The sequence below is a fragment of the Cibotium barometz genome, chromosome 65 (genome assembly GCF_041138505.1).
Source record: "Cibotium barometz isolate CiBa-2024 chromosome 65, ASM4113850v1, whole genome shotgun sequence".
In the NCBI taxonomy this organism is placed as follows: domain Eukaryota; kingdom Viridiplantae; phylum Streptophyta; class Polypodiopsida; order Cyatheales; family Cibotiaceae; genus Cibotium; species Cibotium barometz.
Genome location: NC_141110.1, coordinates 30633989 through 30706077, shown reverse-complemented (window position 1 = coordinate 30706077; position 72089 = coordinate 30633989). Strand labels below are relative to the sequence as shown.

Here is a 72089-nt window from a genome sequence, read left to right as displayed (position 1 = left end):
GGTCTCGCCCACGGATATTCGGACAAGAGACTAATCCCTTGATTCTTCCAAAACCGAACCCAGAAAAACTCCCCCCGCCTAGAAAGCACGGGTGATTCCTCCAGGATATTTTTACTCTAACGTAGTCATCAAGAGCCTTAACTAACTAACTGATCCGACCGAACCCGTAAGTCCCATGGTCAGATCAAGGAAAAGACTTGCACTTGGAGCCATTGATTCTTTTCCATAGAATAATTTCTATCCGGGATTTACTTCATCTATCGTACCATAGCAGAATTGAGTCTCATTTTAGGGATCCATCAGTCCAGCCTAATCTCATGGGTTAGCCAACCGTCCAACCACTGTAGTGATGGGATCCATTTAAGAATTTTGTTCGGTTTTGTCCTGGGTACCAGGGAAAAGAGTTCCCAAGCCCCCTAGCCGGCACTTCATGCAAATTTCAAGATAGTCACACCACTTACACACCCAATATGAAATTGCCTGTCTCACATATTCAACTGCCTTTAAAATAATCTTTTAATGAAACCATAATATCACTGATCATAATCCTCCAAAATATCCAGTTGAATTCTCATTCCCAATCATTCCTTCATCGGTATACCTATGGCATCATTGGTAACTAGAACGCTCACCACCTATCCACTCAAGGGCCTTTTCGATAGTTCCTAGCTCATGGTACCCGGCAATATATTCACTTATAAAAATCCAGATGGAATCTCCGTTGAAGATCAGCAAGATCAACCAAAAGATCCATTTAAAAATCAGTTAGGTCTCCCCACAACCTCATTCACAAGACGGTCAAAATGCTTCCCCAGCATTCTTGACATAAAATAGTCATTTAAAAATAGGTCATAAATATAGTTTCCATAACGAACTCTCATCTTTCCACATTGTTCCACATCAATCCACATTACTTAATCCACATTCATTTCATATGTATTCCCATTCTCATCATATCATTTTCCATCTCATCACATCTTTCTTCATTTATCCTCATCAGATCTCATCCACTCGCATCTACGCATATCCACATCTCATCACATCATATTTATTCACATCACATATTATCCATTCACATCTATCCCAATTTACATCACATCTTATCACATCCATTTCACATCACATCTCATTCATTCACATCCTGATTCACATCTCATCCATTCACATCCCATATTATTCATTCACATCCCGATTCACATGTCATCACATCTCATTCATTCACATCCTGATTCACATGACATCACATCTTATTCATTCACATCCTGATTCACATGACATCACATCTTATTCATTCACATCCCGATTCACATCTATTCACGTCCATCACATTCATTTACATCACATATCATCCATTCACATCCCATATTATTCATTCACATCCCGATTCACATGTCATCACATCTCATTCATTCACATCCTGATTCACATGACATCACATCTTATTCATTCACATCCCGATTCACATCTATTCACATCCATCACATTCATTTACATCACATCCATCACATCATATTCATTCGTATCCATCACATTCATTCTCATCACCATCCCAATTATAAATGCATGTACTAAACTTCATTATGCATCAGAAATGATCTTGAGTGGCTGGGGGAGTAGTACCAGAACAGTGCGAATTTTGAGCCTGCACCACCGTTTGCAGAGCCTAAATTTGCACTATTCTGGCATAGCTTCCCCAGTCTTCCAGGAGCAATTCTGATGCATTGGATGACAAACAACGTAATTTTACACATGATTAAAGCTGTTTTTATCTTATAAACTATTGTTTCTCTCAATTAGTGTACTCAACTTCATTATAAATGCATCAGAAATGATCCTGAGTGGTTGGGGAAGCATTGCCAGAATAGTGCAAATTTTGAGCCTGCACCGCCGTTGCAGAGCCTTAACTCGCACTGTTCTGGCATAGCCTCCCCAGTCCTCCAGGAGAAATTCTGATGCATTGGATGATAAAAACTATATTTTTACACATTATTAAAGGTGTTTTTATCTTATAAACTACTGTTTCTCACAATTAATGTGCTCAACTTCATTATAAATGCATCAGAAATGATCCTGAGTGGCTAGGGGAGAAGTGCCAGAACAGTGCAAATTTTGAGTCTACATCGCCGTTTGCAGAGGCCAAATTCGCACTGTTCTGGCACAGCTTCCTCAGTCTCCTCCTGGAGCATTTCTGATGCCTTGGGTGACAAACTCGCACACATGATAGACACTCCATGTTAAACAAACATGATGACACCGAGACATTGTAAGAGAAACTTAAAATTTTAATTATCAGAAGGTTACAAATGAAAGCCAGATAGGCTAGTTACAAAGGGGGGTTTGAAACAAAAGAGTTGCTTCAAAAAAAAGGTTAACATCTAAGATCTCTAGATCGTGTCTCGCTCGCCTCAAATGTGCCGAGCTAGTTGCATGTCCTTGGCAGATATGGTAATCCTCTTTGCATGTATTGCAAGGAGGTTGGTGTCTTCAAAAAGCCCAACAAGGTAAGCCTGGAGGCTTCTTGCAATGCTTCAAGGGAAATCCCCTGCACAAAGAACTCTGTTCTATATCGTTGGAGAATCTCCTTCACTGTGCGAGCAAAAGGGGCTCTTCTTATTAGCAACTTCTTATTAGCAACTCAGTGTTCCTCTAATAAAACTTGATTTCTTGTAGAGCCCTATTCCCTTGGCACATCCTTCTCCTTAGAGCTCTCTGTGTTGTGTTAGTGCGTTGGCGAGGTTGGGACTTCCTTGTCTTGAAGAGCTTGACCTTTCTACGCTTGCGCGCACTTGTAGGAATCTCCTCTTGGTCTCTCTCATAGTCTGAATCCTCTCCTCTTGTTGCTGTGGTACCTGTGTATCAAGTTCCTCCCGGGTAGGTAGGGGACCCTGTCCTGGTAGTAGGGTCTTGCCACCTATGGTGTTGCGCAATGTAGGAATGTTTTCACCAACCTAGTCAAACTGCTCATCATCGGGCTCTCTGTCTTGATCTCTGGGGTGGCTGCATTGTGGGGTCTTCTTCACACGCTTGCTCCCACTAGAAGGGCCTACATGTGTGTGCGCTGGTGTTGCTGTGGGAGGAGGGTTTGACTTTGGTGATCCCATTGGGCGTGTCCTAGAATCCAAGGGGTCACTCTCTTCCGTGGTGTCGCCAAGTATGTGGTCATTGGGTGCCTTGCACTGTGTTTTGTGAAGGCATGGTAACACGTGCGGTGTTCTTGGTGCGTGCCATATCCATGTACGACTACGCTAACGTGGTGATGTGCTAGTGTCCTTACGTGGGTGTCTACGTAGATCTTGAGCTCAAGCTCTCTAAAAAAGTGAAATGAAAATGAAGTGAGAGAAGGAACTATTAATAGTTTTTTTAAAGAGGAAAAAAAAAACCTAACTAAACTTATTTTCTTAGCCTTATTACATCTAGATTTATGCTAGTGCGTGCACAACCCAACACCTCCCTTGTCTCCTCATTCGTGCACGCCAAGCACCATGCCTATGGGGAGCATTGGTTTGCAACCATTCAAGCCGAGCATGACTTTTTGCAGCCTTGCGTGCCTCTTGTGCAAGCTTAGATTGTTGGGCCCACTCCCTAACCAATACCCTTCCAAAGGTTGTACGATAAAACCAATTGAACATCTCTTGTAGATAGTTTGTACGTGTTCCTCCTACAGAAGCTCCACCTCCATGTCTTGTATTTTTGAAATAAGCCCCTCTTGCTTTATAATGTGATTTCTCCATCCCTTGGGTACACATGTCGAGCGATCCTCATCATGAAATATGCACCATGCGCATAAACTATGTGTTGTACACATGACAATAGAATTTAATTAGAAAAATTCAAGGTTAAAACACTAGTTTATTTTTTTACTGTACAACTTACCATATAGTGTGTTACTTTACTCTCTCCCCAGGCACCTAGCACACTTTTGGTGAATTCTATGATATGTTGTTGGAATGATGCTCGTTCTTGGGAAGTTGTGCTACTTTGATTCATAATGCAAACCATGTTATTGAAATTTATCCAAAGCTATTTGTGCATATTTACAAGAGCTGGCATTGGAAAATCTACATTTGTGGTGATTGCACACAGGTCTCTCCAGAGTCCCCAAGTCTTCTTTGAATTCTCTATGTTTGTTGGCTTCTCCAAAAATCTCCTTGCCTTTGATCCAGTCATGGAGACCTTTTGAGCAACCTCGTATGACATACCAGAGGCCTGCTTATTCACTTCAATTTTCATGTTTTTGCCATGGCAGCCCAGAGAATTCAAAAGATGCTCTAATTTACCAAGGGCTGCAACTTTCCTCTCTTGTGTAGGCATTGTGAATGCATAATTGATATGGCACTTAAGCAATCGATCAAAGATTCTCATGAATGCATGAAGTGTGCAAAAGTGAATATTCTTTAGTGGAAAATTAATGATGGGGCTCCAATTTGAATTCCTATTTGGTTTTCCTAGCATATCATGAGACATGACACCTTCCACCCATCTTGCATTTGGTTGTTCCTCATCTTCATCCTCATCAGTTGACTCGGTTGGATCTACTGCATCTTCTTGTTGCTTCTTCCCTTTCTTGGGACCTTTTGAGGCATCCTTCCCAACAGAACCAACCTTTTGTATATCTTTTCCATTTGTCTTTTTCTGCCTAGGAATATCAATCTGAGCATTGCAGTATGGACAAGGCCATCTTGATGTCGCGCCTTGAGCACAACCCATCATGCATTTCATTGTCTTCAAATCTCCCCCAAGATGCCAATCCACCTTGAACTTTCCTATGTTTTCTGCATCTAGAAGTCGACCATCAATTTACTTTTTGATTACATCTGTTATCCAGGGAGTCCTTTCAAACATCCATGTCAATACCTCATATGTCTCCTTCGGTACCTCGAATGCGCCAAGCCACCAGACCTCTTTCTCAGATTGCACACTAAAACTTGGTTTGGTAGTCTTTTCCCATGCATAGATCATGGCCTCATTCATGAGCATAATGCTCATACGTTCCAGCTTCCGACCTTTCACAATTTGGCACTCATCTAGCTTGAGCACAAATGAAAGTGTGCTCCCCAAAATTGTAAATAAATGATAATTTACAATATTCAAAACAAAATAATCATCTTCTTTTTCTACTGAAAAACATGAATAGTAGAAATTGCAAGTTCAAAATAATCGTCTTTATTTTCTACTGAAAAACATGAATAGTAGCAATTGCAAGTTCTCACCTTCTGGTGAAATACCATAGAACTTCACCATAGCTTGTTGTAGTCTCTCAATATGAACAAAGATGTTATTGTAAACATCATAGTGAAATTCTATACTTGTTGTCTTGATTTTCTTTCTGCTCGACCCTGTGTCTAATGTTAGTGTGCCCTCAACATGATAAAACTATCTTTCTGCTCGACCCTGTGTCTAATGTTAGTGTGCCCTCAACATGATAAAACTATCCTATAGCTCGCTCTGCACATCATCATTATTGATACGCTTGACATTGTGAATCACCTTGAGTGTAGGAATAAAGTGCTAGTGATTCCTTGTCTTAGAAATGCATCTTTTACAACCTGACGGATTGCTTGGTACCCTTTCATGTTGATTCCAGCCGCATCACAAGCATGTTGAATTAATGAAGAATCGATGGAGGTGGTAATCTCGCTCACTACATTGTTGACAACAGCTTGGCGTATTTTAGGATGATGAGGGTCAGTAATAATTGAGAGAATATCCTTGGTATATTCAAAATGGCTTTGACCAAATCCTTCCATCCCTCTTCATTAGAACCACACACCTCTTGCAGAAAATTCATGGCAGAACACAAATCATAACTATTTTGTTTAAATCATTGAGTGCATAATGAAAGTTTATGTTACTTACTTACTTTGTTGCACGAATCCTTTTCTTCTGTGCTCCACCTTTAAATGCAAGAGATTCTATACCAGCCAATGTCTTTTTGTGTTCACGAGCACCATTTGGCGTTGCTTTGAGTTGTTTGCCTTTGAATCTTTGCATCCTCCGCCACATTCTCTGCGAGGATCTCTTTCATTTTATCTGATGATGTTTTAAGTCCTTCTTGACATTGTAAAAGGCTGAATTGTGATTCTTGCAATTGAGATTGGAGAATATGGGTTTGCCAAGCTCCACTTGTAGTCAATCTTCTACAGTATCCTAACAAGCCAAGCTCTCCTTCACCAACAAATTACATAAAAGATGATAAATTGTGGAAAGGAGGGTTTGCTCTTAATGGAGGGTCAACTGGATAGAGATGCCCATCAACCCAAAGATCTACATTTTTCTCCTTAGCTATCCTACGAGCTTGGACAGATTGTGCATCAATAGGATGGTTTTTTTAGAGTTGCCATACTCTTCAGGAATACGAATGTGTAAATCAACCTTCTGTTTTCTAGCTTCACAAGGAGCTACACACACAGCTTGCAAAGGCTCCATAGCTAAGCAGAGGAAGAAGCTAAAGCAGGGAGATCCTCATAGGGAGGGAGGGAGAGAGAGAGAGAGAGAGAGAGAGAGAGAGAGAGAGAGAGAGAGAGAGAGAGAGGGAGAGGGAGTGAGTGAGAGAGACTGTTAAAACTTTGCTGTGTTGCAGGTTTAATACAAATCCGTTTTTCTAAGTAGAAAATGATATTTTTGATATACAAATATACTAACATGGATTTTTTCATCTCAATAAATTACATTTATGAGAAAAATTAAAAAATAATAATTTTGGGGTCCCCACAATTTCGGGATCTCATGGATGTAGTGGTTTCCTGATAGTTAGTTATGTTTATGGGGTTGTGGGGACCTGACAGTTAGTTATGGATGTACTGGCTCCTGATAGGCTTTTGATGTGACCCTTGAATTACAAGCTTTTTGGAGGAAAAAAATTATTTTCATCATACATATTGGTTGGGTGGTGTTTTTTCCACCTCAAAATGTAAAAAAATAAAAAATAAAAAATTTTCACTTTTTGGGGCCCACCTAAATACAAGAATGTTTTGCTGATATGGAAGGGAGATATGGTGGGAGTTAATGAGAAAGGAGATTTCAAACTGACAAGAAAGATTCAATAAGATGAACAATAGTACTGAATTCTTCACTCTCAAGGATCCCAAACTAGAGAAAGCTTGCAGGGTGGCCAAACTAGAGAAATCTTGCAAGGTGATATATGTGATTATACAGTAAAGCCATCTGTCAGATATAATAGGGTGAACATGCATAAGTTTTGTAGGCTGCACAAAGGCCGAGAGAAAGATGATGGACCAACATGCTGCATAGAGATTTCACACACTACCTTAGTAAACACGATAACAAGGTGGTAAATCTATACCTTTTCACACAAGGACTTAGCTATGTAGTCAGGATTCCCTTGCTAGATAGCCACCCCCAAGAGCCAGAAGAGATGACATTGGACAAAGCAAGCTTATCTCTTCCACACAAGAAACAACAGCTTGTGTTGATTTGAATGCAAGGCAAGAGTAAGCAAAGGAGTAGATACAAAAGGAGATAGCTCACACACAGAGCCTAACAACTAGGCATGCCAAGGAAATGCAAGAGTATCAGGAGAGCACAAAGCATAATGAGGATATGCTTCAACAACAAATAGAGCTCCTCACAACCAACCTCAAAGAAGAACAAGAAAGAGTACAAGGACTGTAATAGGAACGAGAGCAGGTTAACAAAGCACATGCGAAAAAGCTCAAGGCTCTCAATGAAATAATTATCACCAACCAAACAGAGGCGCAAAGAAGCCAAGAGACAATATCACAAACTAGAAAACTAGTTACAAGATACACAAAGACTGGCAACACAACAGGTAACTCAAATTACTGAAGCCAATCAAAGAGAAGCTACTGCCATAAGAGCACAAGAAGTGGCAACAAGAAGATTCAAAGCGCATAAATTAGGACCCAGAAGAACAAGAAGAAGTGGCAACTCACATAAATTAGGACCCACAAGAACAAGAAAAAGTTGCAACAAGAAGATTGGGTTCTTTGATTGATAGCTATATACTAAGCTATCACCCAGTGGTCACACAAGAAAGGAGTCAAAGGCCGGACCCCATAAATGACTTACGTACCCTCCTTGAGCGCGTCTCGGAATTAGGACAATTGCTAGTAACTCCTCAGGTCCCTTCTCAAACTCTTACCTTGTTTTTGTCTACACTAACACTCTCATTACTTCAATATGACATTAACTTAGTTGAAGATATAGGTTTAAGAGAATTAACCCTTATTAAACAGAATACTGAGCGAGATGCTGACCCAACCATCATTATGGGCATTTTGAGGGGGGATCTCATATTAACTAACCCAGAAGATATCTTCTTTTATCCTTTACATCCTCAACCTCTGTAGTTGGTGTCGTGTCTTACAAAGTTCAAAAATTTCGGACAACAGGGTCGACAAACTCGACCTGTTTGTTCCAGATGACATACCAGCAACACCAGCCAACTACAAGGTTATGGTTAATACTTATCAATGGGTAATAAGTCATGGGTGGTTAGAAGTATATAGTACTCACCAACATTTAAATCTTTGTGAGTTGACCTTATATCACCCAGTGGGCATGGTAAGCAATAATTTTGATGCAACTCACATAAATTACCTAGACGTGGATAACGAAGAAATCCCTGAAATTCAAACCTTTTTCCAAGCTCATAAGCCACCCACCCCCTAGTTTGGGTCACGACCGGTGAGCATGAGGGTCCATCTTCTTTTTTCCAAAATACCTACCCTATGTATACTAGTATCGCCAGTAGGCTTCTTGATCCCTATCCAAGCACATCCTACTACTTCTTCACAAGCGAGATGTTCCTTCTCCCCCACCAGAATTATAATTTCCCACTAACACTCTCGCCCTGAGGAGATATTGGCACCTGTTCCATCTCCACCAAGGCAACCTCAGGAGGTACGTAATCTACCTTCAGTTCATAATGTTACAACTTACATCGACAATAATGTTTTAGATTTCATGACAGCTGCAGAATATGAAGAGTTCATACAACACTATTAAAGCCAGAGCTTATGTTCATGGCGCTGATGCAGATTACCCCGTTCAATCCTACCAACAAGATTCTTCCAAAGGCATATTCTGCAGTCACCCCCACACGGCAACATTATGTGTTGTACCCTCTCTGGGCCACTCGTCCAGAATTAGAGGAATTACTACCATTGGTTAGCGAGGGAACATTATAGGCTAGTTATTGTTACATAAGATGGAGGAGGAAACATCCCAGTGCACACCAGAGGTGGATACACCACCATCCACACAAATGAAGAAGCACCATAGCTCCAAGATTTTGGAGTGTAACCTTCATGGAGAAAGGAATTTTTAACAGTAACAGAATATAGTAGCATTTACATGAGTGCACCGCCAACATTACGAGTGGATCCACTGTACATGCCTATCAAGAGGAGGTGGACACCACTAGAGTTTCAAGCTGCAAAAGAAAGGGATTCTCATATTTGCTACAATTTTCCAATATTTAACCTAGCAACATTTGCCAATATTCAAGCACAAAGACAACAACTGCTCAATTGGATCAGATCTTGGTGAAAAATACCAGATCCTGTAATTTAGCCAGTGTCAGGTTCATGAAGTTATTAGTGGTTCTGTTAGACCAACCTAGAGAACCTTATGATGGCTATGAGGCTCAGCATCTACAGTTTGACATGAACCAAGGGCCATTAGACAGAGGTATAATGCTATATTACCATTGTCTAAGATGTCTTCTAGGTTATATGCACATAAAATTTGAAGACATGATCGACACCGAGTTTTGGAAGTCCCATTCAGCATTCCGGCGCACACTCAGAAAACTTAGTCTCACCTCAATTTATATCGCCACACGAATTCAGTGACCAGGTCTTCAGACCTTGGTAACAGGTTCTAAGGACAGAACCTACTTTAGGAAAGGGGGGAATGTTAATCCCATTTGGATTAACACCATGATCCTCAATTGAGGACATTAATAAGTGTCATGTAAAGGCACTATAAAGGTTGTACATTATGAGACATTGGCCACCCAAGGCCTAGTAAGTAAGTTTTGGGTGCCCAAGTGTGAATAAGGGCCAATTGTATATGAGTTATTTTCTCATAATAAAAGGACACAATCTCCTTTATGCTATTGAGAGCTCTTCTCTTGTACTTTTGAGAGAGTGAGGAGTGAGAGCATTCTAGCATTGTGCCTCTTTCATGCTTGTGTGTTTATGCTTGTATGAGAGAGTGTGATTGGCCTATGTGATGGTGTGAGCAACTCCATGGTGACAGTGTGGAGGAGGAGCTTGGAGTTTGGAGCATACATTGTGAGCTTGGAGGCTACAAGAGACACAAGCTCGAAGCATTGGTAAGTACCCCACGACGGTTGTGTTTCATTGCTCATCCATTAGGTGAATGTGTAGAGTTCCCTCTTGGAGGTGTGGTCAAGCATAACAAATGTTAATCCCATTTGGATTGACACCATGATTGTCAATTGAGGACATTAATAAGTGTCATGTAAAGGCACTATAAAGGTTGTACATTATGAGACATTCGCCATCCAAGGCCTAGTTATAGTAAGTTTTTGGGTGCCCAAGTGTGAATAAGAGCCAATCATATATAAGGTATTTTCTCATAATGAAAGGACACAATCCCCTTTGTGCTATTGAGAGCTCTTCTCTTGTACTTGTGAGAGAGTGAGGAGTGAGAGAATTCTAGCATTGTGCCTCTTTCATGCTTGTGTGTTTATGCTTGTATGAGAGAGTGAGAGAGAGTGTAATTGGCCTATGTGATGGTAAGCAACTCCATGGTGACAGTGTGGAGGTGGAGCTTGGATTTTGGAGCATACATGTGAGCTTGGAGACTTCAAGAGACACGAGCTCAAAGCATTGGTAACTACCCCACGATGATTGTGTTTTATTGCTCAAGCTCGAAGCATTGGTAAGTACCCCATGACGATTGTGTTTCATTGCTCATCCATTAGGTGAATGTGTAGAGTTCCCTCTTGGAGGTGTGGTCAAGCATAACATTTTTGGCACCACTATTGCCGAGGAAACACCTTTGTTTCTTCCATACTCTTTGAGTTTCAGCTCCCATTGCATAGTATTCATCATTACCTTTGGATTTTGGTAATGTATTATGTGGAAAATGGAAGGATAAGGTGTGCGTGGTTGAGAAAAACATTATAGTTTTGATGCTGTGAATGTTGTGAAAAGTAGTTTAGGAAAGGATTCATTGGTTACTCTTGATAAGTTTGATGTTAGCACCACAAAAAACACTAACGTGAAGAAGCAGGTTGTGTGTTGTTTTCTTCTTTTTTCAAAAATTCAAAAAAATCAAAAACATAAGGGACCATTGGTTGAGCCAGGAACTTTCATTTCATTCCCTAGCATTGGCACAATCTATTTTTCATCAATTGGATAAGTATTATGCACCCAAGACTATAAATTGCCGACGCGAAAAACTTCACATGAAAGTGCAAGAAGTTCATGACGTGAACCATTTTCTTGCAATTTCATGCCGCAAGTTGCTCATGAAATCAATGTCAAAATTTCGTCACAAATCACAGGATTACATTCCAAAAATAGAAACCCTTATCCTGTCACCTCTGACACAATTCAGTCCGCCAAAAATTGGATCACGTGAAAGTGCAATAGACTTTCACGCCGTGAACCATTTTCGAAGTAGTTCATGACGTGAAACACTTCTGAAGTAGTTCACGGCATGAAACACTTTTTGTTTCACGATGTGAACTCAATCCTGTTGTTTCACGAGAAGACCAAAACCAATGAATTGACAAAACTAAGGCTGTGAGGGTCGGCTAAAGAAGGAATTTAATCTTAAGGAGAAAAATTGGATCACGTGAAAGTGCAGTAGACTTTCACGACATGAACCATTTTTGAAGTAGTTCACAATGTGAACCAATTTTTCTGCAGTTTCGCGACGTGAACTAAGTCCTGCTATTTCACGACGTGAAATATTCTTTGCTAATTCACGCCTCCTAAACAGAGCGATAGAACCAGGAATTGAATCATTTTGGGTTGGATACTATCTTATCAAATCATACATACATGCACTTAAGATCTGGAAAACTCATCGGAGATGATCTTACGCCTAACGATAGTGCATCAAATCATCGAGAAACTTCCTATTAAAGAAGTGTGGGATCGGGACAGTCCGCAAGCACACACTTGAGTGTCTTGAGAAACCTAACCATTGTAGAAACCAATAGTGAGGAATCCATGGAAGAAGGGTTGAGATACACTGGGTTTGGGGAAGATGACAAACCACACTCTCCAACCAAGTCCAGTGGGATCATTGATATAGCCCGGGGATTTTTTGGTCTCCAAACTAGTCACGATGATGAAGGAGCGCAATCTGCAGGGGCATGGGTCTGTCAACCAGCACTGGACTCGATCCAAGACAAGAAGGGCCATTCCAGACGTTGAATTCTAGCATGTCAAATACTGGCACCCCTCGAATTAGACAAGATATGGAAAGTGCAGTAAGGACGGGTCAAATATTCTTTCCCACCACCAAGGAAATGAAATTGAACCTCCAACGAAGTGAGGTGGAATACAACAACTCTGAGAATTGACCTTAGCTTGATACTCGTAGGACAAGAGCTGAGAGAAAGGAAACAGACAATGTTAACCATCTCCAATCACGAGGAAAGGAATCTGAAATTGCTACAGGTAGAGGCGATGGTATATTCCAAACCTGGAACCCATCAATGAGGAATCTAGAATGGAGGAAGGGTTTACAACCAGAGAAGAAGAGGGTAACATAGCCAACTTGTGTGGAGAAGTTGAGGACTAGCTCTATACCAAGAAGAACATAGAGCTAATGATCAATCACCCTATATTCTTATAAGATATGGAGCTCTTAATTACACAAAGATGCAGAGAGGTTACTATTGGTGAATCCCATCAGGATACCACAACCCGACAAGTCCACAACCTGAGATACCAAGAAGAGCCAATATGGGTAGGGGATGAGGTCTAGGAAGGTGGGGAGCAATTTCCCAGAGACCTAGAAACGATCCAGCCATGGACCTTAATGGAGCCACAAGGACAGAGTTGTTAAATATTGCAGTTGAGATGGGGAGGGGGATGGTCAAGGAGTTAGGTTCTACTTTAGAACCTTGACCTTCCCAAATGAAACCCCATATCATCTCAAAACTTGTCTAAAAATTCTCTGGGGATGGAGATCCTCTCCAGCATCATGTAAAGATTATTGAATCTACATGTGAAACCTGTGGGACCAGTCACTGATGTGACCATGATACATGCTTTTTCACTGACCTTAGAAGGAAAAGCTCATCAGTGGTTCATAACCCTTAAGCCTAAGGACAAGGTTAACTTCACCAGGTTAAAAAATGTTTTTGTGCCGCCCAGCTTTGCACGTAGTGGTGACAAATGGAGCCCTGTGGCCCAACTACATAACATCAAACAGAAGGAAGATGAGTCTATGAGAGACTATTTTTCTCGCTGAAACACTTGAATTCAAGATGCAAACTTTGGGAAAGATTGACAAATGATCAATTGTTACCTTGTTTCAGGAGAGGGGTTAGAGACCATAAAATGCATGATTACTTGGTACTAGCCCGGCCAGCTACCCTTGATGCATGCTGCGAATTGGAAAATCGAATACGAAGATAACATGTTAGAATTGCCACAACATGAGGATATTAGAACATCGATAGCAACCACGACTTTGCGTGTCTCAAGTCATCAAGAAATGGAACTCGAAGCAAACAAGTCGGACATATGACTGCTGTGGACGAGCTCAGCAATGCCATATTGGAGTCTCATCAAGTAGTGAGATTGAAGAGCCATCAGAAGAGATTGAAGAGCCATCAGAAGAGATTGAAGAGGCGCGGGAACTAGAATTTAGTGGGGAATACTATGAGGATATGGGTGAGGTCATGCCAGAGTATTATGTCCTACAGAATAACAAGCCAGTACCTGTGTTTCAAACCACGGTACAGTGGAAGGGCAAGGAAATCAACTAAAATCTGAGAAGAGGACCTTTACAATGCTATGGTTGCAGTGGGCCACATCGAGTAGCTGAATGCCCAAATAAGAATATGACTCATACACACCAGCCACAACAAGTGGTGATCACACCCAATGACATGCTAGTGCTCACTTTCACTAAGTGTGGAATTGATCATCTGATCAAAGATTGTCCCTACCGAGCAAGTGGTTCAGCTTCTAATGCTAATCAGGCCACCATTCGTACCATTAGTGTACAATCTGGGAAGATCACACCGCTCAATGTCCTAACACGAGCTCAAGCTCAATTAGGTGACATAGGAAGGAACCGAGCAGATGCTACTATTTCCAGATCGGGTCGCAAGAGAAGAGTGAAGAAATTAGGAAACGGGGACATGCGGGTTACAATCTAAGAGATGGATCTGAAGAAGATACAATTAATACCGGATCCACACAATCAAAGGAAGAGGGGGCTCAAGGGATCAATCTGGAAGTAGACCTGGGAAAACAAGGAGAACAACCAGCAACCCCAAAGGGGGTTGGTGAATATCCTAATGCTGACAAAGAGATAAGGAAGTTAGAACATGCCAAGGCCCTAGTTAAATTCATGAAACTAAGCCTAGGGCCAACCGAGTAAGGGATATCATCTATCCACAAGATGTACCACCCCACAATAGGGCTTTGAACCTACCCACCCCGATTCTAGAAGGAACTGAAGTAGACTCCCAAATAAACACAATGACTAGAATGTTCGAGGAAAATGAGTTGGGAGGATCCATTCATTCCTTCCCTGTGGAAGAATACGAGACACCTCGATGGAAAGAACACTCTATATCCAAGGAACCCAGGGATATAAGAAGCCTAGCAGCTGTGTTATCCACGCATGTCCAGATGACCTTGGGTTAGTTGTTACGCAATTCACCCACTCTATGGACAGATGTAAAAGAATGGGTCGAAGGAGGTTTCAGGCCAGCAGAGAATATGGATGAGGCTCTACCACCCTTGGTAGAAAGACCCTTGAGGCATACAAAGGAAACGCAAGTGGTTAAGATACCAGTTAACCAACTGGGATGCTACTATGAGAGTGACGACACGAACGCTACCATTCCGATTCATCATAATGGATACTAGGCATTGGCCATCCTTGATGGTGGGGCAGGTGTCAACATCATTACCAAACATTGCTAGGAAAATTGGGGGAAGCCGGATCTAAAAAGGGCAGATCTAATCGTTAAGATGACTGATGGAACATCTTCGAGACCCATTGGGCTCTTGGAAAATGTGAAGTTTAGACTCTTTACATTTCAATATTGTCATACATTTGTGATTATGGACTTCCTATGCCAACCTGATACATATTACATAATATAAGGATGACCTTTCATGAGGGAATCCAAATTGGTGCATGATTGGGCCTTGGATCATGTATATGTACGCAGGGACTCATAAACATTGAAGATTGATCTAAGAGCATGGAAGGCACACCTCATGGAAGGGCAATTGTTCGATAACGACTCGGTCACAATAACGGAGCGAACCATATCTCTACAGATATGCCAGCCCACAAAAGGTGAAACCAAGGACGAGGAGGATATGGAGACGTATGCATCACTACCTACCTCGGACTTCTGTGAGAATTGGATGCATGTGTTGGCCACAATTAATGTGATGCAACCTAAGGGAACCCAATATTTGGAATATGTAAACATCACTATGACTTCTATCTACATGGTTGATTGGCAAACCATGGGGATGGGGAGTCAGTGGTGGAGGAGACATCAAGTATAGAAGGTACCGTGGTGCAAATTCGTACTAGTAGTCAGCACATCAAGTGGCGATGGCGGAGACAAAAATGGTACCTAGCCTGACGAAACGCATTACTACGAAGCAAACCAATGGATGCCCAATGGTTGAGATACCTTGAGGCTACAAGGGTACATGATGAATTCTCCAAGGATTGGGGCGAAGAGTTGAGTAAAATATCATTAGAAGGGAGGAATATAGAGAAAATCACCCTTAAGGAAACCGATACACCCAAACTTACAAAATTAGGATGCCAAAAATGCAACCAAGCCTTGGCAGAGGCAGAACATGAGGCCAAGAAAATCATGGAAAAAACCAAAAAAGACAATGAGGACAAAACGGATGTACTCTCAGTGCCTTACCATTTCAAGAGCTATACAATTGATGATAGAAGAGTGGTCCGGTTAATAGCCACTAGGGTAAAAGAGGAAGGGCTGTCAACATCATACAATGGCCCTGCAGAAGTCAAGGAGTTGATATTGCAAAATCAGGGGAAGAAGCAACGCCCGTATATATTACAAAGGAAGTAGAGCTTATTGCTCTTCTCAAGGAATACAAGGATTTTTTCACCTGGAACTATAAGGAAATGAAAGGGGTACCGCCCGAGGTGGTACAATATACGATTCCAATTATGGAAGGATCACGGCCTACTAGGCAGAAACCATACTAGATGAATCCAAGGTATGCAAAGGAGAAAATTGATAAGCTCATTGCTGCTGACTTTATCTATGAGATCAAACATACGGATTGGTTATCACCCATTGTGATAGTGCCTAAAAAGAATGGAAAATTGAGAGTATGTGAAGAAAGTAAATGTAGCCACTCGAAAGGACCATTACCCATTACCATATACCGTACATGTCTTGGAAAGAGTGGCTTTGGAAGGGAAGCATACAGCTTCTTGGATGCAGGGTACAATCAGGTGTCCATAGCACCAGACGACCGGCATAAGACTGCCTTCTTGGATGCAGGGTACAATCAAGTATCAAAAGACCGGCATAAGACTGCCTTCAATACTATGTGGGGAACATTCTCTTACAAGGTCATGCCGTTTGGTCTTACAAATGCCCCGAAAACCTTTCAAAGATTGATGTGCATAGCTTTTAAGGACTACTTGTTGCAAAAGTGGTTGGAAGTGTTTATTGATGATCTATGTGCACATTCTCAATGGGAAGATCATTTGAACTGCTTGAGGAAGGTGTTTGAACATTGCCGATTATATCGGATATCACTAAACCCTTTGAAGTGCTAGCTCTGGGTCAAGCATGGTGTGATACTAGGACACATAGTCTCAAAAAATGGCATATCCACTGATGAGGAAGGTGTTTGAACATTGCCGATTATATCGGATATCACTAAACCCTTTGAAGTGCTAGCTCTGGGTCAAGCATGGTGTGATACTAGGACACATAGTCTCAAAAAATGGCATATCCACTGATGATAGCAAGGTCAAGTTGATCTTGGAACTACCACCGCACAACACCAACAACAAAGGTGTGCAAAGGTTTATGGGTCATGTGGGTTATTATCGACACTTCATCATATTTTATGCCGAGATAGCTAGACCCTTGTATAAACTGCTCATTGTCTTTGAGTGGACCAAGGAGTGTCAAGAGGCTTATGATCGTCTGAAGCAAGCCTTGGCAAGCACACCCATTTTGCGACCCCCCAATTGGGATCTTATATTCCACGTACACATTGATGTGTCAAATTTTGCAATTGGTTGCATGCTAGCCCAACCTAATGAAATTCAAATTGGACTAGCATGCAATTGGTTGCATGCTAGCCCAACCTAATGAATTCAAATTGGACTATCTAGTTTGATTTGCAAAATTTGTATATGAGCAAATCATATCACGATTCAGGCTGCCCATTGGAATTGGTGAGTGACCGCGGCTCACATCGTAAATCGCCACCATACTACCCCCAAGCAAATGGTCAAGCAGAAAGTACCAATAAGATTTTGTGTACCATCTTGAAGACGAAAACTGTGGAAGCAAGTCGAACAAATTGGGAGCATACGCTTACAACAGCTCTTTGGGCCTACCGCACATCCTATAAGGTGGCAACAGGATATACTCCTTTCCGTCTAGCTTATGGTGTTGACACAGTTATGCCCATGGAATACTTAGTCCCAAGCTTAAGAATTTCTATACAAGAACGTCTAACTGAAAATGCATTAGCTGAAAGGCTTGAATTGACTTGGAAAAACTGGATGAAACTCGGTTGATAGCATCACACGGACTCAGAGTTGCGCAAAAAACATTGGTTTGATAGAAACCTCAAGTAAAAAGAGTTAAAAACGGGGGCCCTTGTCCTCATGTATGGTGTGGGAAGCATCGGGAAAAAGAAACTGAAATACCGCGGTCTGGGACCATTCTGCGTATCAAAAATCACACCCCAAGAGTCTGTTCCGAATAGAGACAATTGACGGCATCCAAATGGAGGGCTATGTCAATGGGAGTAAACTAAAAAAATACTTTGGACCATTAACCCAGGAGATGCTCTTCGAAGAACACCTCTTAAAACAACAAAAGCAATTAGCAAAAGAAAAGATCCAACAAGCACTGATGAACGAAGAGTAAGAACTTGTTTCATCGTCACTTAGTGATGTACTAGAACTTGTTTCATTTTCTGACTTTCTTTGGTTTATCAGTTTTTCATTATGTTTACCCATGCGACGAGATTGAATTTTCTTTTAGGTTTTTGTATCTTGTGTCGCACGTATGGGTGTCGAGTTTGTGTGGTGGTCTTTGAGGTGGATGCTTCTACATCATGTATAGCTTTTGGCTCTTTCATGTTTATGTCCCTTTTTGTGTTTATGTCCTTTATAGACTCCTTTTCCCTATATTTTAACTCGACCTTGGTACCCATGTTGAGGTTTGTATTTTGTGTTTCTTTTGATTGTTTCTCGTGCCTTGTCTTGTAAGCGTGTAAGCACATTCAAGGGTACCAAAGACAATTGCCTATTTTGTACACTTAAGATGTTAAGAGTTATATTTTGTGAGACAAGCTGCATTGATGCAACTCATCTTGGAAAATCTTGGAACATGTGATCAATGCCACATTGTTCACACATTGGTCGCAAGGTGTCAGTGACTATGGGCATGGAAGTATTCCAAACTGTGCAGTCTGCCACCTTGTGAGGTCCACAACAATAGAAACACTAAAGTATTCGATTAAATGTCTCCTGAGCAGTTTCTACCCTTTGGACTATTTTTGTTTGGCACACGGGAGATGAAAGCTTTGAGTCCATTGTGGATTTCAAAATAATATACACTTCCTTATGGTCTACATTGTCTAGTTTCACAAAGCAATTAGCCTCCAATATGCAGACCTTGTTCTTTACTTTTCTCTCCTCCACCATCCTTTGTATTGCAAATTCTTTCTATCTCTAATAAACGGGTGAACTGGTACATCTGCAAATATTTATTTACTAGATCCCATTAATCATTCTCTATAGATTTCTTGAAATTGATGGAGGATAAGAACAAAAACATACCTTGCAAATCTTGTAGTTTAGGCATTTTATCTCTCTCCATATCACCACCTTTCAATTGAGATACTTCAATTCCATCGTTTACAACAAAGAGAGCAGGTTGTTTATTTACCAAGTCACTATCACTTAGTGTTGATAAATATGATATAAGATACATTCTAAAAACTATGATTCAATCATCCTACAAATAATTAAACCAAGTGACTAAAAAATAGTCATTCTCATTAAAACAGGAATACATACTTCGCTCACAAAAAATAAAAGTAAAATTTATACTATTAAGGCACCAAGATCACTCAATAGTAAAACTTCACAAAGAAACATGATTGAGTTTGAATACATCAATGTTTCTATTGACTATGATGACGATAGTTAGCAAATGAACTTGGTTACAATACAAATCCCTCAAGAAATCTAATTCAACATTTAGTTTAATTTAAATAGTTGTTGATTCTTCCCTCCATAGATGTGCCCTTCATAAAAATACATTGCATGCATAATAGGCTCAATATCTCTTGGTGTTGATGTTGTTTCTTCATTTTCTTTGCCTTCTTGGTGATCATGACTTCCTTGATCCACTTGCTTCTTAGATTTGAGAGTTGACTCTATCTGATCCATCTCTTGATCTCTCCACCTACAAGGCAAGAAAAAGACTGTAACTTGGGTACTAGTATAGATAAAAAACCTTGATAGAAAAGCATATATGGCTAGCTCTACCTTTTTTTTAAGTGTCTACTCTTTGCAATGACTCCACTTTATATTCATCTTGGAATTCATTATCACCCTCATCCACATATTTTTGTTGCTTATTTGAAATTGTATCATCATCTTCTAGTGCATCTATGCCTACAATGCCTTCCTCAATAAGGTTAGGAGCCTCTATTCTCTCTTGAATTTTTCTAACTTTTTCACACCACTCAGTTAGAGATACAACTTTCTCTACCAGATTGGAGCATGTTACCTCCCCCAGCATCATCCATAGTCATGGCAATACATTTTCTTTTGTTAAGGATGCATTCCACAAGTGCAACCCCTCTAGTCAAATACATCAATGACATATTTGTGCTATGTGTAAATTCCCATGAGTGATGAGAGATTTAATGAACTCACAATTTTTGATATCAGAACTAAATTCGACCTTCTTTTTCTCTTCCTCACTTAAAGATAAACTCCATGAAATGTGCACCTTTTGGGATTGGTTGCGAACCTTATCAATGGTCTCAAACATGTCTAACTTGCTTATGAAAAGAACCATAATTACATCTCCGGGGGAGCAACTTGTCCAACTTTTGGAGCCACCTATGTTATAGCTTCCTATCTCATAATGGAACTTTGAGACGACATTTTCCACAGCTTGTAGATGTGTCTCAATATTGCAAGTCTATAAACACAACAAGAACATATTCAAGTTCTGTATTGAGGTCATTCAAACCTTTAATGAGAACTTTAAAAGAGTCCATAGTCCACAAAGTTGGTTCCTTGCTTCGAATGTGGGCATCTAGTACTACTAGACCAAAAGCAATAGGATGGATTTTTCTGTTCACCTCATTAATCTTCTTGATGTCCATGCCAATTGTTGTAATGCTCTATGGAAGTGCTTGCTCTTCAGAAACATGGCCAGTTGCTTTTCTAAAAAAGTAAAGCAAGTAAGATATTACTGTCTTGGCAGGGATGGGGTGACTTTTGTACAATTTAGCCTATCTTTTACCCAATCCATAGACCAAGAAAATAATTTATCATACTCCTTCTCCCCTATCTAGTATGTGTTACAAATTTCATCCCAATCTTTGTACATTGTTGTAAGGTCATTAGAATGCTACGATTGGCTCCCTAAGGACACGGTCTTCCTTCATTTCTTTGAAGTCACCCATATTTTTTTCTCTTTTTAATAGAACTTTTCCTTTCATTATATCATCCTAAAGAGACATGGTTTCATCTGGCAAAATGCCTATAATACATCTAAATAAGGTTGGTCCTAGTGTCACCAATGCTGGAGCTTGCTTAAGTTGACCACCCTTGATAGTACTCTCTCTCTCTCTCTTTACTTTATCAATAGAGATAGCATCCCTAAGTTCTCCCTTTGCATTTGGGACATGTTTGAAAATATCATCCTCACATGAAAAGAAGGTGACCATCTATCTTGTAGAAGCCATTTTGAAGTGTGTGCTTGGTTTTCCACAAAGTTTTGCATCAATATTATGAAAATGTGGTTAGCAAGATAATTTTGAGACAAAATTATTGAAAATCTGTAATATTTTTTGAATATTATGAGAAATACTTACAATCCAATCATGGTGGTCTATCTTCATAACATTTACACCAGGTTTGGGGCGTGAGTTGATCTAGGAATGGATCCTTTTGCATGGATTTGGCAATAGAAATGTTGGCATCCTTGGAGATTATAGTTGTTATTTTTGGGGGAAAATTAACTACAATGCTTTTCTTTCAATGCCAAAACTTCTACTTCACAACCTCCAGCTTTTGATTTTCTAACTTTTGCAATCTCTTTGTTGCACTTATTGAATGTTGACCAAAGATGATCCAATAACAAGAATTATAGACATCTTTGAGGCCCAAATCTTCTATAGTGTCTTGTTTGTATTTGGATCTTACAACATCAAAATGGGAAAGACTTTCTCATGCTTTGGGTGAGTGACCATATCATGTCTTATTAATTTTACCTAATCCTTATTGAGCTTCCTATAAACATGTTCAAGGGGTGCAGACTTATACTTCAATATATCAATATTAAAACACTTTTTCCATGCCAAACTTGTAATATTGGTTTTGGCTTTCCAAAGTGAGCACTGCTTGTTCAGATTATCGAGCAAGGGATGAAGGGGCCAAATCCTCTCCATATAGATCTAGGACCTCATTGTCTATTTCCATTGGCTCTTCCATATTAGCAGGCACTAAAGCAAGCATGCTGTTATCATTTGTAGGGGTAGAGGTTGGCACATTGCCAGTCACTTTGTTAGTATGTTTCTTTGATTGTTGAGCATTTTTTTTGAAGGACCTTTTGGATTTTGCTGGTTGGGAGCTTCTTGCTTCTTCTTAACGTAGTAGGCTCTTCTTTTGAGAGAGAGTTGGATCTTTCTCTTTGGGTGTTTTTTTAGAATCCTTTGAAGTGGACTCTTGAAGTGATCTCTTCCTTTCCTTGTTTTGGAACCTTCTCTATAATATGTCGATGAGGAGGAATCACTAGCATCTGCTACATGCCGCACCTTATTATGCATCACCACATAAGCTCCTACCAACACCATGATAGGAATTGGAACTTGCCTAACCAAGGCAAAAGATAGAAAGCTCTCCGCCTCATAGATGTGTGGTACTCTATGGGAACTTCACTAGAAAAGGCATTTGATGTCGAGGATATCTCTTGGCACACCGTGCCCACCTCGACCTTCATGCCATAACCTTCTATGAGACTACATCCATCCCATTAGCACACAGAGCTCACCACTCCAACCAAATATGTTGGTATCTTTTCCTCGTTCCAATACAGGAACACTCTAAGAAGCCTCTTCTCCTCACCACATCCATGATAGAAGAAAGAAAAATTATATATACTGGTAATCCACCTGTATATCCATCCAAGGGGTCTTGGCATGTGAGGCCTTCTCTGGGCTCTTGCAATCACTCTACTCCTCTACAACCTCACCCTTGTCCTCATGCATCTGAGCATCTTGGAGATCATCCTCCATACTCTCCTGCATATCTATCTAAGGGGTCTTGACATGTGAGGGAATTACTGGGCCCTCTCGACTACACAGCTCCCCCACTGCCTCACCCTCTACCTCTTCCATGGGTGCATGTTGCCCCCTCTCCTGCTCATCTATCTGAGCATCATCAAAGAAAACATCATTCTCATTCATGCGAGCATCCACAATGTAAATATCTTGCTGCTTCATTTGATCATCCACCATTAGGTAAACAAGCTACTCCATGAGCTACGTCTTTGGGATCATGGGGTTGCCCAGCCACCTCTACTTAAGCCATACCCAGTGCATCATCTTTGGTACAAGCCAGTCGCCGTCCGCACCTAGACAAGAGTGTACTACTTTATGTTGACATGTTGCTTCTGGATCGCATTTAGCCATCCGTTGCTTATCACCTTTGCTTGAAGCACTTCTAGCTTCTCACCGTCTATTAAGGAAGCTTGAAAAGCCCATTTTTGTGTATCCACTACATACTACATATTTTCCAATGGAACCATTATCACCAATGCATTGTCCAACAAAAACTTATGAATTAAAGGAGAAAAGATAGCCTGGGCTCCTTCAAAAACTACCCTGGCTTTCAATGCTTCCAAAGGTTTTGCAAATATTAAAGGTTCAAATGGATCCCGACCTTTTTCTAGAAAACCTTGAGACACAATCCTTGAGAGGGAGTCTAAGCCTGTTGCCCATATCATTGCTTGATGATATTGAGAAGATTTGTGACATCTAGGTCCTGCCTTACTTGTGGCAAACGTCCTGCTCAAGTGAGGTCAACAGAAGCTATTTTGAATGGACTGTGTTGTGCTTGGCAAAGCCTTGGAAAGACTCCCTCTCAACATTGTAACTAGACTGCAAAACAAGCAAAGGGTCATAGCCCATGCTGTAGCAGAGACATCAACCTCACCTTATTTATTGAATGATTTTCCAGAGTTTACAGTATGATTCTTAGTATGTATGCTTTCAATGCTTTTAATGTATAAAAGCTTTACACTTGAAGCTGTTGAGGCTTCCATGAATACAATTGAGTTTTCCTTGAGGGAGAATAGCACTGGTTAGCTTGTCTCTCGTGCTGTGCTCTATGGTAAAATGGTTGTATGGCCGAGATCCATTTGAACCTTAAGCGAGGCCTTTGAGCCATGTGCCATAGCCACTTCAGGCGCTGAAGGGACGCAACTCTTTCTAGGGGACTGGCAGAGACATCTACCTTGTAGAATTCACTGGCATCATGATCAAGCAAGAACCCTTCTTTACCATCATTGAGAATGAATGGCTCAAGCTTCACTTGAACATCAGAGAGAGACAGTGGCCTTAATGCAAGTGTAGCGCTTTGCAATTCAAAGTGTTCCTTCAATGCAGAGAGTTTCAGCTCAACTCTTTGATGAAAAACAAGAACCAGTTTTTGGCCAACAGTAGACAGACCAAAGATTGTGATATGTCTACTCATTGCGGTGCAGGACGAGCAACCCCTGGCAGGGCAGCAAGAAGGAACTTTTGGCAAATAACAAGAAGTATCTAGTGGCAAATAGCTAGCGGTGGTTGACAAGAAGTATCTGTTGGTAAGTATGGCTAGTGGCCTCTAACAGATGGAATATAGAAATATTGAATGTGGGGACCTCCCTATGTGTCCATCTCAAATTTTAATTTATTTTATTCAACATGACATAGTTTTGGGAGAGGTATTTTACTAATTAAAATAATTCATATAGCAATTTAACCATTCAAATATATTATACACATTTTAAATAAGTATTTAATAAATATACTCTTGAATTGTAATAATAGCATGAAATATTTATATTAAAATATAAATCATGTAATTAAAAAAGATTTATATAAATGAATGTTCAACTTTATATTCTATGTATATATTCTAATACTACAAGGAAAAAAAAAAGGCAAAGGCCATACTGAGCACAAAAAAATATTCAGGCACGATTGGGGATCATGTTATTCAAACTCAATGTGGGGCATTACCCAACAAAAATAATCAATGGTGCTTAACGCCTAGAGGTCATTAATGGAGGTGTAAATGTAACATTACTTTTAATTAATAAAGCTCCAACTCTCAATATTTTTCTCTCGCTCATTGATATATGCCAAGTGGTGGTCAAGTGTTATTTACCATCCAATATACAAGTTAGAAAAAGTTTTAATTTTGTTATATTTTGTAGACTCTTACTATGCCTATGATTTTGTTAAGAATATGTACTCTTATTATGTCTAGTATTAGAGTACACAATTATTACAAACTTGTTTCTATTACAAAGTTAAATTCATCAAGATTCTCTTTGTTGGAAAATTTATAAGTTAAATTCATCAAGATTCTTTTAGTAAATTTATAATTTTATTAAAATAAAAAAGCATGTTTGGGTTGAGGATAGATGTAGGTGTACATGTATCACATAAAGGGAAGGAAAAGATAGATCAATCTTTTGTGCTTCATCTGTCACCAAGTCATATGTGGATGGTGACTCTGGCATTCTGCCAGTGGTTACTCTAGGTGCAAGGAGAACTATGGTTGTTTTAAGAGCCTGGCAACAATCTAGGTGTACGCAGGTTTGCCAGAGTTAGATACCTTGTTGACAGGTTGAGATATGATGGGTATATAGTCCATCATTTATGCTTACATGGTTAAAGCAATACATGAGTTGGAGCTTACTTATTTTGAAGAGGCACTTAGAAATAAAAAATGGAAAGATGCCATGGATAAGGAGATGGTAACATTAGATGCAAATGCAACATGGGAGTTAGTGCCTTTGTCGAAGGAAAAGAAGACATAAGATCAAGCATAACTCGGATGAATCAGTGAAAGCAGGTATAAGATAATATTAGTTGCTATGGTATTGGCTATGAGAAAACTTTCAGCCTGGTTGCGAGAATGGTAACTGTGAGAGCTGTCATTACTATGGCTACAGTGAAGGGTTAGTCTTTATATCAGATAAATGTAAAGAATTCTTTCTTGCATGGTGATTTGTAAGAAGTATACATGATGTAGCCACCAAGTTATAAGACTGATACACATTCAGATTTTATATGCAGGTTGCACAAAGCCTTGTATGGCTTAAAGGAGTTATCTAGATGAAATGGGAAAGTACATGGTACCTCACGAAGCATGCCAATAGAAAAATACCGATACGGGAGAACACCAGATTGGGTCCCAACTGCCCTCCCAAGCATGTGCCGCTTGTGTATTTTTATAGATTTTATTCTATAAAAAATACATTACATGGCTATTTTAGCCTGAGCTTGCTCTACAAGCTTTCTTTTTAACAAAAATAGCTCAAACACTAGAGCTTGTTTACACACCAAGTGTAAATAATTACAACTCTTCTAGCATATGTGCTAGGAATATGGCAACACCATGCACAAGCATGCATAAATAATTTATACAAATATTTAGCACATGAATAACAAAAATAACTCATAAAATAACCTTGTGCACATTCGTACATTCCATTGAGCATATTTTTTTATGATTATTATGCATCAAAAATATGATAAAATATATACCTATAACAGTCCTCTCGTTTAAGGAAACAACTGTCCTCAGTTGTCTAGAAGAAAATGCTACAATAATAACATCATGCTTGTTTCTATCGATGTCATACCCTACAAGGTAAACTTAGAGGTCCGAACATGGCTCAGAGGTTCTTATGGACATGGAATACTACAAACGGACTTAGAGGTTCATTGATCAAGCATGGCTCATAGGCTCAGGTGAACATGAACTGCAACAATAAAACTCGTGCGAGATACCTAAATTGGTGACTCTCGCACTCATCATCAAATCACAAATAATATACACAAAATAACCTAGCAACATGAAAGGCTATAGATGACATAAAATTCTAATACATGATTAGCAAAAAAATCTCCATCTTCACACCACCACTCAATCACTATCCATACGAAACCTCAATTGGTACTCTCGTATAGTGTGATACCTCAATTGGTACCCTCGCACATCTCATGTCATATGACACCTCAATTGGTACCATGGTATGGTGCGACACCTCATTCGGTACCCTCACACATTTGGGTACTTATACTCATAGACGCAATCCATATCAGTTAAATAATTAATTGAACACATCAATTAATCTCAATGTCGTCATGAGATATAGGCAATCATAAAATCAAGTTACAGGTACCAACAGGCACAACATTTAGGGCCGTTCTCGATTTAAAATAAGAAATATAATTCCTAGTAAACAAGAGTAATTCTCATATCATTGTCTCTGTGGGGTTGCAACTATCCTCAATTGCGTAAATCCATGAGAGGATGGCTTTATGATTGGTGTGGAAAACTAGATCAACATATAATGCAAATATGCGATGAATCAATCAAATGAACATATGTGAAACGAGTCGTGTCCTATACCACAAAGACGCTTTCCACATACACATACAAGAAGATGATAAAAGAAGATAGAAGACATAAATATGTCTGGAGTAAGTACATGAAACGAATTTGATGTCCCATACCCACCAGATTAATTCCACATATCACTCCTTCAAAATATAAGTTTGAGACGGAGTGGCTAGTTCCTCTGAAACTTAAAATCCGACACAAATTTCCTTTATCTTAAGAATTTACTTAAGTTACGAAATTTGAACTAAACTTAATGTTTAATCTATGGTTTACTAATTATGTTCTTAGATTGTAAAAATATTATAAAAATTCTTAAAGAAATATAAAACAAATGTAAAAGTTTACAAAAAGAAGTGAATATATATATACCTCGATCGTTGTGGTATGTTTGAAATTATCTGTCAAAAATAATTTTAACACTCCATAGAGATGTCAGAAAATTAACATTATAAGAATAAAAGATAAATTAATTATAGATATAAAGCTAGGAAATACTAACATTGAGTTGAAAAGCTGTTTGAGAGGGTGTGAGATTGTAAATAAACAATAGATAGAATTGATTTCTCAATACATCGAAAGTTTACGCACAAAAATAAATATGAATGATTAGTAACAATTATAACAATCTTGATTAATAAAATGAAAACATAAATTTAACTATTTCATGATAACTCTCTCTTATGAATTAAAATAACAAAGTTCAAGACATAAATAAGTTAATGTGAAAAGGCATTACTGGGAAAAGATAGGTCGTATGTGATTTCTTAAGGTCATAAAGAAGGTCTCTAGAGTAAGGAGGATTTAGGGTGTGTATCATGTTTTAAGGAAGGAATTATAATCATAGGTTTGGGTTAATGAAGCTCTATGGGAACTCACATGGTCACAAGGAGGACAAGATAAGGATTTCAAAGACAATTATAGAGTCTCTAATTCAGACTAGGTCGAAAAAAATAAACTTGTACAAAATGTAAGGCATAATTTTATTGAAACTTGTATAAATACCTTTATAAGATATTTATAGAAAGCGTCTCTCAAATTTGAGGAAAGAAACCTTTTGTTTTTAAAACAATTTAAGTAAACAAGTAAACAAGTCTAAATCTATGTACTTACCTTAATGTCGAACGAGATGATGATGATTTTTTTTTAAATTTGCATTTGAAGGTTGAAATAAACTTAAATAATAAATATGAAACTTGATGACATAAAATAAAATAAGAGAGTTTTACCTTGATGTATTGTTGGCTACATAATGAAAAAGTTAGAGAAATAGAGAATTTAAAACAATTTGCGAATAACTGAAAAATGTAATTATTCAATTAAGATGAGGACTTATCGTAAGTCGAGCTGATAATTTGTCGAAAACTCTACGCAGCTTCCATGATAGAAATCATCAGAATAACCCAAATCACGAGTCCCTGTAGAGCTGAGAAAATATCGAAAACCATTAAGTTCAAACGATGAGAGAATAACAATAGTCGTTTTTTTTTAAAATTTCTTTCTTTCTCTTCTTCTTCTTCTTCTTTTTCCTTCTTCTCTCTCTTCTTCTTCTTTCTCTTCTTCTCCTTCGCTTTTCCGCCTAGCTCACCGTGTGCTGCTACACTACTTCCTATTATCCCACATAATGTCTTGTAGATTTGATGGAGAAGGTATAAAGGGTAAAGCGAGGGCTCTTTTGCATTTGTCTCTTAAGAGACATATGTGGCTATTGATGGTGCCCCTTTCATGCTCCCATCGGTTATGTTGCGTCGGTCATTTGCGTGCTACGCACCGGTTGGTTGCCGTGCTATTGTTGCTGGTGCCATGCTATTTCGTTGTCGCCAGTCGACTGGTCCTGGTGCTGTTGCGTCGTCTTATTGCAACAACGATGATAGTGTGGTTCCAGCTACTCTGCTCCCTGATTGTCTCTCGTTGCATGTGTGCCTGTGGCTCTGATGTGACATTTATGTGAGGTGGATCCTTGGTCTTTGTGCCTACGTTGCTCTGTGCACCTTCACACGACCTATTGGTCCCTGGGCCGTCTCTGAGTGCCCCAAACATACACCTTTCTAACAGAGCATACCCGCTTTGATACCACTAAAATGGGAAAGTACACAAGACCTCAGCAAGCATGTCAACAGAAAAATACTGATGTGGGAGAACACCAGATTGGGTCCCAACTACCCTCCAAGAATGTGCCAAAAGTATCCCCACTTGAGTATTTTTATAGATTTTATTCCATCAAAAATAGGTTACATGGCTATTTTAGCCCGAGCTTGCTTTACAAGCTTTCTTTTTACAAAAATAGCTCAAACACTAGAGCTTGTTCACACACTGTGTAAATAATTACAAATCTTCTAGCATATGTGCTAGGAATATAGCAATGCCATGAACAAGCGTGCATAAATAATTTGTACAAACATTTGGCATGCCATGAACAAGCATGCATAAATAATTTGTACAAACATTTGGCATGTGGCCAACAAAAATAACTCATAAAATAACCTTGTGCGCCTTCCCACATTCCATTGAGCTGATTTCTACACACATTAAATCAAGTATATTTTTCTACAATTATTATGCATTAAAAATATGATAAAACAACAGTCCTCCCGTTTAAGGAAACAACTATCCTCAATTGTGTAAAAGAAAATGCTACAATAATAACATCATGCTCGTTGATATCGATGTCATAACCTGCAAGGTAACCTCAGAGGTCCAAACATGGCTTAGATGTTAATCATGCATAGCTCAGAGGTTCTTATGAACATGAGATACAACAAACGGACTCAGAGGTTTATTGACCGAGCATGGCTCAGAGGCACCAAGGCATGGCTCAGAGGCTCGGGTGAGCATGAACTGTAAACAATAAAACTTGTGTAACACCTAAATTGGTGACCCTCGCACTCATCATTAAATCACAAATAATATACACAAAATAACCTAGAAACACGAAAGGCTACAAATGACATAAAATTCTAATACATGATTAGAAAAATGATCTCCATATTCATGCCACCGAACAATGCACTATCCATACGACACCTCAATCGGTACCCTTGTACATCTCATGCCATATGACACCTCAATCGGTACCATGGTATGGTGCGACACCTCATTCGTCGGTACCCTCGCACATTTAGGTACTATACTCATAGACACAATTCACATTAGTTAAATAATTAATTGAACACGTCAATTAATCCCAACGTTGTCTCATGAGATATAGGTAACCATAAAATCAAATTACATGTACCAACAAGCACGGCATACACGGGCGTTCCCAAGATAAAATAAGAAATATAATTCCAAGTAAACAAGAGTAATTCTCATATCACTAGAGCATGGTCAAACAAGATCGGGGATTATCTTGTTACTATTGAATTTTAGATATCCAATGTAGATTTTTCATTGTATGTGAAAAAGACAGATAGAGGGATCATGATATTAGTTATTTATATGGATGACTTAATTATCACTAGTAATAGTGATTCTGACATTCATGATGTCATGATGCTTTTGAAGCAGAACTTTTAGATAAAGTATTTGGATGAGCCGTGATATTTATTGGGTATAGAGGTGGTGAGATCACCTCATGGCATTTTGTTGTGACATAGGTAGTATGGCTTGGACATGTTATCCAAGTATGGTATAACAGGGTGTAAGCCTATTTTAGTGCCATTAGAGCAGAACACAAAGCTTTTCGCAAATACATGTGAGCTTTTGGAGGACCCCACTATGTATATGCATATAGTGTGTAGCTTGATTTAGGCTAGACTTGAGTTATACCAAACACCGAGTGAGATTTTTCGAGCGAACCAAAATAACTGAGCGGAACCCATTAAAATGACACACAATCAACCAAAATACGAGGGTACTTTATCGCTGTGTAACAAAACAACCGAAAAACAAAGACAAAGACAAGTTGCACCTATCACTAATGAAGATTTTGCATCCACAACAAAATATTATAGTACACAATTTAGTTTCTTGTTTTGGAATGCATTGTACACAAAAGACCCTAGATATATTTGCAGCTTATGTGAGTTTAATATTGAAAGACTAACAATCAAACAAGATACTAGGAAAAACGATCGCCCCGCAATAAAACTGAAATACAAATATGAGAGCTAATTTGAATGACTAAGATGAGTCACACTCATCATCATCAATGAAGACGTTGCGCCTTAGTCGACATTATTGGACATCCTTCTTGCATCGTTCATCATCCACCATAGATCTTGCCATTGCTTCAACATACATCGGCAACACACTTTTTCAAGAAACCAAATGATACATTAACTTTCAAAAATCACCACTTAGAAGACAAACTATAGCATCAAAACTAGAACCGTGTTATATATGCCCATGATATGTCAAAACATACACCACATCAAAAACTCCTAGAAATCAAAACCCTATCATAAATATCCATAAGTAGTAAGAAAAGTGTAGCTAGTGAAGGTTCAAAGCTCACTAATCATCGAATGGGTTTTCAACCACATTTTTGTCCACATCCTCATCTCCAAAAGATGTAGAATCATCCTCCCTAGGCAGCTTCCTAGTGTGAAGCAAAGGCTAAACATAAGAAGTCATAAGTCTCTCATCCATGTCAATGGATGCAAAAACACATCCTATAAGCAAACATACCTTGAGGATGGGAGCTTTGCCACATCCTAGGAAAATACCTTCTCGTCGGCACAACAACTCCAGAAAACAACCAAGAAATCTCTAGCTCCTCTCAAGACTCCCTCACCATTCCTCTCTTGAGGGGACCAATGCCATATATGCATCCATCATGTATTGATGCAACACCATGTCTATTGGCTGCATGCGTAAGGAATCAAAGTAGGGCGGACTATCACCAGTGTAAGATGGCAGATGCATCCCACGACGATGCACCATCAAAAGCATAAAAGTGTCACATCGAAACGTCAAGCAACATAATGAATATTAGAATGACTACAACTAACACATATTTAATAAAACATGCGAACAAGCACACACCAATCTTTACAATTTGGCTTAGTCAACTACAATTATCATGTGTGTGTGTGTGTGTGTGTGTGTGTGTGTGTGTGTGTGTGTGTGTACATTATGCTCCCTCAAGATATACATCATCATCATAATCATCAGAAGGAAGAAAGGAAAGAAAGCTTTACCACTAGTACCACACCTACCAATATCAGATAGCTTAAAAGTGAAGGGGAATTAGCACCAAAGTAAGACTACGAGTAGAAAACCTACATAGTGTCATGCCTGACATAGTAATGTCAAGCATAATTAGATAGGCTCTTAGGTAGCCACAGAGGGTTAGTGCCATCCGTTTTTGTTATACACCAAATAGGGGGCTACACTAATGCAGTGAGCTATCACTGCACATAATCATCATAAGGAGCATGCAACACAATCTCACCATTTCCAACATCACCCATATGTACATGACATTTAAAAATTTGCCTTAGTAGGCCGTGCCTCCTCCAAGTAGTTTTTTTATGTCATGTACGTCTGAAGCAGCTATGACATGTTGTGCATTTCCAACATCTGAAGCGGCTATGGCATGTTGTCCACAAAAAAAAAAACTGAAGAGGCTATGGCATGATGTTATGTACATGTGAAGTGGCTATGAAGCGGCTATGGCATGTTGTCCATAAAAAAAAACTCTACGGGAGGCCACGCCGACGTGGCCTCTTGCAGGCAGTTTTTTTTATGTGGATCATTTCATGAACATTAAGCAAAGAAAGAGTGAGGACCCAAGTTTGCCATTAAAATGAGGAGAAATGTAGAGATTGTGGACAAAACATCAATTATCAACACGGCATATAGGCAAAGATAATAGGATTTTCCCTTGCAGATGGTGGAGAGCTCACTTCATACCCACACTTGTTGAGTGTTTGTCTTTTGAATTATTAATGCCCTCACCTTTAAGAACTGTACGACTACAATCAATACAAACAAGCTTTCCATCTAACTAGCATGTGAAAACAAAAGTTACCTGAAAAACATCATCAAGTTAGAGCATCTAGCTTACATTGTGACAACAATGCATCTACGATAGCAATGCTTCCAGAGGGGCATGGGTACATCTAAATGTAAAAGAATGATCTCATCAGCAAGATGAATCTTGAAGAACAACATCAGGTAGTGTACAAGGGTGAGCACCACATGGCAGCCATTTGACCCATATCTTCATACATTATGCATCCCACCCATTGCCAATGACCTGCTGCACTTACATCACCATAAAAAAACTATCTACGGGAGGCCACATTGACGCGGCCTCCTGCATGAATTTTTTTAAATGTCATGGACATCATCAACATAATCTTTAGGAGGTGTGGTTAGGGGGTTTAGATGATGAGAATCGTGTTCTCACTATAGCCCAAGGTCTCCATAGTCAACACTATAGTAGGAACTGCTTCACAAGGATCTCTAAACCTAGGAACCTCATAGGGGGACTGGTTAGTTCACCACCAGTTCACCACCCAACCATTCTTCCTTTAGAAAGCCCCCACAAGCCTGAGGCTCTACCCACACCATCCTGTAACCTCACACAAGCCCTAGTGTCTCATACCACAAGGACCCACTACGTGTAAATGCATTCATGATAGCCCTCTTTTTATGCTTCTAAAGGGGCATGGATACATCCAACATGTAAAATACTGATTTCATCAGCAGCATCTTGAAGAATAACATCAGGCAACTGTACTAGGGTGAGCACCACATGGCACCCATGTGACCCAACATCACCATAAAAAAAATTACTTGCGGGAGGCCGTGCCAATGTGGCCTCCCACATGCAGTTTTTTATATGTCATGGACATCATCACCATCATCTTAAAGAGGTGTGGTTAGGGGGTTTAAATTATGAGAATCTTTCTCTCACTATAGCCCCAAGGTCTCCAGAGTCAACACTGTACTAGGGACTACTTCACAAGGATCTCTAAACCTAGGAACCTCATAGGTAGTTCACCACCTAGCCATTGTTCCTCTTGAAATCCCCCACAAGCCTGAGGCTCTACCCACACCTTCCTGTAACTTCACACAAGCCCTATTATCTCATACCACAAGGACCCACTAGGTGTAAATGCTTGAGCTAGACCAAGGGCGGATCAACGTCCTGACTCCCAGGGTCTCAAGAATGTTCAATAATGAGCATCCTCGCATAGTACATATGCCCATTTCCCAACACCATTTACCCATCGCATCATCTTCCATCACCATCCCACCCATTGCCAATGACATGCTTTGCCTACCATTTTTTGTGTCATGTCCAACATCACCATAAAACAAACTGCCTACGGGAGGTTTAAAAAATTTGGATCATTTCAAGAGCATTTCAACCTGATGGTCTCTCTCTCTCTCTCTCTCCCTCTCTCTTTCTCTCTCTCTCTCTCACACACACACATCCACATCACACAATCACAAAACTGTTAAAAAAAATTTGCTTGCAGAGTAGGCCGTCGCCTGCTGCTGCACATGCAAATTTTTTTTAACAATTTTGTGATTGTGTGATGTGGGCGTGTGTGTGTGTGTGTGTGAGAGAGAGAGGGAAAAATGTCTTTTGTGTGTGTGTGTGTGTGTGTGTGTGTAAGAGAGAGAGAGAGAGAGAGAGAGAGAGCGTGAGTGATCCCTACCTAGCAAGGGGTTTGGAAGCTCTAGCAGCTCGGCCCTTTATTTGCACTGAGGGGATGATCCCGACAAGGCAGAAAAAGACAAGGCGAGGATGAGAAGAGGCAGTGTTTAGGTTTTAGGGTAAAAAATATGGTTAAAATATCATTATTTTGTTAACGTTAAATTGGTTCTATATTCAATGATGTAGGTGCAACTATTACAAGAAAAAGCTCAAGAAATTTGTGAAAGGGTAATGACTCGTACTCTACATATGGGATAGCATCATTACTTCTTACATCTACATCTTCACTAGTACATCTACATCTTCACTGGTACATATGGGATAGCATCATTACTTCTTACATCTACATCTTCTGTTACCTTCACTGGTACATACCAACTACTAATCTCACTTGCTTACTCGCATCTCATGAGTGGTACTTAAGGTTATAACATCTATAACCTTTCTGCTCCAAAGATAATCAATAAAGATGCATTTCTCTATCTTTGGATCCAACTTTGTTCTCACTTCATCGAAAAAATACACATATGTAATACACCCAAGCACTTTCAAGTGAGACACATCTAGTTTTATACTTGTAAATTTCTGTTTGAGCATCATATATGAACAGCCGCAATGGGAATCATGTTTATAATGTAAACAGTAGTCGTTGCTTTGTCCAAAATAATCTGGCATATTCTTTTCAAACATCAAGGCACTTCTGTAATGTGCTTATTTTTCATTTTGCAACACCATTCTATTTGTACCTACATGTAAACTATCTCTTGTGATTTCTTGCTTTCTTATAAGAAACCATTGAACTCATTGGAAAAGACCCCTCCACGATTCGATCGTAGGCATTTGATTTGCATACCTTTTTCCTTCTCAACCAAGGCTTTAAATCTCTAAAAGTAAGCAAGCACCTTACTTTTCTCCTTCATAAATAAATCCACACTTTCTTAGTTTAATCATTAATGAGTATCACATAATACCTACAACTTGCAATTGTTACAGTCTTGGTCAGTCCCTATACGTTCGAATGTATAACATCCAATAGCCTTGCACAGATATGCTTTTTATGTAAGAAAAGCATGTTTGGATTACTTACCAAGCTGGTATACTTCACATACTTATGCATACCATCAACCTTAAACTTCGGAAAACCTCCAACAATCTTTTGGTCAAACATAGACTTCATCCATTGTATATTCACATGACTAATGCGCTTGTGTCATATGTCAATATCTACAATGACACATGTCCCATACACAAACATAGTTGCCTTCACCTCAGGCATGTTAACATGCGAAGTAAACATCCTATCATTTCTATTTACCAAGTGACATTAATTTTTAAAGTTTTTCACAAAATACTCTTGAGAATTAAACCTTACTTGTAGACCCTTCTCCACCATTTGTCTAACAAAATCCAAGTTCTTTGTAATATTTGAAACATGAAGTACATTGCTAAAAGTTCATTTCGTCATCCCGCATAAACAATGGCACTCTACCAACATGCACAATGAGATGCACAATATTATCAATTATTTTCACATATCTTGATTCTTCTATTTTGTGCATATCTCTAAACCACTCACCATAACTAATCATATGGTTAAAGGCATCAAAATGTGCATACCAAATATCTCATGATCTTGACACATCTCCAATTGTGGATCTGAGCATGTGTTGCATCACAAACAGTTTCTCCTTACTTCTGTCATCGCCCTATTTACTTGATGATGCATAGTTACCTTGCTATAACTTTTCACTTTTAGTATCATTCTGCTTTTTATAGCAGTCCTTTGCCATGTGCCTTGGTTTACCATAGTAATAGTACTCTATGCTATTTGCATTTTGATTTCTTTCCCAATCACCTTGATCTCTCTGGCTTCCCATGTCTCTAGAGTGGCCTCTTCCACCTATTTGTACATTTGATTCATGTTGCTTTCATTTATGTTTCTAAAATAGTCTCCACCTTGGGCTCTACATGATGATTTGTCTCTACCTCTACATATATCTCAGTAGAAGGCGTACTCATTTGAATTTCCAGAGGATAAACCTCTCCCAATATTCATCTCGTTCACAGATAAGAAGAGCAATTAATTCTTCAAACTCATGAAAGTTCTCTCGAACTCCAATAGAGATTTGAAACTGACTATTCTTTTTCAAGACCATTCAAGGTCATGAAAACCATATCATCATCATCTACTGGTGATCCAATAGAAAAAAGGACATCTGTAAGACCTTTAATCTTCACTCAGTCTCATCATTTATACTTAGCTTTCCTTTGGTCACATTATGCATCTCCTGCTTTAACTATATCTTCCAAGCTTGGGTGTTTGTGATATTATCTTCACTAAGGTGTCCCAAGTCTCCTTAGGCGTCTTTGCATCATCCTTGTATATGCACAATCATAGAATCTGTCACACTGACAAATAACCAATACAATAGCTTTTTAGCTCTTTCATACCATGCTTTATATATGTGCACTTACTGAGAGGTAAGATTTTCTTCACCAATCTCTGGTTTTTTTAAATCACGTGTGATGAACTCTCAATATTTTTTTCCCATAAAGACACTGGTCATCCTGAACTTCCATGCTTACAATTTATTCTTATCCAGTTTCTTACTCACAATCTAGGGTAGACTGGCAAACATGATTACTTGAAGTAACTTACTAAACAGTGTTTATAAAGAACTTCTACACTTGCAGGGGCAAACCTGTAAGATGTACCATAAACTTGTTATGTCTCTGTATGTAAACCAGTCACGTACACATACACCAACACACTTGCAACTCTTAGATTCTATGCATAGACCGTCTTGTAACTAAATATCTACTACAACTTTGCACCAAACCGAAAATTGGACATATACAACCAAAATAGACACTTTACAGAGTACCAAGGAAAAACTTGCAAAGCCAAAACGAGACCCGAATCACACCAAAATGCGCAAAAACAATTAACATAGTTATAAGTGTACACAATGTGATCTTCCTTCCTTCACCTAGAGGATACCTCAATCTGAGACAATGACTTCACTGTCTGCACGTAGCTCTCATAGCTATCGAAGGTGTTGCTCCAAAATCAAAGGGGGAGAGAGAGAGAGAGAGAGAGAGAGAGAGAGAGAGAGAGAGAGAGAGAACACTTATCCCTACACTGATTCCTTGCTTGCCTTGTTCTTATCTCTTGCTTGCCTCCTTAGCTCTCACACGAATGAGAGCGCTGATACTATAAAGAGAATGTGGGAAAGAGAAAGAGCTTGAGTTTCTTAGAAGCAAACACACATATGAGAGAGCAAGACACAAGCGAGAAATGGATGGTTGAATTTTCTTCTATCTTCTTCTCTTCTCTACAATCATAACACAAAGAGATAAAAATACATACTATAAGGGAAAGTACTCTCCTACTATAACTCTCCGACTATAACATACAATGGTCGATTCAACTATGCCATGCTCTAGTAATCCAAATATGACTGTTACACAACCTATCATCCACTTGCGACATATCAACCATAATCTCACTAATCATGCCAGTGACATAAGTGCAGAATCTAGCACCCAAGCAAGTCATCAATGTCCACAACACTAGTTAAGCTTGATATCTCGATAGTTTATTAACGCACAATGGTTTGTGCAAAACTTGGATGGTGATGCTAGTGTCAACATAATCACTAAGAATTGTTGGGAGACTTGGATATCTCAATAGTTTATTAACGCACAATGCTGTGTGCAAAACTTGGATAGTGATACTAGTGTCAACATAATCACCAAGGATTGTTGGGAGACTCAAAGAAGCCCACCACTCATAGTAGGTACGAGCCTCATGGTCAAGCTTACCGACGAGAATACCACTAAACCTGTGAACCTTTAAGAAGGATGTAAAGAGTAAGATCTTCGAGCTAAAGTTCCATCACACATTTGTGATAATGGATTTTCAAAGACGAGTCATACACCACAATCCTCAGAAGACCTTACATGAGAGAGAGACGACGCAAGACCGATTAAAGCTAGATGAATGCTTGCTTGAAAAGATTATGAGAGATAGACGACATAAGACCAATTAAAGCTAGATGGATACTTGCTTCCTTGTAGGTAGGTTTACTTGTAGGTTTCCCTCTTTCATTAGCCTCTTCTTTTCCCACTTTTTGTGAGAGAAAATCATCGCAAGGAACCATCTCTTGTTTCCACCATCTAAGCATTAAGAGCTCTCCCTTCACCCCTTTGACAAAGAAGCATTTGGGTGTGACAACAAAGCAAGGATGTGGCATACGAGCTAGCACACCTACATAAGGAAGTTACATTTGTGCTGTTCTAAGGTAAGACCCATTGACAAGACCCAAAGACACATACTTTAATAAGGCTAAGGTAAACTCTTGACTTGAACACTTAAACACTCTACGACAAGACCCAAAGACACATACTTTAACAAGGCTAAGATAAGCTCTTGTCTTGAACACTCTCAACAAAAGCATAAAAGAAATACAAGAACAACTATCTCCTATGAAAGATGTAAAGTTCTTGAACAAAAGATGAAAGTTAGATTTCATGATATAAAGTAATCTTAAATATTTATATGTTACTCATAAATTTAAGCATATTATGAAACACTTTATATTAGTCATGCCTTTGGATTAACACTTAATTGCAAGATCCTCTTACATTACTTGTAAACTTAAATTTCAAGAGCCACATGTGCACATTTTACATTGGTTACGACTTTGTGCTGCCACACCATCATCAAACCAACCTCACTTTGCTGTCACTTAACACGAATTATGATGGAGATACCTATGCCTTGACATGATTAATAAAACCTACTTAAGGGGGAATACCCTACCTACTCTTCAATAATATACATCATAGGGACTGAAATATTTGCATAAAGTCATACTTTTCTCAAAAAGGAAATGCATTTGCAACAAATCCATATGTAGTTAGTTGATACATATGCTGATGCCACTTTTGCTAAACCAAATTCTAGATAATGAAAGCGAGTTTGAAGTGTCCCAATACAAAGATTATGTTTTCGTGAATAATAGAGCTTGTGAAAGACAATTTACATATATATAGTCGGAACCTTCTTTTATAACTTTCGACAAAAATTAATGTTTCTCAAAATACTTCCGTAAATGAGGGCTGGATTTCATATCGTTATATGTGACCTCTTGATGCTCAGCCCTACAGTACACATAAACAAGTGATCTAGTAAGTACACCTTTAAACGCTACATGATTAAATATATGTGTGATTAAGAAGCAAGACTTCGAAATTAATAACCATATGGAAGTCCCTATTTCATGGTTCAAGTGGGAGAAGTGTTCTTTCCATGGTTACAATTGCAGCTGCCTAACACGCACAAAGGCAGCAAAATAGGAAAAAGAATCCGTGATGCGTAAACCACTATTGTATCAAAACACAATTAGGGATGAAACCAATTCACTATCCATACCATTCCTCTATTGAGAGGTTCATACCACACACAATGTCTACATAATGCCATGTGATAAGTAAAAGAGCACAAGTGGTGCATCCAATGTAGGGCTCATCTAAAGAATGGAAGTACAGGAAGGAGCAAAGAACTTTGTTAGACATTGAAAGCAAAGAAAACTTTGATACTCATTAAAGACATGGTGAATCAGAAACACCGACTACGCCAACGCAGGTAACGATGGCTGTCTATTTACAACAGATGCAAAAACCCGGAAACAAGTGCATACCAAAGTTGCCAGACCTACTCTCTACTGGTAGAGGTCCCCCCACGGACACTGCCCCCCGTAAAAGGAAAATCCACGGGGGGATGAACCTTCAAGGTGTGAAGGGCAAATGGGCTTGGGGAGGCCAATCCTCTTTGGAAAGTGGGAAGCTGCCTCTGCAGCAATGCATTAATGGCTGACTTAAGCCACTCCCCACTGCCAATGTCCATCGTTAGGTGGCAGGTGGAAAGCATACACAACAGGGCAGCAACTCATAGGCTGAGACGTCATCAATGCCAGAACGGATTCCAAGGCAAGCAAATGATATTCTCGTTGTTGATTATGACACAGTAAATGCTGCATGATGCCAATACCACATTACGCAAGTTGAGCCTTTGACAATCCTAACTTCTATTAAACTCACACACCTCCAATGAGAAATCACAATCAGAGATGCATTCAGTAATCCTATAGAAAACATATTCGTTGCATGAGCTTGGTGGCATTCTGCAATCCTCAGATCAACATACAAACTATGTAAAGTTGGATTGAAAGGACAAGGAGATTGCATCAGGTCTTTTGTCTTTTTGATATATATATATGTATATATATTAATTTATATCCATATGTATGTATGTATATGTATACACACACACACACATACATATACATATATGGTGTCAAGGTTCAAACTCCGGCCCCCTACTGGGCAGCATGGATTTGATAGCCGCTCAGGCAAGGGCCTCTTAACAATCATTTTTATGTAAAGTGGAAAGTAACCATGGAAGGCCTCAACAGCTTCTGGCTGGACATGCACACAGCCCACATAGCAAAAAATGCTTGGTTGAGCTAGTGTATTCAATCTGTGCCCACTGTTGAGGAAAGCCCACCAGGCAGAAGAAAAAGTGTTGAAAAGGGTTCCGGCCAAGGCGGAAGCATTCCATTTTTGCAAGCGTCAGGAATTGAACTCTCACCATTGGGCAGAGAGACTGACAACCCTCCTCTATTTGTTGAATAGTAAGTTTATGTTATATTTTATGCATGAATAGAGTGCCGGACATTCTCCCATGTCCAGCTGTCATTGTAAGGCCATGTTACAGTTTCCATGTGGAAAACTGAGAACTGGAACTAAGCCTTTGTGTTGACTCTACAATTTGATACCATACTGCTTCAAGATCAGAGCCGTGAGAGGTAATAGTGCCTTTTCCAAATAGAATAGTTGACAGGGGGAGGTTAGCCCAACTTGAGAAACTTAATGTCTATGTCCCTCTTTTCTTGGCTAGCCTTTTAAAGAGTTGAGAAGGATGTATCAATGGAACGCAAACAGCAACTCCTGAAGCAGTTAAATGGCAAAAAATGAAATAAAAACGATTCACATCGCCATCATCCAGGTCATCATGCCACATCATAGGATATGTCCTGACACATACCACAGACATTTGAGGGAGCAATGATCAAGTTGATGGGGCAAAATTTGAGGAAGGACAAGTTAGTACTAAGAAGGCATACTCTCTTCTTTTAACAACTAGCTAGGGTCTCATTCTCCTAATCCAAGATTGGGCAAGCACAAGTTAGTACTAAGTAGGAGGCATACCCTCTTCTTCAAACAACTAGCTAGGGTTTCATTCTCCTAATCCAAGCTTTAGTGTGACATGTCATTTCTAACCAATGCAACCTTTCCCAACTTGCTAACCAAAGATGTTCTCAACAGCATTGGAAAGTCTTGGCAGGCAAGGTGGTAGCACCAGGACAAAAAACATGAGAACAAGGTTGCGACCACCAACTCCAAAGAGTTAAGACATTTATGGTTTGAGTTTGAAGTCTCCTTCCACAAAATAAAGTCCTAATTGCACTTGTGATGATGGAAAGAGAGAAAAATACTTACAAATCCTTTGTCAATTCATTTATCGAATCCGGAGAGATGTCTCGGTCCCGTTTAGCTATGAAAAAAAAAAAGCTTGAAGAAAAGGGGAACGTTAATCGTGCTTCCACCATCATGGCCGAAAACCTTAAACATCGTTTCCAAGACAGCCGTGAATGTCTGTTGCAAACACACACACACACACACAGACCCCATTCTAAGAACCCTCCTTCTCATGGATTACTTCATTAAGGATCTTCACAAACAGGCCTGCCCACCTGTCCTCCATGGGCAGGGGATCCCCCCCAGTTCAGCCCTCACCCATCTAATGGGGGGGGGGGGGGGGGGGGGGGGGGGGAGGGGGGTAAAGACCCTGAACTTGAAAGCAAACATAGAATAAAAGCTTGACAAATGAATAAGCACTTTCATTATCATATGCATAATCTGATGCATGTTTTCTCACCTTTACGGACGTCGTGATCAATAGAATGACCACTTCCTTAGGATCTACCATTTCTCCACTGAATCCACCTAGATGGAACACTCTCTCTATGATGGATAGTGCAACCCCATTCAAAGAACAGACTTCTGCAATCTCGCTTTGCTTTAGTGCATCTTTGCCCTTGAGCTCATTCCAAACCCCCTGGAGCTGTGGTATATATAAAGGATGGCAAAATATTTTTTTTTTGAATTGATACTAAGAGTATATTATGTCTGCAGGCCATTGCACCAGAAGGGGGCACGAGTTCAAACACCTAAAATGTATAATATATAACTCACAACCAAAATACAAGGTTCAAAGGCTATCCTCGGACTTTTCTCTTACCTGATGAATGGAAGGGGGTTGGCTGTTGCCCTTCTCCTTGGATTTTTTGAGAAGCTGTTGGAAGTACTGAGCTGCAAACTCTTCCAAGCTTGCCGGTTGTGTCCGAAGCACCTCCTTTGTGAACTTCTTTAACAAATCAGGAAGACCTAGAGGCACTTGAATTTGTTCGACGCAATAGACTGGCTCAAAATCTAACTCCATCACTTTCAAATTGACTCTGGGACGGGTCCACACTCAGTCACATCTCTGCTATGACGGTGAAAGGTGGGCAAAATAAAGCACATAGGTGAGATCAATGGCGCATGAGAAAGAAAGAAATATTTATTAACATCCTCAACAGACCCAAAGGGTCTATGAGACCAAACACTAGTACAATATCTTCATGAAAAAAACTGAAAACTGGGAGAAGACTATACGCAAGAGAGAGAGAGAGAGAGAGAGAGAGAGAGAGAGTGAGAGAGAGAGAGAGAGCCATCTATGGCTAACAAAAGACCAGAAGGGTCAAATGAGACGATGGTAGTCCATTAATCTATCCTCACTCCAGTAGGCAGCTTTGAGCTGATGTGGAAACAAGTGTGACTGGCATACATCAAAGGTAATCCCAGAAACCTCCCTACCTCCCTTTTTGATATCCTCTACAGTAAATAGGTGATGAGTGTTTTGTGACTGATGGGTGGTTTCTGTATCTATATAGCCTATATAGCCACTAAGACCGTGGTTACACATCATCGGACATGTGAGTGAGGGAAAAATGGCTGTTAGGAAGTATATCTCATCTCAATTGAAAACATGATGAATTCTCTACCACATCACACATGTCAATAACCCACATGGCTTGGTGGTAACCGTGCGGGTTATACAGCATGCCATACAACCCTAAACACATGCCATGACAAAAAAAGAGACCCTGGAAAACCATGAGAGAGGAACACATACCGACCCTGGCAAGCCATGAGAGACCTTCTTGCAGCATTGCATTGCAGTATGTAAATGTGTTAGACTTTGCCGTTTTTATAACAAAACCTTCACAGCCCACGAGAGAAGGACAAAGACTCGGGAGGATGAAGCTTGCCTGTGTACCTTCTTGTGGAAGCCCCTCCCGCCATTCCTCCGCTCCCATCGTTCAGTGTGCTCGCTTTCAGTTTGATGATCGTAACTGTCGGGGAGGCAACTACACGTTTTTCTTTTAAAAGGGGTATTTTATTAGCCTTTTTTTTGACCTGAATGATTAGTTAATTAACATTAGTTCTTTTCTTTTAACTACCATTGTAAGTGCTCTCTTGAATTATTAGTTAACTAATTAATAACCTACCCTTGTTGAATTATTAGTTAATTAGTTACACAAATTTGGTAGCAAGATATAAAAGTGTACTAGGACACTTTTACGTCATGTTAAGTGGCTATCTTCAAAAAGTGTTTGGTTGATATGCACGAGGTTATGGGTTCAAACCCTAATGTTGCTCGTAGGTGTGTGTGGGGTGTGGTGTTTGTAAAAGGGCATGCGGGGCCCTAAGAGGAGTCCTCTCACCAACTAGGAATTAGCTGCGCAAATTTTTATTAAAAAAATCAAACTGCATGCGGGGCCCTGAGAGGAGTCCTCTCACCAACTAGGAATTAGTTGCGCAAATTTTTACTAAAAAAATCAAACTATCTTTAATTAATTTTCATAGGGTATCTTTTGCATCCTATTTATTATGCATCATGAAAATGTAATACAACTAGTTTTGATTTCCAGTAAGAGAATTATGGATAACTCTATAACCTACATTCTTGGTAGCAAAAACAAGTCCCAAAAGAGGACAAAAACATGCTTGGAGAAAGAAGAGATAGAGAGGACCTATTTCGTATTTTTTCCCTTCAATCAGAATCAATCTTATATGATTCAAGGACTCTCATTTTTCCTAAAACTTGAAGGATTTCGTGTTGTGATGAGTTCCATAACCCAAACTTTCTCTATGTGATGGCTATAGTGACCTCCACTCCAATATTTTTGTCTTGCCACCAACACCTCAATCTAAGTTCTATTTGCATCAATGGATTCACTCTTCATGTTGAACATAGTAGTGGTTTTTCTATATTCTTAATGGACTAAAATATGGAGGTTCTAGTAGCATTTTTAGGATGTACGTGGGTGGAACAAGAGCATTGAATCTCATGGTAAGTAGTATGGTATAAAGGTACAATTAGGGACTTACATTTATGCTTAGTATAGTTCTTGGTTCAGTTTTACAAAGATACAATGTTCTAGTCATATATGGTTGTGAAGTATTCCATTGTCTTCTCTAATCTTGCTCGACTTGGAGGTGATTGATGGAAGGGAGTTTGTTCCCTCTTTCCAATGTATGTGGTTTTTTAGTGTTTATAATATCTAATCTTTGTATGTAGGCCATACTTTTATAGAGGTGACTATATAAAATGTAGATTTGAAAGGTCCATAACTTTGACTAGGTTTATTGCATATGCTGATATGTATGCATTTACTGATTTTCATTGAGACTCAAACGATCTTTAGTACCTCCAAGCACACTAACTTTTGTTTACTAACCTCTAAGTACATCAATTTTTCATTTTTAGTACCACTATGATATTAATACACCAACTTTGTTTACTATGATATTAGGACTCCAACTTTGTTTACTATGATATTAGTACACCAATGTTGTTTACTATGATATTAGTACCTCCAAGTACACCACCTTTGTTTCCTATAATATTGGTGCGTCCAAGTACACTAATTTTAGTACCTCCTCCAAGTACACTAACTTTTATTTACTATGATATTAATGACTTCAAAAAAAAGTGTAGCCACACAGGTTATTTATGGGCAATACATATAGGTGGATAAAGGTTTTTTGTGGGCATTAGATGTTAGGTTTGTATAGAAAATACAAAAGGATAAAGGTGGTATGGTATTCCTTCAGCAGCATGCTAGCTTTGGTCACTTGAATTTTGGCAGTTTGTTGCACCTTAAAAGGTAAGAGATGACATTAGAGCTACCAAAGCTTGAGACCCCTGTCAAACATATCTTTTCAACTAGCCCAACATTGAGCTTATGTTCCTAATCTTTTCAACTAGCCTCCACCATTTTTGTAACAATATCGCAGAGCACCATGCTGGTGCTTTTTGCCTCTGTCCATTTGCCTTTCAGTAGTATGATGAAGGTGTATAACTAAGAATCCAATAAGAAAAGGTGTTCTATCACTTCTTTGATGAAGTGGGATCCTCTATTACTCTAGTGTGCACTCAAATCTAGTAAAAACTTGCTCATATAAAAATTTAGCAGTCTCGGGGGGTGCACTACTAGAAAACCCTAGGTATCAGGTGCATTCAAGAGGTATTAAAAAAACCCCTTAACTAAAAATTTTCTCCCAATAAAACAACCCCTCTTTACTTATGAACTAAATGATTTTTTTCTAAAGTTGAATTAAAAAACCCCTCCTGTTAATGTAATCGTGTTAATTTTTCTCAATGTATCTAATTAAAAAACCCCTCCTGTTGAACTCACGTGGTACACTAACATTTTTTGAGGTGAACCCCCCGAGGTAGTAGTATGAGCATCAACCTTTCTTGTGGCCCTTGCCTCAATCCATTTTCATAGGGCATGTGTGTTTACTTATAGCAGCAAGTCTATTGGGGCCTACGGAATTAACTCTCCATTTTTCAAAGCATAGTTGAACAATTATCAGGTTGAGAGGCATGCAATCATTTTGTTTTGGTATAGTAAAACATGTTGAGATATCGAGCTCATCTAGTGAGGTGGTGGACATTGATGACCCGCCTGGGGGATAGGCCCCACACTTACACCACTGGCATGGTTGGTGAGATCATGGGTGATATGCAGCCAGTGGGATGACAGGCTGCGTGACAACCATTCTAGAGACTGGCATAGTTATAGCGCCAGCTCATTTAGTTGGGTTCACACTATAGAGAACCCTAGTATGTATTTGGTTGAGTACCTTTCATATTGTGTGTACTCTTATCTTTGTATATGGTGTGTTGAGTGTTGTGTGAAGAAGAAGAAGATTTTCAGCCTCTCACCTTGTGTGTTCTCTTTTAGGGTTTTGTGAGTGTGTGTGGCTTGCAAGAGCTCAAGCTCTCTTCTCCTCTGCATCTTTTCATGGTATCAGAGCCTGGTTCATGCTAAGGGCTGAGCTACAAGCAAGAGAATCATAGGAAGCAGTTAAAGGGTAAGAGCTTCATCTACTCTTCCCTATTTGTGTTGGCGACTACATCCTTGTCGGGAGCTCTACGGGAGGCACCAGCAAACGATCTCTGACTGAGGAGCTTTCTTCGCGGGAGTAAAGCTATAGGGCAATTATACTGTCCTATTAGACTAATTTTTTGAGCCGAAAACGCATTTTGGGTGCGTTAGGACCTCCGTTTTTTAGAAAGCAGGCGATTTCGAGCACTGCGGGTAAGTCATCGATTCTCTACAGAACTCTATTTTAAGAACTGCAGGAACACAGATTGGTTGTGCAGACATTGTATGTGCTGCAAGGAGGTCAACAGTTGCCATTGGTTGTATGTATGCACATTGAGGTCGCTGGTTATGACATTTGAGTGTAGTACAGTATCGCTGTAGAAAATACAGCAGTTTGTGCAGGACAAACCAGAGTGCTGTTTCTAGTAAATTTGTGTGTCTGGCAAGATGTCAAATGATGGCATAAACCAGATTGTTGCTGAGAAGCTTGATAAGAACAACTTCCATGCTTGGAGGTTCAGGTTGACAAATTTCTTGATGGGAAAGGGTTACTGGGGCTACATAGAAGGTGAGCATGAAGAGGCACCGGAGATATCGGAGATCAATCCGACTGCTGCAGATGTGAAAGAGTTCAAGGGTTGGAACCAAGGAGCTAGAAAAGTTATGTATTGGCTCTCTATTAGTATACAAGACACCATGATTCAACTTCCATGCTTGGAGGTTCAGGTTGACAAATTTCTTGATGGGAAAGGGTTACTGAGGCTACATAGAAGGTGAGCATGAAGAGGCACCGGAGATATCGGAGATCAATCCGACTGCTGCAGATGTGAAAGAGTTCAAGGGTTGGAACCAAGGAGCTAGAAAAGTTATGTATTGGCTCTCTATTAGTATACAAGACACCATGATTAGGCACATACAGGATGCCAAGTCTCCCAAGGAGGCGTGGGACACCTTGGTAAAACTCTATGAAACGAATACCAAGGCACAAAAGATACAGTTGAAGAATGAACTTCATACTGTGGAGAAAAAGAGTATGTCTGTGAATGATTATACATTGAAGATCAAGGGTATTGTGGAATCCCTTACATCTATTGGCATTTCAGTAGATGATGATAATAAGGTGGAAGTCTGTCTACGTGGTCTCAGGCCACAATACAAGGCGTTCAAGACGTATATTCAGACTCAGGAAAACATTCCAAATTTCACAGATTTGGTGTCTATGTTGATATAGAAGAGAAGAGCCTGGGTGAAGACCAACAGCCTTCACCCCACAAAACAAAAACAGTTCAAAGCAACAAGCCTTCTACATAAGCTCAGGAAGAGGACGAGGTAGAGGAGGCCATGGATGCGGCCAAGGAGGTGGCCGAACACGTAACCAGAATCATGGCCAGCAGAGCAGCAGCAACAATAGTCCCAGAATTCACAACAACAACAACACGCAGGTGGAAGAGGCCAATTCAGAGGCAAGGGGAGTCAAAGAGGTTGTGGAAATTGGCAAAGGCAGTATAATGATACACGTGGATGCTTTTATTGTGGTAAGCCTGGACATGTGCACGCAGATTGTTATAAGAAGCAGGCTGACATGCAAAATGGGAAATTATAGCAAAACAACTATGCATCCTCAAGCGAAAACAATGAGGATAATGAAAGGTTTGTTTGTTATGCAGCATGTTGTTAATGCCATGTCTGAAAATGTTGAAGCAGCACATAAAGATGATGTATGGTACGTTGATTCAGGTGCTTCGAACCACATGACAAGTCATGGGGAGTGGTTCAAGGAGATGAAAAACCTTGAAAGACCAGGTTTTGTGGAAACAGGGGATAACACTGCTCATCCAATTGCCCATGTTGGAGATGTCCATTGTCTATGCAGGATGGCAAAGTGAAGTACCTTGCAGATGTACTTCATGTTCCAAACATAACAAAGAATCTGGTTTCAGTTGGCCAAATGATTGAGCAGGGTTTGCAGGTTTGGTTTAACCCTGATGGTTGTTATGAGTGTTGAAGACTTTAAAGACAAGTGCAAGTTGGTTGCAAAAGGCAACAGAGTGGGCAGAATGTTTACATTGAATGTAAACATGCCTGAAGTGAGTGCTGCGATGTTTGCAAATGGTTCACGAATTATTGCAGACACAGACATTTGGCATAAAATAATTGGACATGTAAATGTGCAGAGAATGAAGTTTATGCAGACTAAAGGAATTGTGATAAGGCTGCCAAAGTTTAAAGTTGAAGGTATGCAGAAAATATGTGAAGCATGCCAATTTGGAAAGCAAACAAAGCATGTATTTCCACGTGACAGATTTGTGAGCAGAAATGCACTAGATGTTGTGCATTCAGATGTATGGGGTTCAACGAAGATCATGTCTATGGTAGGCTGCAAGTATTATGTGACATTTATTGATGACCACACAAGGAAAGTGTGGGTATACTTCATGAAGGAGAAGGGTGAGGTGTTCACTCATTTTCAGAGTTATGGTTGAAAAGCAAACAGGGAAATATGTAAAGTGCCTAAGGTCAGATGGAGGGGGAGAGTACTTCTCCAATGAGTTCTCTGAATTTTTGAAGAAGAATGGTATTCAAAGACAGTTTACATGCAGATACACTCCGTAGCAAAATGGAGTTGCTAAGCGGAAAAACAGGCACATTGCTGAGATTGCGCGAGCATTGATGGGCGAGAAGAATATGCCGCATAGCTATTGGGCTGAGGCTGTTTCTACAGCAGTTTACATCATGAACAGGACTCCAACTACAGCCATACATGATATAACTCTAGAGGAGAGGTTTACTGGGGCAGAAAACCTGATTTGTCTCATCTGAAAGTCTTTGGATGCATTGCATATGTGCATGTGCCAGATGAGCTGAGAACTAAGCTGGATCCAAAAGCTGAAAAATGTGTGTTTATTGGGTATTCCCTTTAGCAAAAGGGATACAGGTGTTATAACCCTGCTACACGTGAGTTGAGGGTAAGTAGGGATGTTGTTTTTGATGAGATGAGCAGCCGGTATGCTGCTAAAAAAGAAGCTATTGGGACTGATGTGAGTGGAAATGTGGTTGCACAGAATGCAAGTCAGCAATCACAGTCTTTGAGTGGACCAGGAGAGTCCTCATCTAGTGGTTCAGATAGACCATGGAGTGGCAGGCTGCGTCATAATACCAGTCCTGCAAATGTGATTAGTACATCACATAAAGGCAAAGAGAAAGTGGTTGAGCCCCTTAGTATGCCTGACATTTCTGTAGGGCATTCTCATGTTGATGGAGAGTCTAGTGGCTTAGAGATGAGCCTTGATGAGGATCTTGGGATACCAGCTATGAGAACACCTGGTGTAAAGAAGGCTATGGAAGCCATGAATGCAAAGCTGCGAAGATCTGGGAGAGTGAAGAATCCTGTGCAGAGGTTTACCTATGATGGTTATGTGCACATCACTATGCATACATGGCAAAAGTTGTGCAGGTTGTAGAGCCCACATGCATTGATGAGGCTGTTGGAAATGTGTGTTGGGAGAAAGCTATGGATGAGGAGATGGATGCACTATATGGAAATGAGACTTGGGAGAAAGCTATGGATGAGGAGATGGATGCACCATATGGAAATGAGACTTGGGATTTAGTGCAATTGCCTGAAGGCAAGAAAGCCATTGGATGCAAGTGGGTGTACAAAGTAAAACATAACAGTGATGGAAGCATAAGCAGGTACAAGGCTAGATTGGTAGCCAAAGGATATGTGCAGACATATGGCATTGATTATGAGGAAACTTTCAGCCCAGTTGCCAAGATGGCAACAGTGAGAGTTGTGATAGCAGTGGCTGCGTCAAAGCAATGGTCTTTACATCATCAAATGGATGTAAAGAATGCATTCTTGCATGGGGATTTGCAGGAAGAGGTGTATATGTTGCAGCCACCTGGTTATGAGGATGTGAGTCACCTCGAGCATGTGTGCAGGTTGAAGAAAGCCTTGTATGGCTTAAAACAAGCACCAAGAGCATGGTCTGACAAGATTTTTGAATATCTTGTCACTATTGGCTTTCATGTAGCCAATGCAGATTTCTCGATGTATGTGAGACACACAGTGATAGAGGGGTTGTGCTTGTTGTTATCTATGTAGATGACCTGATCATTACGGGGGACCATGATGCAGAGATCTTTGATGTAAAGATCTTGCTTAGACAAAAGTTTGAGATGAAGGATCTGGGGGAGCTTAGATATTTCTTGGGCATTGAGGTGATTAGGTCACCACATGGTATTGGATTACTGCAGAGACAGTATGGCTTGGACATGTCGTCCAAGTATGGTATGACAGGCTGTAAGCCATTGGATCAGAATGGCAAGTTGAGTGCAGATTCAGGAGAGATTTTGGAGGATCCTACTATGTATAGGCGCATAGTAGAAAGCTTGATCTACATGATGATCCTACTATGTATAGGCGCATAGTAGAAAGCTTGATCTACATGACGATCACCAGGCCGGATTTGAGCTATGCTGTTGGGTTGGTGAGTTAGTTTATGTAGGTTCCTCGGAAGCCGCATTTGGATGCATTGAGACGCATACTGAGGTATGTGAGGTCTACTTTGCATTGTGGACTATTTTATGAAACTGGGACAGAGATATGTGTACATGGGTACACAGGTAGTATCTCAGATAGAAGATCTACTAGTGGCTTCATGTTTTCTTGGGAGAGTGCTGCCGTGACTTGGAGCAGTAAGAAGAAGCCTACGGTTACTCTATCCAATACAGAAGCCGAGTACAGAGGTGCTGCTATGGCAGCATGTGAGGTAGCTTGGTTGAGAAAGCTACTTGCAGATTTGGGTCTATCAGTGGATAGACAAGTTGTCATTTTCTGTGACAACATTAGCAGTATACAGTTGGCCAGGAACCCAGTTTTTCATGCTCACACGAAGCATATAGAGGTCCACTACCATTTTGTCCGAGAGAAGGTTTTGGCAACGGAGACGTTGACCTTGTTTATGTCAGCACACAGGATTAGGTAGCTGACATCTTCACCAAAGCATTGGGTACAGAGACGCTCCGCAGATTCACGGCTTCGCTTGGTGTACATGAGATGGAGTTGAGCTCAAGGGGGAGTGTAGAGATATCGAGCTCATCTAGTGAGGCGGTGGACACTGATGACCCACTTGGGGGATAGGCCCCACACTTACACCACTGGCATGGTTGGTGAGGTCATGGGTGATATGCGGCCAGTGGTATGACAGGCTGTGTGACAGCCATTCTAGAGACTGGCATAGTTATAGCGCCAGCTCATTTAGTTGGGTTCACACTACAGAGAACCCTAGTATGTATTTGGTTGAGTACCTTTCATATTGTGTGTACTCTTATCTTTGTATATGGTGTGTTGAGTGTTGTGTGAAGAAGAAGAAGATTTTCAGCCTCTCACCTTGTGTGTTCTCTTTTAGGGTTTTGTGAGTGTGTGTGTGCTTGCAAGAGCTCAAGCTCTCTTCTCCCCTGCATCTTTTCAAAACATTGACATTCCTAACACCATTTCACACATTTAATGTCGTCACTAAATAGAGTGGACCACCACAAACCTGCTTGGAGAACCTTGTGTGAGGAGTTGACTCCACCTCTACAAAGTGTCCTCCTGTAATTACCAAGTGTGCTTCTTCCAAGATAGTTATAAATTTATGCTCCCACACACATCTATATAAAAAATCATCTTTATCAAGATTATACAATTATTCCGAGATGATCAATTGGTAGGGTGTTGTCAACTTATTATATAAGAAAAATTACCCCACATCTCACGATGACACATCTTAGTAGTGAATGCAATTTTGTGTTGATCTAATGGATACTTGGTTGTATTCAAAGAAACTATATAAGAAGATATATGCCCCTTTTCCAACTACCCTCTCCAAAATATGCTCAGTGTATAATGGTCTTTGTGTGTTATTGCATTGACCTTCTTAAGATCCAAACATACTCTAAGCTTCCCATTTTTCTAAGGTATGGTAATAACAATATGATCAAAATCTCATAAATGAGTATCTTGGATTCATTAGGCCCCTTGCCTTGATGTGCCCAAGATGGGAATAGTATGTATGTTGCACCACTTTAGGTGGCACTCCCTTCATATCTGTACGTTTCTACGCGCACCCAATATGAAATTGCCTTTTTCACAGATTCAGCTGTCTTTAAAACAATCTTTTAATGAAACTATAGTATCGCTGATCATAATCCTCCAAAATATTTGGTTGAATCCTAATTTCCAATTTTTCCTTCATCGGTGTACCTATGGCATCATTAGCAACCAGAACGCTCACCACCTGTCCACTCAGGGGCCTTTTCGATAGTTCCTAGCTCATAATACCCGACAATATATTCACTTATAAAAATCAAAATGGAATCTCCGTTGAAGATCAGCAAGATCAACCAATGGATCCATATAAAAGAGCCATGGACTCATCCATTGAGGACCAGCAAGGTCAATCAACTAGATCCATGTCCGAATTCAGAAAACAACTCTTACTCCTTGTTCTAATATCTTCCACGATGTACGTGTGGGTATCTTCGGTGACCCAGAGCCCGAGCACCGTATGGTCAGCACCCTCTAGGATCCTTCGCAGGTCACCTAGCGCTTCACTCATAGGCCACTTCCTTGGTCCCTCATCCACCGTACCCGAAGCTTACCATTTAAATCGAACCGAGGCTGGTCAAGTCCTTGGCCGACCTTGCTACGCGAGATGTCCTCCGTTGACTCTCCAACGACCTCATTCACAAGACGGTCAAAATGCTTCCCCAACATTTTTGACATAAAATAGTCATTTAAAAACATGTCATAAATACGGATTCTATAACGAACTCTCGTCTTTCCACATTGTTCCACATCAATCCACATTATTTAATCCACATCCATTTCATATGTATTCCCATTCTCATCCAATCACATCATTTTCCATCTCATCACATCTTTCCTCATTCATCAGATCTCATCCACTCGCATCTTCCCATATCCACATCTCATCACATCTATCCTCATTCATCAGATCTCATCCAATTGCATCTACCCATATCCACATCTCATCACATCTATCCTCATTCATCAGATCTCATCCAATCGCATCTACCCATATCCACATCTCATCACATCACATTCATTAACATCTCATCCATTCATATCTACCTCGACCCACATCACATCACATCACATCACATATCCTCCATTCACATCTATCCCAATTTATATCACATCACATTCATCCATTTCACATCACATCTCATTCATTCACATCCCGATTCACATCACATCACATCTCATCCATTCACATCCCATATCATTCATTCACATCCCGATTCACATGACATCACATCTCATTCATTCACATCACATCTCATTCACTTACATCTATCCATTTCACATCACATCTTATCACCTCCATCCATTTCACATCACCTCCATCCATTTCACATCACATCACCTCCATCCATTCACATCCATCACATCACATTCATTCATATTCATCACATTCATTCTCATCACCATCCCATCACATACATTCTATCCACATTACATCACATTACATCTATCCACATCATATCTCATTTATACACATCTCATCTCATTCATCCACATCCATCCAATTGTTCACATGTATGACTACCCACATCTATCCATACATTCATATCTATCACTTCACATCCACATATATTCATGTCACATCACATCTCTTTACGTCTCATCACATTCTTTCACATACACATCCACATCCATTCTTCACATACACATCCACATCCATTCTTTCACATACATCTACATCCATTCTTTCACATACACATCCACATCCATTCTTCACATCCATTCTCCCTCCAACATTCTGGCGTAGGATAGTCCTTTAAGAAAATAGGGTTTCTATGCAAGTTTTCAGTTTGATTTTCTTTTGAATACAAGAGTATTTCTTGAATCAGTATCCCCAAAACTCCTTGATCGGAATCCTGAATTCCTAGAATTCTATAACCTTGATCCACAGATCAATTAATTCGAAGGGTCTCAAACTTAGTTTCAGATTTGGCGGGAGTTTTGAGTGTATTTTTCTAAATTGGTCACACCTTCTTTCCTCAAAAAACTGACGAAAGAGTTTGGCCTTGGTCATAGTCTGATTCAAGGTTCGAGTCGGATAAGATTTTTCCTCAACTATCTTTCTCGAAGCAGTTACTATTTTACTAAATTTCTTTCTTTGAATATTCACTTAAATGATTTCTAAATTAGTTACAAATTCAGAATAAATTAATCATTTATCTGAATATTTTGATCTCGATAGATTTTTCCAATTTTCTTTTTACAATCCGTGTGAATATAAAATGATAGAAATTTCTCTCTCAGAGTATTTAATTATTCGTTTATCAAATACTCATAGAATTTAAACATAGAATTTAAGAGAATTCTAATTTTGATATAAAAATTCTTTATGCATCTATTTATGCATAAAAATCAACTTCAATGGGAATAACACTTTTATAAAAAAAATCCTTTTATGCATCTATCTATGCATAAAATCAAATTTAATAGGAATAACACTTTTAAAATAAAAAGAATTTCTTTATGCATCTATTTACGCATAAAAATCAATTTTTATAAGAATAACACTTTTATAATTAAAAAAATCCTTTATGCATCTTTCTATGCATGAAAATAAAATTTAATAAGAATAACACTTTTGTAATAAAAAAATTCCTTTATGCATCTTTCTATGCATAAAATCAAATTTAATAAGAATAACACTTTTATAATTTAAAAAAATTCCTTTATGCATCTTTCTATGCATAAAATTAAATTTAATAAGAATAACACTTTTGTAATAAAAGAAATTCTTTTATTCATCTTTCTATGCATAGAAATCAAATTTAATAAGAATAACACTTTTATAATAAAAAAATTCCTTTATGCATCTTTCTATGCATGGAAATCAAATTTAATAAGAATAACACTTCTGTAATAAAAAAAATTCCTTTATGCATCTTTCTATGCATAGGAATCAAATTTAATAGGAATAACACTTTTATAATAAAAAATTTCTTTATGCATCTTTCTATGCATAGAACTCAAAATTTAATAAGAATAACACTTTTATAATTTAAAAAAATTCCTTTATGCATCTTTCTATGCATAAAATCAAATTTAATAAGAATAACACTTTTGTAATAAAAAAATTTCTTTATGTATAAAATCAATTTTAATAAGAATAACACTTTTGTAATAAAAAAATTTCTTTATGCATAAAATCATTTTTAATAAGAATAACACTTTTGTAATAAAAAAATTCTTTTATGCATTTTTCTATGCAAAAAAATCAAATTTAATAAGAATAACACTTTTGTAATTAAAAAATTCCTTTATGCATAAAATCAATTTTAATAAGAATAGTACTTTTGTAATTAAAAAAATTTCTTTATGCATCTCTTTATGCATAAAATTAATTTTAATAATAATAACACTTTTGTAATTAAATTCCTTTATGCATCTTTTTATGCATAAAATTAATTTTAATAATAATAACATTTTTGTAATAAAACAAATTCCTTTATGCATCTTTCTATGCATAGAAATCAAATTTAATAAGAATAACACTTTTGTAATAAAAAAATTTCTTTATGCATCTTTCTATGCATAGAAATCAAATTTAATAAGAATAACACTTTTATAATTAAAAAAATCTTTTATGTAATTTTCTATGCATAAAACCAAATTTAATAAGAATAACACTTTTGTACTAAAAAAAGTTCCTTTATGCATCTTTCTATGCATAAAACCAAATTTAATAAGAATAACACTTTTCTACTAAAAAAAGTTCCTTTATGCATCTTTCTATGCATAGAAATCAAATTTAATAAGAATAATACTTTTATAATAAAAAATTTTCTTTATGCATCTTTCTATGCATAGAAATCAAATTTAATAAGATTAACACTTTTATAATAAAAAAATCCTTTATGCAATTTTCTATGCATAAAACCAAATTTAATAAGAATAACACTTTTGTACTAAAAAAAGTTCCTTTATGCATCTTTCTATGCATAAAATCAAATTTAATAAGAATAACACTTTTGTAATAAAAAAATTTTCTTTATGCATCTTTCTATGCATAAAATCAAATTTAATAAGAATAACACTTTTCTAATAAAAAGAATTCCTTTATGCATCTTTCTATGCGTAAAAATTAAATTTAATAAATAAAAAAATTTCTTTATGCATCTTTCTATGCATAGAAATTAAATTTAATAAGAATAACACTTTTATAATAATTTTTTTTTCCTTTATGCATCTTTCTATGCATAAAATCAAATTTAATAAGAATAACACTTTTGTAATAAAAAAATTTCTTTATGCATCTTTCTATGCATAAAATCAATTTTAATAAGAATAACACTTTTGTAATTAAAAAAATTCCTTTATGCATCTTTCTATGCATAAAAATCAAATTTAATAAGAATAACACTTTTGTAATAAAAAAACTCCTTATGCATCTTTGTATGCATAAAATCAATTTTAATAAAAATAACACTTTTGTAATTTAAAAAATCCTTTATGCATCTTTTTATGCGTAAAAATCAAATTTAATAAGAATAACACTTTTGTAATAAAAAAATTCCTTTATGCATCTTTCTATGCATAAACTCAATTTTAATAAGAATAACTTTTTTGTAATTAAAAAATCCTTTATGCATAAAATTAATTTTGCATAAAAAGAATAACTTTTTTGTAATTAAAAAATCCTTTATGCATCTTTTTATGCATAAAATTAATTTTAATAAGAATAATATTTTTTTAATAAAAAATTTCCTTTATGCATCTTTCTATGCATAAAAATCAAATTTAATAAGAATAACACTTTTGTAATAAAAAAAATTCCTTCATGCATCTTTTTATGCATAAAAATAAAATTTAATAGTTAATATGAGTGATATCCATGCATAGTCATAGGTGAATATGTACATGGAGTAATTAGAATATTTCTTTTAGATGCAAAAATGGTGGGAATTACTCTTTTGAAATAACATTAAAACAAACTTTCTTTTCCATAAAATTCTAAATTTTTTTGCCATAACCTCCTTTGTATGACTGACCATTTCTCATTTTTATCATTCTTTATTTAATTTAAATTAACCCAAATTAGATTTATAGAACTCGAATCTACACAATTTTCTAAATTCAAGAGAGTAAACAATAAGAAGAGTTTGATTAATCCCTTAGTTATTCTTTCTAGGATTAAGAAAGGTTGGAATGTAAAGAAGAGAAGGGGTGGCCTTTTCATAAAAGGCATAGCATTTGAATTTAATTCAATCAACTGCAAAACATAAAAATCAAGAAAACCATAGATTTTTCATTAAAATTTACAAACAAAGTAAGAAAAATTAGCTTACATGGAGCTTGTAAGCTCTCCTTTGGCTTGAGGGATTGAGGGTTCTACTCTTGTTTGAAGCAAGAGTGGCCACCAATTCACTTTGGAGAGGATTAGGCCAAAAACAATTGAATTATTAAAAAATTCAATGTAGATGGCTCAGGACAGGAGTAGAGTAACAGTGCATAAACACCATTAAGATTTTACAAAGGGGGGGCTTCTATTTATAGGAAAAAGTGAGCCTCTAACCAAGCAAACTGATTTTAGAATTTTCCAGATCAGTTTGATCAAATTTTGACCATTTTTGGGTCAGTTCAGCTTACTTTTTGGATCTAGTTTTGAAATAGGAGAGAGGAGAGATAAAAATCTTATTATTTTTTAGTTTAAAACTCCTCCCCACACATGTGAAATAGGCACCTCCTTGAAGAGCCCCTTCTCCTTACCAAGGTGTCAAAAATGTATCATTATACCCACAATATCTCATTTTTTTAAGTAATATTCATAGTTTTTTACTAATAAACCTTGTACTTAGTCAACTCTTCATTCCCAGTTTCCCTTTCAATCTATTGATATAAAAGACTGGATGAACTCTAACATGTGGAGGTAGTTTATAGTTCATACGCAACCGTGCCAATCCGATATATAACTCGAAATTGACCACAATATCTAGGAGATAAATTCGAGCATTTTCCTTTTGACAAAGTCTGAAAATCTTTAGGAACTTTTAAATAAACCAACGCTCCTAGTTCAAAAGACCGAGATGAGCATCCCCTATCAGCATAAAACCGTGCCCTATCTTGAGCACTCCTGATAAAATCTCGAGCTTCGGTCAGCATTTCCTGCATATCACGCAAGAAATCCCTCGATGCATCAAGCTCGATGTCTTTAAGACCGACATCAATAGGTTCCCTGGGTTAATACCCATACATAAGCATGAACAGACTAAAACCAATAGCCGTATGTTTAAAACTGTTATAGGTAAATTCCATCATTGGAAGATATTTTTCCCAATATGATGATTTTCTAGAGACATATGCACGAAGCATATCCTCTACAATCTGATTCATACACTCTGTTTGCCCATCAGACTACTCTGCGGATGATTAGAGCAACTCACATTCAAAGTAACTTCCTCGTGGTAAACCATTCGGACTAAAGTAGGAAAACATGGCATTATAACAACAGAATCCTAGGATTCATCGGCGCCCCGACATACCCACATTTGCATATGGAATAATTAATGTCCCGAGTTACCCATATCAACATAGAGAGTCATCAACGTCTCGATGAGTCACATATGTCCATCCGTAAACCATCAGGTTGACTATATAAATCACCTAAAGTACGAAACTAGAGAAGGAAATGCCAACAAAGGAAGAATCCAAATTTTCTTATCCAAACACAACAAGATAAACTTGTTTGAACTCTAAAGAAAGAGATTTCAACAAGTGAAAATGCTGACGAGATTACACTCATCAATATATGTAGGCTATAGATAAAAGAAGTTTATCTAGAGAATGCCTACACTATAACTTCTAGTGAATTTAGAAAATGAGATTATCTTTGAATGTTGAGGTCAACATGCTAAGTGATGTAAGAAAAGCAACAATCTTGAGTCCAAATTATCCCATAAGATAATATATGTGAGGGATCACTAGTGTCCCATACCACCATGATACCACCCATACATACCTTAACAATTTGAAAACTCCCTAGTATGCCGTCTAGGAAAATATGACTAAAATCTTATATAAAAGGAATAAGATGGCCTTATCCCAGACTTTCACATTCTAAAATCTGTCTCTATATACTTGAGACTATATCAAGGAATAACTCCTTCCGAGTACATCATTAGAAAAGAATTTTGAATTATTGGCACCTTTCTAATGTGATAAGTGCCCAATATACAATAAAGTTAGGGTATAAAAATAACTCACCTAGATACATAAGCAACTAGGTATCTGAGTTGGAATACGTACAAGAGTACAAGCAATATACTCCAAAATTAAGTGCAAAAAACGAAGGCAAATGCTACCCCTCAAAGCACATGAAATTATCCAAAAGATCAAAAGATCCTTATAAACCATGGATAAAAGCATAGAAGCTCCTCAAATCCATAAAAACCATAGTTGATCATAAAAATCAATGCATACCATCTAATGGACATTAATCATGCCAAAAGAAGCATTAAAATTGGTGGCTAACTCATTAATCCGGAGTATATGAAAACAAGGTGTTGTTCAAGAAAAACTCCAAAGTAAGCAAGTGAAACACATGTGTGTAACACTCATTAAAAAAACCCTAGATACAAGTGAACTAGGCAGAACCTGATGAGTCTATATAAAACTTGGAAAACATCCAATAAAATCCACCAAAACAAATCGATCAACTGACCCATGATAGAATTTGTCTTAGGCTTAAGAAATTAAGCACAAACCACACTTTAACAAGTGCAAAATAAATTATCATGGAAAAGTGTCAAAGGACACACTTTAAACGTAGATTATAGCCATCAAAAGAAATTAAGGAACATGTCCAAAAAGAATGCCTAAACAATGGTAAAAAATAATAAAAACATCGTTTAAAATTAATCCAAACAGATATAACTACTAATACGAGGTACAATCGTATTAATAATTTACGAATAACCCGCATCTATCTAACGTCGACACGAGAAAACGTACTTCAACATTAAATAACCCTCAAAAATATTAAATTCTCGAGACAAAAAATTATCATGATTTTTTTCTAATTTTTCCTAATTTTCTAGGGCCTCAAAATATGATAATTTTAGATTCCACCAAACCTATCATATGGCATTCCAAACCTATATTTTTCCAAAAAAAAATTAGCAATTTAATTTGGCAAAATACCATTGATATTTTATAAATACCAAATTTTTAAGATTTCTAAAAATAATTTCTAAATTATTTCTTATTTTTTCTGAGAATCCCATCATTCAATGAAATTTCCAATTCCGCCCGATAATTCTCAAATCCAATGAAAATTTTTAATTTAAATGGATATTTTAATTTTCTGGGTCAAAAAATATATTTTAAAGGAATTTGAATGGTCATAGGCGCCCGAATGGGCACACCACATGCCAAACACCAACCCCACATTTTTTCAAAATTTAAAATAACCTTTGTCTAATTTTCCACTAATTTTCAAGAATTTTTTGAAAATTGTAATTTACCCTGAACGCATTAGATTATGAACGGTCAAAAAATTTCAGAATCCCAACAGTTTTCCCGAAATACGGAAAGCCAAAAGTTTCGAGAAAATGAAAAGACAAAAAAAATCAGAATATGAAAGGTCAAAAGTTTCTGGAATACGGAAGGTCAAAAGTTTTTCCGGAATTCGGAAAGCCAAAAGGTTTTGGGAAAGTGGAAAGCCAAAGGTTTTCCGGAAGATGAAAAGCCCAAAAAATTTAAGAAAAAAAATTCAGAGATTTTTTCCTCAAATTTTATATTTTCTCCTATTTTTTTCAAGCTTTGAAAAGCTTTTTTTTAAATAGAAAAAAAAATATTTTTAAAAAAAATTTAAAAAAATAAAATCTAATTAAAGCTTTTAAGCTTTAATTATAAGCTTTGGAAAATTTTTTTTGGGGGGGAACGTTTTTCGCAAGGCGGTGGCTGTGCAGCCCCCCCTGTGCGCCGACAGAGAGAATCCTCTCTCTGTTGTTCTCCATCCAACATAGGGTTGTTGAAGGCTCAATATCATTCACGTGCACGTACTGAACACCGTCAAACATGACTGTACCACTTGAAGTGATCTGCTGAAATTTCTGCTCTTTCTCCTCACAATATGAACATGCAAAAACGATCATGTCTTCGATAGAGAAATTGAAATTAAACATGCGTGAGATTTCAAGATGGTGATGATGTTGTCAAACTTTATAAAGGAAGTCGAACAACTTTTCATCTCAGGTTTCTTGAAGGCCAGCATTAGACTCGACCTCTATCTCGAAAGGATCCATCTACAAGCCAAGAAATATGTCACGACAACGACAAAAGTTCTGTGTAAGATAATAAACGATTAGGTGAGATTAGTATAACACGATAAGCGTGGGAGAACTCTCACCAAGATCTCTAGTCACATTGTAGTGATTTGATGAAATATTAATGAGAAAATGAAAATGCAAAGAAAAATGTGTCAAAATCACTACAACGCAATATGTGTGGGAGAATTCCCACTGAGGCCTTTCTTCACATTATAGTGATTTGATGCAATATTTCAAAGGCAATGACGATTGTAAGAAAAATCACTACAAGAAGGACAGTAAGACAAATCACTTTAACATGATATGGGTGGGAGAGTTCTCACCGAGTTCCCTCTTCACGCTGTAGTGATTTGATCAAATATTTGTAAGAAATAAATCAATTTCTTAAAAATCTAGACGCCGAAATATTTTAAAGAGCAAAAAAATAATGATAGTAGGACAAATCACTATAACGCGATATGCTTGAGAGAGTTCGCACCGAGACCTCTTCTCGTATTGTAGTGATTTGAAGAAATATATGCAAGAAAATTACGATTGTAGGCAAAATCACTACAACACGATATGGGTATGATAGTTCTCATTGAGATCCCTCTTCGCGTTGTAGTGATTTGATGAAATATTTGTGAGAAATAAATTAATTTCTTAAAAATCTAAAAGCAAAAATATTTGATGGAATGTTTATAAAACAATTATACAATTTCAGCCAAATTGAAACACGAAAATATTTGAAACATAGCAAGAAGCAACCAACGAAGTTGACTGTACGAGAGTAAGAAGCAACGTGCCAGTCCACGACCGCGAGAAAAATTACAGGAGAGCAAGAAGCAACGAATAATGAATGTGGGTCAGCTTTATCCACGAAAACTAACGGTCTGTACACATGGCAGACATGCATGATGGTAGACTACGTGCTCTGTGCACGTATGATGACATGTGTCAAAAATGGATTGATCGTCGTCGTAATTAGCATCTATTTAATGAGTATAGCCCCACGTCCTCCTTCGCACTCCTCCTTCGCACGTGTTGACATGCTCTTTCGCACGTGTGTCGTACTCCTCCACACATGTGTCGTACTTGTCCTCAATAAATGTGATACTTGTCCTCAATAAATGTCAGGTGTCCTTGTCTTTTGCCCCCATTTCATTTTGCTCTGTCGTGCTTTATCTACGCCATCGCGTGATTCATCAAGCAAGCGTACATTTGTTCAACATTTTCCTTGCGTGATTCTTTGGTGAGTTATTAAGCAATCACTACTGGTCTTAAATGTTATATTCAATCATATATATCATGTTTTACCTACATTCATTAGATATTGGGTCAAATGAAAGGTAATGTCTGACAAATCACTATGACACGAAGAATGAATTACAATTTTTTCTGATGTAGCCATATCGCGTTATAGTGTTTTGGACATACTTTCTTGTCCTATACATTGTTTTGTGTCGTGTATGTTATCTATGACTTATTTTCATGACTTACTTTATGAAATGAAATGCTCTGTGCGAGAAATCACTACAACGCGAGTAGGGTATGACGATTAGGTCTGATGTACCTATATCGCGTTGTAGTGATTTGAAGCTATTTTATCGTCACATAGGTATTGTTGGGTGTATTGTTCATGTGTTATTTTGTCAAATGAAAGGGCCTGTGTGAGAAATCACTACAATGCAAGGAGTTGATGTAGATTTTGTCTGATGTACCCATATCACATTGTAGTGATTTGAAGCTATTTTGTTATCCAAGTTAACTTTTTCAATAGTTTTTGTATTATTTTATGTTTTGAAGCGCTAAGATAAATCACTACAATGCGAGGATTGTGTTGTGATTGTATCTGATATGCCCAAATCGCATTGTAGTGATTTGTTGCTATTTTATTATCCTATGTATTTATTGAGAAAACTTATCATGTAACATTATGACTATTTTCAGATGGCACGTACGAAGAAGACCGCAAGGCTCTCATCTACAAATGATCCTAAAGTAGGTAAAGAAGCTATTTCGAGAAAGAAAATGTCTGCACTGCGCTCAATGAGGAGACGCATATACGACCAACATAGATCCGTCCTTCTCTTAAACTAAGGTGGAGAAACATATGCATTGCGTGGTTCCAAAGTTGCCATTCCAGCGTGTAGTCAAGCCGATATGCGAAATTTTTGGCATTAATATGCGTTAGCAGACCTTTGCCCTGGGGATGTTTGCAAGAGGCTACGGAAGACAGGTTTGTTGAGTTTTTCCAGGATAGCTACGTCCTTGCCGTGCATGCACACAGAATCACTGTGATGCCGAAAGACATGAACTCGCTTCGTTTGCTCAAGTTCAGATATGACCATATGGTGGAGCCCGTCCTACTTAGTGACAAAAGAATGAAAGGAATTTTGGAAATCCCTCCTTTGACGAAGAAAGTTAAGATCACAGATGTGACAAAGCCTAGTCATTCTCATGACACAAGGCTCAACGCACAAAGGATTGGAGACCAGGCCAGGATGCAGGAGCTCCAAGAATTGCGGTCGAAGAAAGCGGCTATTCGGGAAATGCATAAGTCGAATGTTAGAGCTTTGAGTTATTTTGTCCCCTTGTTTCACGTTAGACTTTCGGTGCAATGCACTGCACAATTTTTCCCTTTCAATGCGGAGGAGATTGATGTTTTATCCAATGTTTTAAGGGAGGTCAACGATAGAATTATGATAGCAGTTCTAAGGTTTGCTATGTCCTTGTCATCATCTTGATTGCAAGAGGTTTGCTTGTCCAAAGTAACTAATATAATGTAATTTTCTTATGCAGCTTGATTATATCAAATCTCCCATTTAATGTTCAAAATCGTATATATATTGTAGATTCCCTCCTTTCCTTGGTTCTTATTACACAACATACTTCATTGGTTGATGTATGTCCATGGTTTAGTCAGATAATTCTAATGGCATACAATGAAGAGTAAGTGACATGCAATCTCATTTATAGTCTTGATGTAGCTCAAATAATTCTAATGGCATACAATGAAGAGTAAGTGACATGCAATCTCATTTATAGTCTTAGTATTGTGACCTAAATTTACTATATATTTTTGATGTTACTTTTGATACTCCTAATTGCATGTTGTAGTTCACACTGGAGTTTGATTCTTTTACGATATGGAATCTAAGACTTGTTACTTGGCCAATTCAGGTGAAGAATTCCATGGCACCGTGAGACAGTAAGTCCATACAATCATTATTCATATATTGTTAACGAGTTGGAGAGAGAGAGAGAGAGAGAGAGAGAGAGAGAGAGAGAGAGAGAGAGAGAGAGAGAGAGAGAGAGAGAGAGAGAGAGAGAACTTTCAGTAGTATTGACAACAGTAATGTTTCGTGCAGATCGGTTAGAAAGCTAATAACTGGTCTCGAGGCCATAATCCAGGACACACTGCTAGAACATACAAGGACTGTGAGATGCAAAGTCCCACAGATAAGATGGCCATAGTTGCGGTTGGAGGGTGTGCTACAATGCAAAGTTGCTACTACACTTAGTTCTCTCATTGCTTGCAAAAAATGTAGGCATGCTCTTTTTTTTAAAATGATATCTTACTTTCCTTCCTCATTCTTTGACAGCACGTCTATTTTTTTGGCTTTTTGTAGAATCCATGATTATCAGAATACTCCGATGTGGATTTCAGGGAAGAGACCATTGAGCATATTACTTCATAGCAGGCCGCCTAAGAGAGATATGTGTTGAATGCTAATGATGATGAATGTTCCCTTCTCCAATGTTGAGGTCCACCCTTGAAATGCTGGCTTTCCTCTATGTAGGAGGAAGGATGATGAATTGAATGCTGACTGTATGATGATTGATTATGCTGCTAATGATGCTGAATGCTGAACTGTTGACTCCCCTTGCTCCCTACTAGGGAGGAAACGCTGAGAGAAGATGCCAGATGAGATGAATGATTGATGCGCTTTTGCTTATATATGATATGCTGATGTTGGTCAAGCAAAAGGCTGCTGTCGACCAGCTCTCCACACGACTCATAAATGCTAGAAAAAGTCCTTATAAATGTTGTCGGTTGGGTAAGTGCTGTCGGCTGGTGTAAACTGCTGTCCATACCGATCGGCTACCCATATTACTTGCTCAATGCTTGAATGCGTTTGTGCCCCCTCCACCACGGCCATGACCAAGATCACCGCCACACAGTAGTACCCCCGAACACAAGTCGATAGGTTGGTTATCGAGCTTCCAAAATCTAATGGATCTGAAGACGTCGATTTGGAAGCTTCAAGTTCCCAACAACAGCAAATTGTGCAAAGTCAAGCTTCAACCCCTGAACGACAGCAAGCTTCTGTTCTAGAAGAGCAAGCTTCCCGTCCCCAAGAGCAACCACCCCAAAAGCGTCTAGAAGAGAAACCACCCCAAGAGCATCCCAAAGAGCAACCACCCCCTCAACGACAAGCTTCACCGCCCCAACAACAAGAATCTTCCCACACCCAGGAGCACACTTCATAGGAAAAAAAAGAACATGCTATCAATGTTTAAACTTCCAATAAGAAAATGTAGAATATTTGTCTTAGTTTCTATTGCTCTGAGACACAAAATGTTTTCATGATTGATGTAACTATATGCTATCAAAAATACATTTATCTCCATTTATCTCTATGTGATGGTCGTTTGCACCCCCACGAAAACTTGCTTCCTTGTAATGTCTTTACATTGAATGGTCCTTTCTTTTCTTCTTGGTACCTATTTCCAAAAATCAAAGTAATGTATATAAGTAATAATGATTATGGCATAGTTTTGAAATGAATACTTTTTCGAGGTTAGATTGAATAACATACCTTATGGTCATTGCACTTGAACACACTGATCATCAGGCACTTATAGGTCATCCTCATTTGCCAAGTCTATTCTCACTTGACGTAGTAAGCTGTTTGACCTTATATTGAGTAATGTGTCAAGAGCTCATGTTCAAACCATACCTCTAATAACATCAATGGATTTTCAATGTCATCCTCCAAGTCCTAATCAATTCCTACAAGTTTTCCATTAACATTATGCCATCTCATATAATGAAAGGCTAAAATAAAATTCTAGGAGCCAATCATATATTTACAGACAATATATTTCCTATGGATTTTGCAGGTAACCCCATTTAATTCTTTCACATCCCAACTTTGACCTAAGAAATCCAAACATTTCTCTGATTTTACAGATAAACATTGATGATGTTTCTTTGACCTCCTAGTCATAAAAGAAGTCGACAAAAACATGCAATGGCATAAAGACAATCATTTCACCTGACGACTTGCTACATTTGGTCTTATACACCTCTGCACGTCTTGGTATATCTTTAATCTAAAGCACTCACTTGTTTTTGCTATTGGTATTGGCCATTCTAGACTGTCGAATGAAGGTAGTGGTAATGCTTTCAAAGATCCATAACCTGTACACTATGAGGTGCCGTGTAAAATTCATTATATAAAAGAAAACTCCTCTCTCTGCCAAAGACCTTCTTGATGTTTCTTTTTTGTATAGCTGCTCACCAATAGATGCATGAAAAGCATCGAAGATTCCTACAATACTATAGGCTACTAGTCAACCAAGTTTGAAGGATATATATCTATACAGACGAATACAAGAGAAGCATAAGTATAGAAATGAAACACATTACATAAACATAATGTAAAAACATTTACTTATAGTTTGGTCTATGGAGTGGGATTCCATTAGGCAAATGTTGTAGACGCAGTTCTAAGTACGTGTAGGCATGTTGTATAAGGACTTCCTTAATGCTCCTACCTGTGTCAGAGAGTTTGAAATCTTGAACTCTGCCTTTGTAAGTGTTGATGAACTCATTCTTTATTTTTTTCGCTTCCTTGTCTGCAACGTAATCCAACTACCAATAGAGATTGTGGTAGGAATCCACCTTTGATTATCCATAAAAACTGTTGTATACTATAATAGCTAGTAGAGGAGCAGGGACACCTAGGACATGTGGTTTCCATTGAAGCAAATAGAAAATAAAAGCAGATGTAAGAAGATGAGATGGAAGAGGAGAGAACCTCCAAAACGTGCAAAATTTTTAGAGGGAAATCCATTCATTAAATGAGCTAGGAACTTTGAAGAGAACATTTCAAATTTTTAGAGAAAAAAAGCACTTTTATTAAATGAGCTCAACAAGGGAAATTTTTAGATTGAAAATTAAATGAGCTGAGATTTATTAAATGAGTTAACACTCTAATTTTCATATATATTAAAGAAATGACATTATAAAGTGTGGTCAAATGCATTTCGTATTTCTTTAATAACAATATATTCATATAAGAATATATGAAAAACATCTAATTATCAAAAGTTCCGTTTACGGTGGCTCTCTTCCTATTGGTCCAAAGCCTTTCTTCCTCTAGAGGAAAAAGGCCCAAAGTTGAGTCCAAAATTCCCCTAATGTCCGGAAAGGGAAGGAAAAGGTAGATCAACCTTTTGTGCCTGATCTGTCAGCAGGTCACTCATATGTGGATGGTGACTTTAGTGGCTCTCTTCCTATTGGTCCAAAGCCTTTCTTCCTCTAGAGGAAAAAGGCCCAAATTTTAGTCCAAAATTCCCCTAATGTCCAGAAAGGGAAGGAAAAGGTAGATCAACCTTTTGTGCCTAATCTGTCAGCAGGTCACTAATATGTGGATGGTGACTTTAGTGGCTCTGAGCAGAGCCTTGATGAGGAGCTTGGCATTCCATCTGTGGTTACTCTTGGTGTAAGGAGAACCAGGGCTATTTTGAGAACACCTGGCAGTGATCCTCCAGGTGTATGCAGGTCTACGAGGGTTAGATACCCTATTGACAGGAGGTTGAGATATGATGGATATACAGCCCATCATTATGCTTACATGGTAAAAGCAATACAGGAGGTTGAGCCCACTTTCTTTGAGCAGGCAATTGGAAATAAGAAATGGGAAGATGCTATGGATGAGGAGATGGCAGCATTGGATGCAACATGGGAGTTAGTGCCTTTGCCTAAGGAAAAGAAGGTAATTGGATGTAAGTGGGTGTATAAAGTCAATCACAATGCTAAGCGTTTCCACCGTGCTTGTGGCACGGGCCGGGTGGCCAGTTGACTGGTCCTTTGGACTTCAACAAAGGAACGATGGTTCAGTGAGCAAGTACAAGGCAAGATTGGTTGCCAAGGGCTATGCATAGACTTATGGCATAGACTATGAGGAGAACATTCAGCCCGGTTGCAAGAATGGCAACCGTGAGAGCTCTCATTGCTATGGCTGCAGAGGGTTGGTCTTTACATCAAATGGATGTAAAGAATGCTTTCTTGCATGGTGATTTGCAAGTAGAAGTGTACATGATATAGCCACGAGGTTAAGAGAGTGATACACATCCAGATTTTGTGTGCAGGTTACGCAAAGCCTTGTATGGCTTGAAAGCAGGTTATGCAAAGCCTTGTATGGCTTGAAAGCAGGCACCCATAGCATGGTCAAACAAGATCGAGGAGTATCTTGTTACCATTAGATTTCAGATATCCAATGCAGATTTTTCACTATATGTGAAAAAGACAGATAGAGGGATCATGCTATTAGTCATCTATGTGGATGACTTGATTATCACTGGTGATAGTGATGTATACATACATGATGTCAGGATGCTTTTGAAGCAAAAGTTTGAGATGAAGGGTTTGGGTGAGCTGCGGTATTTCTTGGGCATAGAGGTGGTGAGATCACCTCATGGCATTTTTCTAATGCAGAGGTAGTATGGCTTGGACATGTTGTCCAAGTATGGTATGACAGGTTGTAAGCCTATTTCAGTGCCATTGGAGCAGAACACAAAGCTTTTCGCAGATACATGTGAGATTTTGGAGGACCCCACTACATACAGGCACATAGTGGGTAGTTTGATCTCTGCATGACCATTAACAAGACCAGACTTGAGCTATGTTGTTGGACTTGTGAGTCAGTTTATGCATGCCCCTAGGAAGCCACACTTGGATGCGGCTAGATGGATCCTCAGGTACATAAAGTCCACAATTGATTATGGACTTTTCTATGAGGCTGGTACAGAGATACAGTTGCATGGGTACACAGATGCTGATTGGGCTGGTAGTATTGCAGCAGACAGGAGATCTACCAGTGGTTTTATGTTCTCATTTGGGAGTACTGTTGTGAGTTGGAGCAGTAAGAAGTAGCCAATAGTTGCCTTGTTGAGTAGAGAGGCAAAGTACAGGGGTACTGCTATGGCAGCTTGTGAAGTAGATTGGTTTCAGAAGCTACTTGGTGACATGGGAAAGCCCGTGAATAGGGCAGTTGTCATATATTGTGACAACATGAGCAACATACAGTTGGCCAGTAACCTAGTATATCATGCTAGAAAACGAAGCACATTGAGGTGCATTATCACTTTGTGAGGGAGAAGGTTCTAGGAGATGTAGATCTAGTATATAACAGCACAAAGGATCAGGTAGCTGATATCTTCACGAAGGCATTGGGCACAAAGAAGCTCCATAGGTTTAGGAGCTTACTTGGAGTGCAGTTTGTGGAGTTGAGCTCGAGGGGGAGTGTCGAGATATCGAGCTCAACTAGTGCTATGGCGGACGTTGATGACCCGCCTGGGTGATAGCTTCCGCATCTACACCACTCGCATGGTTGGTGAGATTATGGGTGATATGTGGCCAGTGGGATGACATGCTATGTGACAGCCATTTTGGATTACTAGAGACTGTTATAGTTATAGCACCAACTCATTTAGTCGGGTTCACATTATGGACCAACCCTTGTATGTTGTAGTAGTTGAGTACTAACCCATATAGTGTGTACTCTCATCATTATGTTATGTTGGTCGAGTAGAGAAGAAGAAGATAAAAGAAAATTCAGCTATCCATCTCTCTCTTGTGTGTGTGTGTGTTTTGCTTGCTAGGGTTTGAAGCTCTCCCTCTCCCCCACATTCTCTTTAAGTACCCTAACCTGACAACTGCATATACCCCAGTCCAGCAATCCCCAAATAGTAATAATCAGCCCACTAGGGAAAACTCTAGTCTGGCACCCCCCCCAAGGCCCCTCTACCTCAAAAGACAAAGGAGATAAATTTTCTATTCCTTAACAAAAGGAAGAACTTCAGAAAGCATAGACCTAGTCACACCAAAAGGCTTTTGCTATCTCCTATGCTCTACTAGATAGCATTTCTGACCCTAAGCATAGACCTAGTCACACCAGAAGGCTTTTGCTAACTCCTATGCTCTACTAGATAGCATTTCT

General features: G+C 38.6%; 1 pseudogene across 1 annotated transcript; it reads right to left on the bottom strand.

Annotated features, from left to right (window-relative positions):
- Positions 1–42516: 42516 nt before the first annotated feature.
- LOC147603175 (uncharacterized) lies at positions 42517–44527 on the bottom strand (annotated as a pseudogene). Its single transcript, XR_015265727.1, has 4 exons — positions 44403–44527; positions 43323–43568; positions 42960–43145; positions 42517–42676 (listed from the first exon to the last, which is right to left on the bottom strand). The product of XR_015265727.1 is annotated as an uncharacterized LOC147603175 (transcript).
- Between the last annotated feature and the right edge of the window lie 27562 nt (positions 44528–72089).